Source organism: Vicia villosa, unplaced genomic scaffold (assembly GCF_029867415.1).
Source record: "Vicia villosa cultivar HV-30 ecotype Madison, WI unplaced genomic scaffold, Vvil1.0 ctg.000182F_1_1, whole genome shotgun sequence".
Classification (NCBI taxonomy): Eukaryota; Viridiplantae; Streptophyta; class Magnoliopsida; order Fabales; family Fabaceae; genus Vicia; species Vicia villosa.
Window position 1 is genome coordinate 270,724 of NW_026705057.1, and position 72,089 is coordinate 342,812.

Below are 72,089 nucleotides of genomic sequence, written 5' to 3' on the forward strand. Positions count from 1 at the left end.
GGAAAGAGTAATTGCTGATGGAACTGTTTCCTAATTAATCGTTTGACCATTGAACAAGACCAAAGACCATCGTTATTTCCTATAATCTCCATTGGCTATATAATAGCATCTCCGTGAATTGCAGAAATCAAACTCTCTCAAAATGTCGTTCGTGTGTGATCTTGTGAGTCGAGTCTGGGTTTGGTATTGTGACGGGTTGCTATACCAAAACCTCCTTAGAAAAAGAAAAACACGGGCTGGGGATGTTGATGGTCTCTACAATGGGTTTTTCTGCAATAACAACAAAGATGTTCCACTATATACAACCTTCAGTATAGGAATCATTTTCGTTGTGATTTGTGACCTGAGTAATGAACACAATTGTGATTTGTGTTCTGAGTTACTAGGACTGGTGGACCGTTTTCACTCAAGTCCTCTCTCGAGGTCTAAGCTAGGATTCGGTTTCTGGTACAAGACTAAGGAAGGGGTGCCTTATGCCACCATTGGTCCTCCAAGACAAAGGTCTTTTCACATCATCTTCCTCATGAACATCAGTGTTGCATAAAGGTGTTCCACTGCATATTATGACATCGGTCTAGTCTTTGTCATATTATTTCTAAAAAGGGCGAGAGAATATCATCTTCTGATTTTGCTACTTTAAAAAGAAACAAAGGATTTTGTAGCAGACTGAAGATGTTATGATGTGGTACAAGTCCCGAAGAACAGAAGGTAAAAAAAATTCCAATTATGAGAATGTAAAATCTGTTCTTCCTTGGTGTCTTGAAGTATTTATGTTTTACTGCACTTTTAATGAATATTTAGTTTTGGCCAAAATATGCCAAAGGGGGAGATTGTTAGTGCTTTTATTGGCTGATCGGCATCTATGTTTGGCTAAAACATAATACCAGTAAAACATAATACAACTGTGAATCTTGCAAGTGTAAAATGAACAAAACAGGTACAAGCAAGATGTTACATGGAATGTCATGACATCAACTCATGACATCGCGCCTGCAGAACTGGAAGAAAGTTTAAGTTTGTAATCAACAGATACAGAATATTCTATGTGAATATTTTGTAATCCTATGTGGCGCATTTTTAAAGATTGAAAGAATAATTGAAGAATCAGATCAGAAGATTGAAGATTCAAGAAGAATCGGATCAGAAGATTGAAGATTCAGCAGTTTCCAAATTAGGAAACTCATGATTAGAAGACCTTATTTGTAGCAGAATATTTCTACATATTTGTAACAGTAAGGAGTGCTGCGATTTGTAAGCCCAAATCCAATTGGGATCAGGTTGTAAATAGGAAACTTTTGTAACCTATTTTAAGATAGAAAACCTTGTTTTAAACGATGTAGTCATTAGGGTTTCTATAGGTAGACCACCCAGGTTGTGGGATGGCTGCCATGTCCTTCTCCAAACCTGTAGGTTAGAGAAGTGATTGTCCTCACTCGAAACCTGTAGGTAAGAGTTAAGTATTGTAAACTTGAATGAAGCTATGATGCAAGATCAAGTTTGTGTTCATTGTTAATTGTGTAAATAGTTGTTGCAGGGTTGTAACAGTTAGGAATTACTAGGGAGTGAGCAGAGGTTCTCTTGTCTTGGATGGAGTTCTAAGATAAAGGTTGCATTGGGTAGTGACTTGGTAAACCAGAGGTTGTTTATCTGTAAACCAGAGGTTGCTTACATAAAATAGTACTACTGGTAGTGAAATCTTCTTCCTGGCTTGGTAGCCCCCTAAGTAGGTAGTCAGGCCGAACTGGGTTAACAATTAACTGTGTTATTTATCTTCTTCAATATTTGTTCAGTTCTGAATGTTATGACTTTGTTTATAACATCAGGTTCAGAAGTGTTAGCTGTTCCTGAACAGAACCATATAAAGATTATGATCTGGTTATGTCTACTGAAAATATATGATCCCTGGTCTGGAGAAGTTTGATTAGGCTGAAGAATATGGCAGTGGGTGAGGAATGGTGCATAGGCGGTGACTTTAACTCGGTATTATTCAAGGATGATAGGAGAGGGAAATGTGCAGGCAGCGATGGTAGGGATTATGGTGAATTGCTTAATTTTGTGGAAGAGATGGATACTATTGATCTTCCTTGTATGGGAGGGAATTTTACTTGGTTCAGTGGAAACGGTCAAGCAATGCGTAAATTGGATCGCTTTCTTCTCACTAGAAACTTGATATCTCTTTGGAAGTTTGATTGTTAGGCTATGGGCAAGAGAGTTTTATCAGATCATTGTCCGGTGTGGCTGAAATCTGGAGGTAATGACTAGGGACCTAAACCTTTTAGGTTTAACAATGGTTGGTATAAACACAAAGATTTTGATTCATTTATGAAGAAGGAGTGGAGTTTGTTGTCTATCAGAGGTAGAGGAGACTACATGCTTTACGAGAAATTAAAAAGGCTCAAACTAAAATTAAAGGATTGGAATACATAAGTCTATGGTTGGTTAGATTTGATAATTGAATAACAACATGAATTAGATCAATTCTTGGCTGCGAATGCAGGGGGTGACATAACTGATGCTGTTGAGGCAAGAAGAGTAGCAGCTGGAGAAATATGGAGTAAATTGGAGATCAGAGAAGGTAAGCTAAGACAAAAGTCAGGTAAAATCTGGTTTAAGGAAAAAGTCCTCAACTCCAAATTCTTCCACAGTTCACTTAAGGAGAGAGTTCGTAGAAACTCCATAAACATGGTGGAGACGCCTACAAGTCTGATGGAGGAAATTGAAGAGGTAAAATCTCAAGTTCGTGATCATTTTGAAAGCGTTTTTAAAGAGCCTTGCAACGTTAGACCTGTTCCTGTGAGTATTAATTTTAAAAGGCTAGAGATCGATGTGGCTGCGAATATGGAGCGTCCTTTCACCACTGAGGAGATTAAAGATGCTGTTTGGAATTGCGATGGCAGCAAGACTCTAGGACCAGACGGATTTACCTTGGCTTTCTTCAAAAACCATTGGGAAATACTGAAAGTAGACATTCAGAATTTCGTGACAGATTTCTAAGAGAAGGCTATATTAATAAAGGCATGTTCTTCCTCTTTTATATCGTTAACTCCAAAAGTGCTAAACCCATAATCCCTATCGGAGTATCGCCCTATATGTCTTGTAGGGAGTCTTCAAAAATTTTTGTCAAAGCCTCTTGCTGGTCTCCTTAAGGATGTTATCGAGTATCTGATTTGAGCCAAATAGAGTGCCTTCATAAAAAACCGAAACATTCTCGATGGTATTCTGATGGTAAGTGAAGTGATGGATATGGCAAAGAGAGAGGGGACGAAATGCTAGGTTCTGAAGGTATATTTCGAGAAAGCTTACGATTGCGTCAGTTAGGATTACTTAAGATATGTCATGAAGAAGATGGGTCTCGGGAACAAGTGGTTAAGCTGGATGGAGGCAAGTGTGTTTACGAGTTCTGGCCATAATTCTGAACGGGAGCTGTACGAAAGATTTCAAAGTTGAGCGTGGTTTACGACAAGGACATCCCTTATCTCCGTTGTTGTTTGTTATTGCCATGGAAGGCCTAACTAGTATCATGGAGAAAGCTTCTAGTCTAGAAAATTACAAAGGGTTTATGTTCGGTGATAATGACATAGTAGACATCCTGCACTTTGTCGACGACACCATTATATTGAGTGATAAAGGTGATCAAAATCTGTGGAGTTTGAAGTCGATTCTTAAGGGATTTGAACTTATGGCTGGTCTGAAGATAAATTTCTATAAAGCAACATCTACGGGATTAATTTAAGTGATAGTACTCTTCAAATGTCGTCCACTTTTATGACTTGTGGAATAGGCATATCTCTGTTCAAGTTCTTAGGAGTTATGGTGGGTGAAAGCCCGAGTAAGGCGATGATGTGGAAAGATAAGTTTAAAGACATTAGGAGGAGATTAGAAAAGTGGAGAGGGAGATGTCTTTCTATAGGAGGAAAGGTGGTCTTGTTAAATTCGATTTTGAATGCAATCCCTTTGTATTCGATTTCGTTTTACCGAGCTACAAAAAAGATTATAAAGGAAATCAAGAGCATTCAAAGAAGATTTCTATGGAGGGGGTGGAAGGAGGGAGAGGTATAAGTTGGGTAAGTTGGCGCAAAGTGTGTAGATCTAAAGAAGACGGAGGTTTGGGCATTAGAGACATACATAGCATGAATGTCTTGCTTCTAATGAAGTTGAAATGGAGAATAGTGTCAGAGGAGAATGCAGATTGGTCAAAACTAATTAAGCATAGGCATATTAATCAAGAGGTGAAGATGTTTGTCAATGATACGGGAGTTATAACCAAGATAGACTCCATTTTGGTGGTGTGATTTAATCATGATCAATGACTGCGAAGGTTCCAAGGGCCTGTCGAATCCTGATTTGTTTCATTGTAGGGTTAAAAATGGAGACACTGTGTCGTTCTAGTTCAACAGGTGGGTGGGAAATTAGGCTGTGTTAGAAGCGTACCCGGAGTAGTATGCCAAAGCAGAAACACCGTTTATGTTTGTCGTGGATGAAGTATTTTGGGAAGGTGAGGAGTGGGTGTGGGATTCGAGTAGATTCCTGCGATAAACAGATGAAGATGAAGCAAAAATATTGTGTTTGCTGCAAGAGGAACTGCCGCAGATCAGCCAGGTGAATATGGGCAGAGACGAAATTTATTGGGCAGCAGATGAAGATAAAGGCTTCTCCGTTAAAGGGTGTGCAACTGAGTTTATAAGACTTGATGAGGACTCAGAGCTGCAGACAATAGATTTAAGGAGAATAAGATTTTTTTGGAAAATTAAAGCTCCTTCAAAGGTGGACATTTTCGCATGGAGGTATGTTTTTGGAAGGTTACCAACTAGAGACCAATTGAAATTAAGAGGTGTTTTAGTTGATGATAAAGATTTTTTTCGTGTTTTTTGTTTTCATGACATGGAGAATTCCCATCACCTATTTGATAGTTGCCCTTTCACTAGAAGAATTTGGAGCAAAGTTGGCGAGTGGCTAGGGGATTCGGTGAATTTGTCGAACGACGAATTGAGGAACTACTTGAAACACTTTGATATAATTAAGGCGGTAGAAGAAAAATTAACTGTAGGAGTGATTTAAATTGCAGTGGTGTGGAATTTGTGGGTGATGAGAAACACTATCTTATTCAAAGGTAATAGTTTTAAATTTGACGAGTGCTTTACCGCTATCGTGCTCAACTCCTGGAAATTGTTTAGGTTAGTTAATGATTCTTCTACGGCTTCTAATTTCCATGTCTGGAACATTTTACCTCTATTTGTAAAAAGAGGTAACTTGTCCTCAGTTGAAACCTTGGTTCTTTTGTGATTAATACCATTACTAATTGAAAAAAAATTTAGTGTAAAATAAAATAAAAATTTTATTTGTAATTATTATTAAATAAAACTTTTAATAATTTTATAAAATTTATGTCTATTTTGTCAAACTTTAGTTATATCATGAATAAAGGATTGAAAATACTAATTTCTAAATTAACTTAATTGTTTTTAATTAAATATTTTAATTTTTACTAATAAGATTGTAAAAAATTTCTTTGACTTTGTGATGATATTAGTTGAAAAATGAGTTTTTTAAACTATTATTATTGTTGTTTTTATTATACTTCTTTGGTCAGTATTATAAAAGAAAACACTCAACTACAATTCAATTTGGAAAAACTCTATTTTCATATACGAGAAATCAAGAATCTTTTTGGTTGTCTTTAGTTTATTATTTAATATTATATAAAAAATATTGTAGTAAAGTATATAGACATACTAAAAGATTGTTGCATACTGTATTATATTTTAAGATCAAACTGAAAGTGACTTATCTTTGAAAATTGAGTAAGATCTACTTTAAGATTATTTTGTAAAAAATAATGTTTTTTTTGTTCATTGCAAGGGTTCAAACTCGTGATCTCCAATAGAGTAGAATTATTGTATTTGTCATTTTGAAAAATAAAAATGAGTTTTTTCGAAATAACACATAGAACTATGAGATGATGTGGCACAAATAAAGTATATGTGTCAAACAAATAAAGAATATAATTTGAAGTTTGATAACATACTAAATTTTAAGTTTGATAACTATGTCATGTCCCTTCACTCTTGAAAAAATTATTTACTAATCTAACGCATTAATTTCTCCACTCCTTTAACTTCTAGATCACTTTCCTAAGTTAGAATGAATATATACGACAATTAAACAATTTATAACTCTAGTAAAATTTTACATTAGCTTCATTTGTAGCAACATAGTTTAGTTAATCCACAAATCTTTTTAAAAAAAAGGAAAATGCTTAAAAGCACGAAAAAAAGTTCGTGAAAAGCATACGAAAATTATTTCACATGTTAATTACTGTCACTTTCACTTTTCTTAGAACCCATAATTAATAACATCATTGTGAAACACAAAATACTCCATTAAAAATACAATACAACACAAGATGTCAATTAAATTTTTCTACCATTTTTTAATACTAGTAGCTATCTAATCAAAAGAGTAGATGAAAGTAAAGGTATAGAAAAAGTGATGAGATACATTGCAACAAACAATAATTATACATATCATACCACTTATATAACTTCTTATTTATTAAAAAATAATTTTAAGTAACAATGTTTCAAAACTGTGGCCAATTTCTGAACACATGTGCCTTTCGTGAAGTTTCGTGAAATTCTTTTTTCGCACCGTATAGCACTGCTCTTAAAAAAATGTTAGCTGATAATTCAAAACAATTGAATATATATATATATATATATATATATATATGCAAAAAATCGTTGTGAAATTTGAGAACACCATTGCCTTAAGATGACATCCACTACAAGAAATTCAACTTTTAGTGAAAGCAAAAAAGCATAGGTAAATGTTTATTTACCGTAGGTATAGCGCAAAATACCTATACCTACTATACTTTTTCCGTGCCATATAATTCGTTGTACTTGCTGATTTTTTCATCACTATATGCTATAGTAACAGATGTCACTACAACGCGGAAGGGCTTTAAAAGCACTTTTTTTGGGCTTTAAGAGCGCTTAAAAGCGCTGCCGTAGGTAACGACAGCACTTTTGAAACTCCAAAAGCGCTCTCGTAGCCCCCCCAATAGCAGCGCTTTTTCCAGAAAAGCGCTCTCGTATCCCCCCTATAACAGCGCTTTTTCCAGAAAAATGCTCTCGTAGCCCCACTATAGCAGCGCTTTTTCCAAAAAGGAGCTCTCGTAGCCCCCCTATAGCAGCGCTTTTATCTAGAAAAGCGCTCTCGTAGCCCCCCTATAACAGCGCTTTTTCCAGAAGCGCTTTCGTAGGTTGCGCTTTTTTTTAACTTTTATGCTTTTCTTTTTATCTTAGGCAGCGCTTTTAGTTATAAAGCGCTTTAGTAGGTAGCCCTTTAAGAGTGTTTTTGAAAGCGCTGTCGTTGCTAAACGCAATATTTTAAAGTGCAACCTGTAATTTAAGCCTCCCTGTTCGACCTGTAATTTATATTTATTTTCAACCTGTAATATTTTTGACCTGTAATATATTTTCACCCTGTAATATTTTCAACCTATATTTATTTTCGACGTGTAATATATTTTCAACCTGTAATATTTTCAACCATTGGTAGGACAATATATATATATATATATATATATATATATATATATATATATATATATATATACATACTAATATAATACCATTATAATCCAAAATAATTTATATATATATATATATATACATCATTATAGTTCAATTCACATGTAACTAACTCATGTCAAACAAACTAAATCAGATACATATAACTAACTCATCTCTAACAATAACTAAATCTGAATATAAGCCCGAAATGTAAAAAATCCGACGAGCGCACGGTCTTGGTCCTGCAAAGTATGAACAGAACAACACAGTCAATTAAAGGCTCCAACATCTATACTTCAAATTTTCCAAGAAAACAAATTGTCATTCAGTAACATCAACAATATTATTAGCAACAATTTCATGTGATTTGCAACTCAATCCACCAGTGTAATGTGTCATCAATCCAGTCTCAAATCAAACTATCAGCACCACTTAACAACAACAAAATCAAACTTGATTCAAATAAAAACGTCATCATCGTCAACTAATATTAAGCAAAATGAACCAACATCCACCAAAGAAACTCAAACACAAAGTCATTATCAAAATAATGTATTCATAAAACTGTTCACACAATAATGTATTCATACCTATATGAATAGTTGTTGAATATAAAATTGACACAATTCCTCTTTGATTTCTTCCAACTTAAGTCTCGTGTAAGAAGCAGCATAGAAGTCATCAAAGTACTACATAACAAAAACATAATATGAATGATTTAGTTAAATGTAATAAATTATAAGAAATTATCTTAACTTATAAATCCATACCGTGATTGGAATCTCTAATTGATTCGTTTGAATGATTTCTTTCATAAACCTCAAAACAAAGTATCCGCAATCTGAACTGTTTCATTGTTGCAGACATTACATAGAAAAACAAATAAGATTTTATAGTTGTGTTGTTTTATCAAGTAGCATAACTATTATAAGCAAAATTGTGAAAATTAATGTACCTGCACTTTGATCCAAGTAATGTTGTTTGATTTAGTCCAAGATACCTGTGCGTCAGTATATGGTACAAATCAACCTGTAAATGCTCTATCATTCATTTTCTGCAGAAATGAGTAGGGGAGTTGTATTTCATTTTCTGCAGAAGAATCAAATCCTAATCCCTACAATGAACCCTATATCCATATCTTAATACTAGAGATGAAAGAACTCGGATTTGAACATACCTATTGAGAGTGAGAAGTAAACTCACTCAATGCCTCTGAATACTGCAAGAAACCCTTCTGATTCTTCCTCTTGAGCTTCAACACAGTGAAAATGATAGAAAGATGGCGAATGGAGCTTCTTCGTCGGAGAGACTGTTTGCAGAAAAATGAAGAAATTTTAGAAGTCTTTAATCGAGCTTGAACAATCGAAATACTTTAATGTGTTTTGTGATGGAACAGAATAATCGAAATCGGAGACAATCGAACAGAATCAAGGAGGTGATAGCTGGTGGTGGTAGCGGTGGTGGTGTGGTGCTGTTCGCGATTTAGGGTTCTGAGAGGCAAAGAACGTTAACGCCTGTGTTTGTTAGTTTTGTTTAAAAATTTTAATTTTAAATGGGCTACGCCAGCGCTTTTACTAAAGCGCTTTCATACCCCCCCCTATAGTAGCGCTTTTAGTAAAGCGCTTTCATACCCCCCATTTTACTAGCGCTTTTGTTAAAGTGCTTTCATACCCCCCCTTTACCAGTGCTTTTAATAAAGCGCTTTCATAAATCACCCCTATAGCAGCGCTTTCTAAAAGCGCTTTCATAATCCCCCCCCTTTACCAGCGCTTTTTTCTCTTTTCTTTTTAATTTTGTTTTTAGCGAGCCCTATAGCAGCGCTTTTTCTAAAAGCGCTTTCGTAGATGCGCTGCTAAAAAACAAATTTGGCGTAGTGTGTATAATTGAGTTAGAATTAACGGTGGACAAAATTGATTCTGAAAGAATTGCGTTTCGTAAAATTGATTTCAACATAATTGAGTTTAGAAGAATTGATTTATGTTTGGATACAGTGATATAGAAGTGATTGTCATCAATTAAATAATTTTAACAAAGTTGATTTTGAATTATATAATTACCAAAATGGAAATAAATTCTTAAACAAATCAAAAAGAAAAGAAGTAACTGATGAAAATTAAAGAGGGTAAAGAAGGAAAATTTAAAAGTGTTGTAATAAATAATATATAATAAATGTAGAATTAATTCTAGTAAACTCAAAAGCTATGAATTGTAGCTTCTATTAGAATTGTTTTTGGAGGAGGAGAATTGATTTTTGAAAAGTATCCATACAAAGAAAAATAAACCAACTTTCAAGTTGAAGTGGAGTAAAAGTGCTTTTGGAGCTTGTAGAAGCCAATCCAAACATGCCCTAAGAAAATATCTGTCATTATAGATCTTTATAATAATTTTTTTGAAATTTTTTCTTATTCCCATGTTTAATATACATTAATATAAACTCCATTCGTCTCAAAATAAAAGTATTTTAAGGTTATTACACACAGATTAAGAAAAGTAATGATTGAGTCAATAAAGGTAATGTTTTTACAAAATTACCCTTAATTACTATTGGTTGTTGTATATTGTCATAACTTAAAAAGAGTGTAGAAAATAATTATTAGGGGTAAAGTTGGTAAAATTTAATTAATATTGCATTAGAAAAGTAAAAAGATTATTATTTTGATACGATTTTTTTGGGCTAGAAAGACACTTATTTTGGGACAGAGGGAGTAATTCAATGTCACTTTTTTGTTGATTATATACAGACTCCTTATTCTAACCAAATTAAAAAGTATGGTTTAATATGTTTTTGGTCTTCATAAATATAGTCATTTTCAATTTTAGTCCCTCTAAAATTTTCATTTAAAGAATGATCCCTCTAAAAATTTTCATCCATGCAATTGGTCTCTAACATTAAATGTCTCTAACAGAGGATGACATGGCAGGACAAGTGGAATACAAATATTAATTTTTTAATTTATTTTTTCTCATATTTAATAGTGATACACATGTATTTATTTGACAGTGCAATTATTTTTACTATGTAATTTTGAATCTCAACCTTAAGTTATATTCGTTAACCCTAATCCTATTTATCTTCTATACTTTCAATCATTTTCCCCAAACATGTTTCTTTTTTCGCCTTTCTCAAAATCATTGTCTCTCTTTTCTTTTCTTCATATTCCTCAACCCTAATTCTTTGAAGACAAAGCCAAGCAAATGTGTTGCAATTTATTTTTCTTTTTCTTTTGTAAAATCGCGATTTGAAAAGTTATGTCGTTGTCGGGTTCGTATGGTTTCGTATCAATGTAACAAGGGACCTAATAAAGGAAGATTGTTTTGGAAATGTCCCTTTTGGAGGAATGCTGATACGTGTGATTTATTCATTTGAAATAAAGACTTTGGAGCGATATTTGGAAATGAAGCTAGAAGCATGATGAACTCAGAGTTGTAGGAAGTTATGTCCTCTAAGGGATATATGAAGGAATTGTATGAAGATTCAAGGAAAAAGAATAATATTTTGAAGAACAAACTGAAAGCAGAGAAATTTTATGGAAATCTGAAAAATATTGTGTTTTGCAATTTATGTTATGGTTAATATTTATTTGGTATGAAATGTAATGGATGTTTTATTTTGGTCTTGTTTATGAAATATATTGAACTCTAATGTATGGTGTTGAAATGAACTTTGAAACGTGTATTGGAATTGGTAATGAAAGATGTTGAACTTTTTTGGCTTGATTTTTATTGGGCCTGATTTGGCACACCGTCCATTAATTGAAAATCACACAATTGGCTAACTACATTCCATAATTTGACGGTTAAGCAGTATGCAACATAACATTGGTGACAATACTTGTTTGAAACAAAAAATTGATACACAAAATTTATTTGGCTTAATTTGCAATACAACAGTAACAGTACACAAAAGATCCTTTTGAGTACAAGCAACATGAAAGATACAATGCATGAAAAGCTTACTACCTAACTAATTGTTAGTTATATAGTTGGAATTAGTTAAGAAATAATGATACTATGTATGGTAATGTATGATAGCAATTGTAGACTCTACTTGTTGTATAAGTAGCAAGGTGTAATTCATCTTTGAAGTTAATGAAGCTAGATGCAATTACTCTAATTATTCTCAATTCATAATATGGTATCAGTTAGAAATCTCTAAGTTTCATTCATCTTCTTCCATTTCCTCATTCATCAAGAATAAGATTCTTGATTCTTTATTTCTTTTGGTTCACCATAATTATCGTTCTCCGATCATTCTTGATCTGTTCTTCATCTTCCTTTTTGGTTTAATATTGTGTTCTTGATCTGATCTTTCTTCGATCTAGTTTCGGTTCATAACCATGCCTTCATGCGTTGCTCCTCCTGATACCGATTCGCACTACTATATTCATCCTAGTGAAGGTCCTAATTAATTATGCATTTCACCAAAGCAGATTGGCTCTAACTACCTTGCATAGAGCAAGTCCATGCAACGAACTTTATGAGCGAAGAACAAGCTCCAATTCATCAATGGCAATATTGACATTCCTTCACACCAAGATCTCAATTGTAATTAATGGGAAAGGTGAAATCACTTGATTCATTCTTGGATATTAAATCAGTTTCAGAATAAATTTCTTCCGCTATTTTGTTTCATGCTAATGCTATTGATGTATGGATAGATGTGAGGGAACGATTCTCTAAAGTTGATCACATTCGTATATTCAATCTTTATTCTTCAACCAACAATTTGAAGAAAGCTTTAAAATCTATAATAGACTACTTCATTGAGTTAAGATGTTTATGAGAAGAACTCAATGAAAATCGTCCATTTTCCATGTGCTCATGTGTTCAGCAATGTCGTTGTCTTGCTATGTAGAATGTATGTGCCTATCGTGATGAAGATCAAGTCATCCAATTGCTAACTAGTCCTAATGAACAATTTTCGGTTGTCAAAACTCAAGTTCTATTAATGGAACGTCTACCACCAATTAACAAATTTCACTCATTAGTAGCACAGGAAGAAAGTAATCACAAATCTGCAAGCAATGTTGAAGATGATAGTGCATTAATGGTCAATGCAACTAAAAGGTTTGAGCATAAAGGTAAGCAACACCACTACAAGAATCCTCCTCGATAGTGTACCTTTTGCAATTGGAGTGGTCACACTGTGTATTTTTGTTATAATAAAGCATGGTCACCCTAACTTCAATAAGAACAAATCACAAATCAATGCTTCCACCACCCATAATTCTGATGCTAATCAAGTATTTGGAACTTCTACAGAAGTTTCTTCTGATAATACCGATTCCAATATTTCTCAAGCACAATATGATCAATAGACTATCTTATTTCAACAAGTCAATTTACTACCTTCAGGTAATTTTTTTAAAAAAATGCTTCAACTTCTACTATGATGATTGATTCCTCACATGTTGAAAATTCTTCAGGTATTATCTGCAATACTTTTAACTCATTAGCTCAAGCCAAATATTGGATTCTTGACTCTGGTGCAAATGACCATGTGTGCTCCTCTTTAGAATTTTTCACTTCAATTCATGATATTGATCCAATCAACATTACTATCCCTAATGGCAATTCCATTTGTGTCAAACAAGTTGGACATTTTTATTTTTCACCTACATTTTATTTGCATAATGTCTTATATTCCAATGAATTCCATCTCAACTTAATATCAATATCCAAACCGTGTCAGTCTTTGCATTATAAAGTTAATTTTCCCGTCGATGAATGCTTAACACATGATGTGAGAAACATGAAGATGATTGGTTTGGGTAGACAGATTGGAGGTTTATTTAGACTGCATGTGGATTTTTGTCCTCTAGATGATGACACGACATGCACAAGGTTGCTTCAGCCACAAACTACTAACATCAACACGATTCTACCTAGCAATGCCTTATGGCTATTTATATTAGTTCATAATAAGAACCTTAGTCATATGTCTTTGATGTATCCATCTATTTCCTATGATAATAAAGTTATATGTGACAATTTCCACTTAGTTAGACAAAAGAAACTCCACTTTCCTCATAGCTCTAGCATTGTTACTTCTAAATTTGAAATGCTCCATCTAGATATACGGGGTCCTCTATTTGTACCATCTATTAAACATCACAAGTATTTTCTAGACATTCTTGATGACTTTACAAGATTTGTATGGATTATCCTTGTCAAATCAAAAGCTGAAGTTGCTCCTAAGGTCCAACAATTTATCACTATGATTCAAAACCAACATAATACCACCCATACAACCCTAAGAACTGACAATGGACAAATTTTTTTACTTTCCTCTTTATATGCTTCAAATGGCATTAATCACCAAAGGTCATGTGTGAAACCCCTCAGCAAAATGGGAGGGAGGAAAGAAAACACCAACATCTACTTAATGTTGGCAGAGCTTTACTTTACCAATCTAAACTCCCTAAAACATAATGGTCTTATGCCTTACTTTATGCTTCCTTAATAACCAATTTAATCCTTACTACTATTCTAAACAATCAATCCCCTTATCAGATATTTCATGACAAAATTCCTGATATTGAGTCATTCAAAGTGTCTGGATCACTTTGTTATGCTTATAACCTTAGTGCGCATAGAACTAAACTCGACCACAAAGCTAGAAAATCTCTTTTTTTTAGGATATCCTCCTCATATGAAAAGATACACTTTGTTAGACCTAAACACCAAATAAGTTTTTGCCTCAAGAAATGTTTCATTCAATGAGCACATACAACCTTACACCACACAAACATCACAACCCTGCTAGTCTTGGACCTATTATCCTAGTTCATCTAATGACCGTACTTCTAACCAACCAATCCTTCCACACCTCAAACATCACCAGGAGATTCACCACATCCTTCTGTTTTTGACTTACCTACAAACTCCCACAAAATTGTTTCATCTACTCCCAAATTACCACATATTCCAGTCCACCCTACTAATCCTACACCTGAAACCACCAACTCACTATCTCCCATTCCCAATCGTGTATCATCAAGAGTTTCTCACAAGCCATCATACTTGCAACACTATGTATACTCCAATTCTCAAAACATCAAATCATCATCTAAATGCTCTATCCTTTCTCTCACTCCATGTCATATTCAGATCTTTTTACACCTCATATTGAGCCTAAGTCATATGTTGAAGCTTGTAAATATGACTGTAGGAACAAAGCTATGCAAGTTGAGTTGTCTGCACTTATGAAGACAAATACTTGGAATATTGTCTATTTGCCTGCAAATACCAATCCAATTTGCTGCAGATGGGTCTACAAGATTAAACATCATGCTGATGGCATCATTGAGAGATTCAAAGCTAGGATAGTTTCTAAGGGTTACAACCAAATTAAAGGCCTATACTACTTTAAAACCTACTCTCATGTTACAAAATTAACTACAGTTAGAACTGTGATTGCTATTGTCTCCATCAATAATTGGCATCTTCACCTATTAGATGTAAATAATGCATTCCTACATGGACAACTTCAAGAGGATGTTTACATGACAATTCCACCAGGTGTTACAACTTTCAAATCCAATAAGTTTGCAAACTTGTTAATCCTTATATGGACGAAAACAAACTAGTAGAAAGTGGCATGAAAGATTAACTTCCTTCTTCATTCAAAATCAATACAAACAAGCTGATGCTGATATATCGTTGTTTATTAAGCAGACCAACAAATCTTTTATAATCAGATCAGTTTATGTAAATGATGTCATTCTAGCTGGAAATTTCTTACAAGAGATGCAACAGATTAAAGAGAAGCTTAATCATGAGTTCAAGATCAAAGACCTAAGACAGTTAAAATACTTCCTTGGAATTGAGGTTTCTTGTTCAAATATTGGCATTACCCATGTCAAAGAAAATTATATCTAGATCTTCTACAAGATTAAGAGATGTTATATGCTAAACCAGCTTCTACTACATCATATCCATCCATTAAACTTCATAAAGATTCAAGTGCACCATACCATGTGTTGTACCCCAATTTTTGACCACTTAGATCACACTATATTCCAAATATTAGGATCCTCATCATCATCATCATTATCATCATGCATATATCATTTGCTAACAAAAAAAACAAAAATTGTTGCTTGTTGCTTGCGTCCTAAGATAGGAGACTAATCAAAGAGGAATCTAAGCAAATTAGGGTTTTGAGGCCCACAAGGAAGTTCAACATTCTCCTATGACTCAAAGGGTCCTCCCATCAATATCCAAGTCCAAGGATGCCCAGTTCAAGATCAATCACTTTCCTGATCATCTGAGGCCCAAATTAAGGTTTTGACCTAATTCCACTAGAGGGTTGCTTTTAATTAGGACATGGCTCCAAGACTCAAACCATGATTCAAAGGAATCCTAATATACATTATAACCCATTCACATCATTCATTTGAAGAAGAGACCTTGATTCATGTGGAATCCATAAAACTGCAGTTCATTTGGAAAAAGTCAACTGTGTGGGTTAACCTTTGACTTTTTTAGGAAAATGGTCAACCATGAACTTTTGAGGATTCAAATCATCAACATATGATTATTATAGACATTTGACCAAGAGAAATCAAGGAAATTTATCAAGAATCAAAAAGTCAAAAGTCAAAATTAGGGTTTTTAAGTGATTTTGACCTCATTTTGGAAATTTCAAATTTCACTTACACACTAAAAAATCTCCCAATATGAAAGTTGTGGATCTTGATCAAATAAAAAAATTTGTCACTTAACTCATTTCAACAAAAAATGATTATTTTGAGAGATATGGAATTATGAAGATTATGTTCAAAAAACTTAGAAATTTTTTAAGTGTTTTCAGTTGAATTTTTCCTAACTTTGTGGCCATTTTTCTCCATGATCCCAAAAGAGTTTGAGAAAACTTTTAACAAGTGAATTGAATTATGTAGCAAGGGCTTTCCAAAGAGACCATTAGCATGAAATTCCACGGCTTGAGCTATGAGATATGATTTTGTGAAGAAGGCTCCATAACACTTGAAAAACTCCATGAACAAGAAGAAGTTATGAACCAAAACCAATTCAAAATGAAAGATTCCTTTCTTGAAGGCCATGTAACTTGTTCCAAACACAAAAATCAGTTGATGTCACTTGCGTTTGAGCCATGATCCAAGTGTTATAAGCATTGTCCAAGATTTCATGTTGTTTCAAGACTAAGGGCAAGACTTCCATTTTAGAAAAGCATAACTTTTGCAAAGTCCACTATCCTTGAGCCTCTACCATGTCTCCTCTGCAACAAAAGCACTCAAAATCTCACAAGCAACCTCTCCATACTATGAATAAATTCATGGAAGCATTCTTGAAGCCATACCATACCATTGGAACCATAATTTTCTCCTTTCTTCATGAATGAGCAATGTGGTACAACTCTCACATGTGATCTCTAAATTTTGAGATTCCTTCACCCGAAAACCGTAATTTTGGCCTATAAATAGATAGCCTCACTCCCTTGATCAAACACATAAGAAATCCCAAAGTCACTCTCTCATTCAAAATCCATTTTTTGTGTCATTTGCATTTTCATAGCAATTTTGAGTTAGAGAAGTTATGAGTGCAAACCAACCATTCCAATAGATTCCATACGCCATTTGTGAGTTGTTGATCATCTCCACCACTCTCCAAAGCACCTCTAACCAGAAATCACCACTTAACCTCCATTAAAGCTTCCATAAAGGCCTTAACCTTCAAATCTTCATTCCATAAGCACATTGCTCAAACAAATCATTCAAACACCTTCTATATACCATATTGAAGTTCTTCAGATCATTAATTCACATCTGGAACACTAAGAATCCATTGTTTCACTTTAAATTTTTTGTCTTGTAGGTACAATCGAGCTTCAGGTTCCAAAGGTTTTGAAGGACAATTAAGCATTCAGTTAGCTTCCCTACATCACAAGGAAGCTATCCAGATCCATCAAGGAGTTTTGCAACATCACCAGGTTCAACTTGACCTCCATTTTTAGAGGTACAAAACTCAAACTCGAGCTTGCTCATTTAGACATCATTCTGACCACTTCTTGATACCATTTCACTCAACAATGTAGGGAACAATAACCCTAAGGTTTTAGGGTCTGATGGTGTGTTTTAAGATTTTAATTTAAAAAAATCAATTTTAGGGTTCATACGCATTTTCCATAAATCTGAATGTTTAAGTTTGATTTAATTTTTATTAATCATGTGGTTGAATTCGTGTTCAAAAATGAATCAGAATTTGTTGAATTTGATCGAGTTTTGAGGAAGTTTAAAAATCAATCATGGAGGTTGTTGTTGTTGTTATTTGTTGTTGTTGTCTCACGAGGAAGAAGATGAAGGCCTTGGCGCCATTCATCTTTTTAAAAAAATGAGTTTAAAATATATTGTGTTGCATGCGTCTCATGAACGGCTACATCGTTCTAGCATGATTGGCAAAAGTGTGTGTATTATGCGCGTCCCACAGGCCCGGGGTTCGAATCCCCCTCGCCCCAGACCTTTTGCATTTTTTTTCTTCATATTTTCCAAGTTTGTGTTGCCTTGTATTGGACTGAATGCATCCTTTGACTGGGCCAAGCGCATGGCCCAATGGTTAATCTTTTGACCTGCAAAGAAAGAGGTGTGGGTTCAAACCTCCATGGGGCCAATCCTTTCTTTTTTATAACTTTTTTCTTCAGTTTTTTACTAAACTTTGAAAATCATTTTAAAATAGCAAAAATTAATTGTTTTGGTTTGTTAATTTTTATGTTGCTTATTTAACTTGTGTATTTTCATGTTATAAATAAAAAATATAAAAATATTTATTATTTCATTATCTAAAAATTAATCAAAAATATGTCTTTTAAGTGTTAAAAAAATCAACAAAAAATAATTTCTTTTTGAATATTTTTTTCAAATCAACCTTGTATATTATTGTGAATATTTTTAGGGTTAAGATAATGTGTCCTTGACTTTCTCATGTACCCTTAGACCAACTCTCCTTTAGAATTTGGTGTTTAATCATTAAATATTAGTTAGGTTTATGTGTGATTTCAAAACCCTAATTCAAAGATATTTTGATCTTTGTTTATCCATGTTAAATGAACTTGTTTATCTTGATAATTGTCTTTTGTACATGTACATATACTTGTTGATTTCCATCCTTGTTTTTTTCTACTTGTATCCATTATATTATCTTTGTATATATATCTTGTTTATCTAACCATATGCATGAGCTTCGTATTCATCATCAATCATTCATTCATACATGAATTAATCCAAAGGTATAAATATCATTGATCATTATCATTGATGATTATCATACTCACTTATTTGTCTTTTGTGACACATGTTATCACACACACACACACACACACACACACACACACACACACACACACACACACTTGAGGTATCCATTGATTGATTTCTTAAGTTGTTTGATGAAAATCCAAAGGAATGGGAATGATATTGACTAAAATTGTCAAGGTACTCAAACTCTTTTCCAAATCTCTTTTACTTTATTTTAAAGTATTGTTAAAGCTTTTCACTTATTTAAAAATGGTTTTGTATTGTTAAAGCTTAACCTTTTTAAACCCACCCTTGGTTTTGTATTGTTACAGCTCAACCAACCTTTTGTTTTGAAACCTTGGCACTAAGAGGGGAATTATTTTCGGTGAAACTAATCTTAGTCCATTGACCTTGTATTGTTAAAGCTTGGTTCCTTTTTATTTAAAATTATATTTGTATTGTTAATGCTCAACCACCCTTTTGCTTTACGACCTTAGTACTAAGAGGAGAACTATTCCCGGTGAAACTACTCTTAGTCCATTGACCTTGTATTGTTAAAGCTTGGCGCCTTTTTATTTAAAATTGGTTTTGTATTGTTAAAGCTCAACCACCTTTTTTTTAAAACCTTGGTACTAAGAGAAGAAATGTTCCCGGTGAAACTACTCTTAGTCTATTGACCTTGTATTGTAAAAGCTTGGTCCCTTTTTATTAAAAACCCGTTGAGTATTGTTAAAGCTCAACACCCAAAAAGATTTTGGCCACTTTGGCCCCCTTTTATTTTCCTTTGAAGAGGAACTACAAAAGCTCTGACTTCCCTTTTCTTTAAAAGGGGTATGTAGGCCTAAGATGTGATGTGTTATCGAGCTCACTTTCAAAAACTTCTTTTCCCATCCCCACACTCTATTTAAAACGAAATTCACATATGCTTTTCAAATAAATGTACACAAAAACAATAATATTTTCAAAGAGGTTTCCATGGGATACCATGGATATGAGGGGTGCTTAAAACCTTTCCCTTGTATAACAAACCCTTCGTATCCAAATCTCTGAAAAGTTTATTAGTTTTGATTTTAAAAATTTATGTGAGTTTTATTCGCTCTTTCTCTCATTCCTTTTGAAAACAATAAAGCGTGGTGGCGACTCTGTTTTAAAACAAACGAGCTAAGTCTTTCCCATGGCTTTAGTCTCACCAATTTCACCGCTACACCATGAAGTTCTTGCATATAAGAGACTTGTTGGAAGGATACTTTAACTGAATGCCACTAGACTTTATATTTCACTCAATAGCTCAGTCAATTTTTATCAGCTCAATTTTTTACTCATTTCAATGCAGCTACTCAGGTTCTTAGATACTTAAAGTCATGTCCTGGGAGGGGAATCTTCTTACCAAGGAATTCCCAACTTAAATTACCGGGAAATTTAGATGCAGACTGGGATGGTGCCCAGATACTAGAAGATCTATTTCTGGCCAGTGATTCTTTCTTAGAAGATCACTTATTTCCAGGAGAACTGAGAAACAGTTGACTATCTCAAGGTCATCAAGTGAAGCTAAATATCGCGCTCTAGCTGCCGCCACTTAAGAGGTTTAATGGTTTACACAGCTGTTCAAAGATTTACATGTTGAATGCATAAAGATACCAATGCTGTACTATGATAACCAAAGTGCAGTACACATTGTGTCAATCCTGTATTTCATGAAAGAACCAAACATCTAGAAAAATATTTCCATATTGTTAGGGAGAAGATTTTTGAATGGATCAGCTGGAAGATTTTTTTCACCAAACAACTGTTGCCCCAACCTTTTAATAATTTGCTATCCAAGTTGATGATGCTTGAAATTTATCAACCATCAACTTGTGGGAGGGTGTTACAACATGAAATCCTTTTGAGTACAAGCAACATGAAAGATACAATGCATGAGAAGCTAACTACCTAACTAAATGTTAGTTATTATAGTTGGAATTAGTTAGGAAATAATGATACTATGTATGGCAATGTATGATAGCAATTATAGACTCTACTTGCTGTATAAGTAGCAAGGTGTAATTCGTCTTTGAAGTTTATGAATCTAGATGCAATTACTCAAATTATTCTCAAATCATAATATAAACTACCTTGGTTACTTTAAAACCTCAAATAGAAAACACAACGAAGTAAGAATATAAGTATAGCCAAGGTTTGTTACCAATATATATGAAAGAACTTACCCTCGATACATGATATATCCTGGACCCCATATATTTAACATCACAACAATTCAATAACTTAGAATGAATTAGTAGTGAAATCACAAAAATCATACAAGACAAAATACAAATTGTATTAGTTAAGCAACCAGATAAACAGCTCCATGTGAAAATAGAAAAAGATGAGTGAATGTGATGATTGATTGAAATTGGAGAGAGCCTAAGAGATCGATTTGACTGGGAAAAGATCCAATAAAGATGTAGTCAAAGTCGATTGGAGATAGACACTAATCAGAGAGGTACACGAGATCGATTGGAACAAAGATGACTATAGTCAAGCATGGAGATGGGTAGAGACATCAAAAGGCGATGGAGAAAGGAAGAGATATTATCGAAGATCGATAGAGGAAGAGACGAAGCTGGTTCGCAAAGAGAAGATGATGAAATGTATAGAGTAAGACACTTTTTCGTTTTTTTTAAGGACAATATTTTTTATGTTGAGACTTGTCTTTTTTATATTAGGAAGAATTTAATTAAAAATCTTAACATGCTTGATTTAAAAAATAATAACAATCGAATTAATGAATTATTTAATTATTTTAAAAGTATTTTTTATATTTAGAAATGTTAACTTAATTTTTAAATTTAATTTTTTATTGTGAATCGGAGAATTTGCAAATTTCTTATGTTTTTTTTTTGCTTAGGTCATCTTGAATTTTAATAATAAAAATATAAAATAATGGAAAATATAATAAAACCACAATTTGTTAGATTGTTTTAGAAAATAAGTTCTAACTAAAAAAATTCCATTCGTAGCTAAAACGCATCTAATCAAAGCTTAAATTAACATGAATATGTAACTATAGCAATATTTTAATTTCTTGTAAAATATTTTCTTGTAGTGTTATTTTTATCTTTTAAAAAGAATAATTATTATTATATATAATAAAAATAAAAAAAGGGATGAATCCAACATAATATGAATGCGCAAAATTGACACAAGAAATACACAAAAACAACACTCAAGAAATCAAGAAAATACAATCTAAAAAAGACAAATAAATGCAAACACAAGAAGGCAATAACAACTACTACGAAAACAAACATGGATTATTTTAGCACACCATTTGAGTTTTCTATTGGATATGGATAAAAATACAGAATCATGGAGGTGGAATATATCCTGGCATCGAACATCTGCAGTAGGAGTTGTACATACACTTCATGATCTTAGGTCTGGGACAACTATTGGGACAATCTGTATCTTTAAAACACTTATGTAGGTATGTTGTAATGAAAAATGTTTTTTAAAAAATAATATAACTCAAATCGGATAAAAAAACATATATGATATAAAGAGAAAATTTGATAAGAATAAAAGTGATTCACCTTCAACATTTGTTGAACTAAGAAATAGGAATAAAAAGATAATCATCACATAAACATACTTAACAATTTGAGTCATATTTCTCCTCTTTGCATGTAAGAAATGGTTTTGTGACTTTTTGTAATTTATAAGGTTATTTACTCCCTTATATCAACCGAATAGTTTTTAACGCTTCAAGAGTTGTAAAGTACTTCCTAAAAGTATAATCATTATTAAGTGTCTTTTCGGGATATCAGAGGAATAAAAAAACAAAAGATGAGTGATATTATAGCACTACAAGAAATGTGTTGTCTAACCACGTGAAATAGTGACGTGACAATCACGTGGGTAATAAAAGGCAGTTGCGACGTGTAAAACATATCATTGAGAGGGAGATTTTTCATTAAACTCGAAGGAAGCTCGTTTCTTACTTATCAATTTGTATTTAAATATATGTTTCCATTTTTAATAACTTTATAATTAATGTTTATTCATTTAATGTTGTTTAGTTTCGCGCCGAGTCGGACTGCTGTCAAAGTTATAAGTTATATAATTCAGCAGAATTATAAAACATTTCTAAAGACTTTTAAAGATGTTAAGGGCGATGATAGAGAACATTGATTTAAGAAATTTCAGGTATACTTAATTTATTGTTTAAGTCATGTTATTTAAATGACTTTTTCATTATAGTTATCTAACTTTTATTTTAATGTCATACAACATTGCAGAAAATGTGTGTAGGAACAAATGAAAGAGAGGCGGATTAAAAAAAATTATTATGCCAGAACTTCAAGACGACTTTCTGACATGCTACAACGTGTTAGAAAGCGTTGGGATCTTCATGGCATCCGTCTGTGTAGGAACAAATGAAAGAGAGGCGGATTAAAAAAAATTATTATGCCAGAACTTCAAGACGACTTTCTGACATGCTACAACGTGTTAGAAAGCGTTGGGATCTTCATGGCATCCGTCCCAGTTGGATAGGAGAAGAAGTCTTTCAGGAACTTCTTAAATATTAGGAGAGTGATGAGTTTCTGCCTAAATCTGAAAATGCAAAAAAGATGAGAGCATCTGAAAAAAGGGTTTGCCTTAATGTTGTTGGAAGTATAAGCACTGCTGAGCATCTTCGACGTTTGATAATGATTATTATCACTTTTTAAAGTTATAAATTCATTTAATAATAGATATTATTAATTATAGTTAATTTTATTATTTAGGCTAAAGAATTGAATAGACAACCTCTGATGACCGAGTTGATTGCAAGGACTCGGACGAAGAAAACAAGAGGTTTTGTTGACGAGCGTACACAAAAAGCTATGGTAAGTTATTTAATTTACGTTATTCAAATTTTTTTAATTTGTTGGAAACTTTTGTGTCGTGATTTTCATATGGCATGTGAGAAGTTGTGGCGTGAAAATCATGTGGCAACTAAATTTGCGGCGTGAAAATCACATGGCTATTTTTCATATATTATTTAAGTCAGTTTAATTTTATTTAAATTATATTTAACTTTTTTTTTTGTATGTGTAGGATGATTATCAGACATTTCTTGTACGATTTTTGAATATTAATCCTTGATATACTCCAACACCGGGAGGGCCGCTTCATTTGGATGTGGATTTTTTTCTTTGGAGTGAAGTCATTTGCGGCAAGGGGCCTAACGAGTGTTTTTTTTGTGGTGGAAATCTGGCGGGCACCTTGAGACCAGATGATAGAACTCTATATCAAAGAGTTATTGACAGGGAAGGTGGTTGACGTCCCGTAACTTTGACACCGGAACAACGAGAAACCGTAAGACAATTGGCGATAAATAAGGCGAGATGCGATGCGGCGGAACGTGAAGCGACTTTGAAGGCCCAAATAGAGGCAATGCAGAGTGAGCATCAGCGGCAAATGGAGGTCATGACGAAGAGACAATCGGATATGGAGGCCCAAATGCGACAATTTATGCAATCGTTTGGTGGAAACCAAAATGTGGGTGGTTATGCACCGACTGATCAGGAGGACGGAAATGATGATGAGTTTCCCGACCCGGACTGATTGTTGATTTAATTTAGTTTTTATTTTGTTGTTACTTTTGATTTTGAATTTGTGTAAAATATTGATTAATTTATAATTCCATTTAGTAATATTTGGTTTATAATTTAAGTTTATTAATTTAATTTATATATTTTAATATATTTAGTTTATTAATTTAACTTATCAATTTCAATATATTTAATTTATTAATTTAATATATATATATATATATATATATATATATATATATATATATATATATATATTAATTTTATAAAATATAAAAAAAAAATTAGTGACGTGATTTACATGTCACTAAATAGTGACATGGAAATCACGTCGTAACCAATAAACATCTATAACAATTTTTATTTAATAATTGCAATAATTAATGACGTGATTTACATGTCACTAATTAGTGACATGAAAAACACGTCGCAACTGAAGATTCCCTTTCTGAACCAAGCCTCCCACGCCTGTTCTGACTTAAGCTGTGTGAATATTTTGTCCAAAATTAGTGACATGATTTTCACTTCACTAAATAGTGAAGTGAAAATCACGTCACTACTGAGTTGCCACCTTGCCTCCTGCGACGTAATATTTCACGTCGCAAACTTTGGTTTATGATGTGTTTTTTCTATTTGTGGCGTGATTTTCACGTCACTAATGAGTTTTTTTTTTGTAGTGTAGGACCACAAGTATTCTCATTAATTTATTTTACTGTTAGATTAAAAATAACTTTTAAATATATCATTGGCGGAGACAGAAATTTTAGGCAGTTTGAGCAAAAAATTTAGCCGCAAGTTACATGTGACATAATATATAAATAGTTATAAAGTGTTGCCACATAAGAGAGGTGAAACCTAACATGTAAATATTGTGCTAAATAAAAATAGGATATAAAATGCCCTCTTCGAGACCTCTTTGCGGTGAACGTTCGGATAATATCAATATCTTTAAGTGACTTGAGTATCACCCGCTCGTGTAACATATCATCAAGTCATTGAACCACACATCATTGGTCTTGTTGCACAAATTATACTTGATAATCTTCATTGCTGAAAAAGATCTTTCAACGGATTTTGTCGATACCGGCAATATCAAAGCCAACTCAACGAGTTTATAGACCAATGAAAATGCCAAATCTTTCTGTTGGAGCGGAAAAGCAGCAAGCAACAAAAGATTTGGAAATATTTATCCTAGAAATTATCGTCTCCATAGGGACTAGTGCATTGAACTTCCGTTCAACAATTGCCATAGTTATGAGTTTGGATTGAATTTGTTAAAGATTAAAAACGGAAAAGTAAATATTAACACAAAAAGAATTCATTCTTTAGAGAGAAGAAACTTATCAAACATGTATATAATCTACTTATCACAAACTTAAACATACCAATCACAAACTTATTAACACAACATTATTCCATACTTTTTTTTTTTGTTTTTTTTCCTTTCAAAAATTTTCTCTTTCTTTTTCTTTTCACTTATTTTACACATTTCTTTTATTTTCTTTCTTTTCTTTCAACCTCATAGCAATCAACCACAAATGCATAATCATTTTTTTCCCCAACTTGAATTCAACCGTATCATCACGTGAATACTCCTTACTTTCTAAAGCAAGGTAAAAATTCATACAACACAAATTTGAGGGTTTAAGAAAAAAGAAATCAACATCCATACAAAAAGGAAAACCAAACACTCATAGACAAGCATTAAGTTCAAAAATAACATGGATGTTAACAAAAAGCTCAAAGGGGTTACTAATGATCACACACTTACAAAGTAAATTGACTATTTGGTTGAGGTAGTTGTGCTCAAAATGGAACAAAAATGTCTTGATCACTTTCATGCAATTATACAATCAACACACATAAAAGATTAAGCATAATAAAATCCGGTTAAAACAAGAATTATGGTCTCCAGCATATGTGAACAATGGAAAGCTACCTCACAAAAAGGGTAGGAACTAAAGTGATTCACAAACGAACAAGCATACGAAAAAATGAATGGCATGGAAATTGTAAAAATCCTAAGTATTATGAATATGCTAAAGTCTAGAAAGCGATAAACACATACCTTGAACATGTACAAAACTTTAACAAAATCATTACCATACACTCGCAAGTCGAAATGATCAAATTTGGAAAATCACCTCAAATTCCTTAAGCTACTCAAAACAAGCTCAAAGACAAACACACAACTATTAATATACACAAACTAAAAGACCATATGAAATTTTCTAAACAACTTTGAAAGTGAAGATTTGAAATTTAAGAACTTGTCTGATCTAAATTTGTTTAGAGAATCGCATCACACTACCTAAACTAAACATAAACTAAAAAGAATAAACATTCTTGTTTTATGTCGTAAGTTAGACGCCTGTTATTTAAGAACGTTCCTCCAAGTCACTTCTACCCGGTTATTTCTAACCACACACAAGCAAACGTGAAAGGAAACAAACAATGATATAACAAATTTACAAGTATAGAAAACATGTGCAAGTATAGTAAACATATACACAAATATCAATATAAACAAGTGAGAATATACAATATGTGCGATATATACAAAACTCAAAACTAAGAGACTATTGCGATGCAAGTTTAATAAAACACCAATCCCCGGCAATGGCGCCATTTTGTTGGGGAGGTAAAGCGGCAAGCAACAAAAGATTTGGAAATATTTATCCTAGAAATTATCGTCTCCACATGGACTAATGCATTGAACTGTCGTTCAAAAGTTTCCATAGTTATGAGTTTGGATTGAATTTGTTAAAGATAAATAACGGAAAAGTAAATATTAACACAAATGAACTCATTCTTTAGAGAGAAGAAACTTATCAAGCATGCATATAATCTACTTATCACAAACTTAAACATATCGACCAGTTGCACTCAATCTACAATACCAGTCAAAATCATCAAGCATCACTCACACCCTAAGTCATTTCTAACCCAAAGTAGAGATAACTACTATATCATCTTGACAACAATCTCTCAGTCAACCTCAACAACACAGCAGACATCCATATCATTTGTGCCGACAATCTCTCAACCAAAACAACTAACACGGAAGCATTAAGCTTCGACACCCATAAAGATTATTAGCTCTAAATCTATCTCTAAAATCTATAAACTAATAGATATACATCCCTAATCAAGATTTATGAGGTATATGTCTATAACAACCCAAATCCAAACATAAATGCAAAAAGATTAAGGAAGACATCAATAATGATTTGTAAAGCAAACATATTATACAACACCATGATCAATACATATACATATGTTCAAAGAAAATATACAAACATACCCAAGAAAATAGAGTATACAAAGAGAAGAGAAGAACCAAACATTTCTTAGTTTTTCAACACCAATCGATGAGAAATTCGATCTCCGATCATCAAGATGCAACCCAATTTGATGTTTCTAAGTCTCCCTCTACAAAAAAATGAAGGTTGATGGTGTTGGAAACAAATACCTCAAAACCATAACCTAAAAAATGTGTTTTTCCCCCTTTTAACGTACTTCTGTCCTGCCAGATTTGCCGGGCGAGCCTGTCTTCCGTCGGGCGAACGACACCTGTAGCAACATCATTGTTTTGGCCATAACTTGAGAACAGTAACTCCGATTTGCGCCCGGTTCGAAGCGTTGGAAAACTTATTCAATTTACTATCTAAAAATTACTTAATATCAACAAAATTTATGATTTTTAATTCTGTGGTTGTGAGCCTTATTCGTTGATTAGTTGCTTCCGTTGCTCAAAATCGCGCGTTTGAAGCCGTGTCTTCGACACTTTAATGTCCCAACATCCAGTAAGACATCTCTTCCTCCTTCTAGGAAAACTCCGGCCTTGAAACTCTTCAAGGTTCACATTTGTAGATGATTATGAATATCATTGATCAGTTGACATTCACCAGCTCTAATAAACCATGTCATTATGAGTGGACTTGAGAGATTACTCAAGTATCTTTGACACTTTAATTATAGCTGTAAGGTTCTACCATACATTCTGTTAAATACCCTAGGATTCTTCTTTAATATAAGGTTTGTATCAGAGGCTAAGCAGCGGAAAATAGCCATTCTTCAATAGGATTCACAATGCTTACTCCATACTTCAAGTGTAAGCATATCACTTAGGGATTTAAAATAGATTATTCCTACGAGCAGCTTGCTTCTCCGTCAAGCTACATTCTAGACCCTACTCCAAACATCAATTCCTGATCATAAACCTTTATTATAGAGGTTACCTTATTAGAGTCTTCACTCCCGCATGAAGCTTTTGATAATACTCTTCTCTGTGTATAATGATTTAACAATACACTAAAAAATCCTCACTCTCGCATGAAGTTTCTGAATTTAATCTTCTTGTCCAAGCATCATTATCTTCTTTCATCAAGAAGGTACAACGACTCCGGTCAGGTTGGTCTAGTCTTCCACAAATATGTCCATCCCTCACTTCAAGGGACCATACAATATGAACACTCCTTGTTCAAACAATCTTCTACCTTGTACACAACCAGAAAGTATCCCCCACGAATCTCATCCAGAAACAGACATGATGCCTTCTCTGATGCCAATTGAAATTCTGGTGACAGCAGACTCAAATGTCATATAAGGATGTCTTAACATCTGATCTGACATTATAAAACAGAAAAGGTAGGAGTACAAATAACAGCGCAGGAAAACAAAAAAAAACACAATAGAATTGTTAACCCAGTTCGGTCTAACTACCTACTCTTGGGTCTACCAAGCCAGGAAGAAGATTCCACTATCAGTAGTACTATTTTATGTAAACAACCTTTGGTTTACCGATAAACAACCACTACAACATTTTTGGTTTACGGCCACGCTAAATTTTTCCACAACTAAAAAATTATGGCTACATACAAGCTTTAGCCAGGGTTTTCAAATTGTAGACATAAGTTTTAAAATATTGAATCTGGAGTTTGAAACTATGGTCGTTTCTTCATTTGTCACGTTTAACAAACTGTAGATATTTTAAGCCGCAAATAAAAACCGTGGCATTATAATTTTCACTTCAAACTGTGGCCTAAACCCAAAAAAGTATATCCTGCCAGAATTTCCCTATTTTTTTTAGTTTCCCTCTCAGTTAATTATTTTATTTTCTAATTTTCTCAGATTAAAAAAAAGGAAGAAAAAAAGTGAAAACATATACACAATAATGTTGTTCTTCTAAACCCTAAGGGTGTGTTTGGTTCGAGGTAGAGCGAGGGGATGAGAGGGGAGGTGAGGGAATATTTAAAATGAAATGTGTTTGGTTCAATTTTTAGGAGGGGAGATGAGGGGATGGGGGAGCAAAATCCCTCCAAATGACACTTTTTGCGTTCCCCCGAATCGGGGGATTCGGAGGGGAGGGGAGGGGATCTGAGTTTTGATATTAATTAAATTAATATATTTACTAAAATATCCTCAACTTTATTTTATTATTATAAAAATATTATTTTCTTTCATGTTTCTACTTTTCTTTTTTTGATTTTTTATCTATTGCTTCCAAACCTTCCATCAACTTATTATAATTATTCTTCACCTTCAAATTATTTTTTATTTTTTTATTTAATAAAAATTATAACTACTATAATTTTTTTGTGTTTTATTATAATTTATTTTATGTATTTAAAAGTTGTTATATAGTTTATTTTGTGTCAAGAGTTATAATACGAATCACGTGTACTCAATTTTTTTAATATTATGCTATAAGTTATGACTTTTTAGTCACTCAGTAATACAAATATTATTTCCAAGAAAATATTTATGAAATTTTTACAATTGAATATCATATCACTTATTTAAAATTACAAGGATAAAATGTAATTATATATATATATATATATATATATATATATATATATATATATATATATATATATATATAGGGGACGACTCAAGTGAGAACACTTGGTTATTATGAGAAATGAGAACAATGAATCACGACCATTAAATTTTGATTTTAATGGACTGGATTGGTTTTTTTTTCTATATTGATTTAAAATAAATATTAAGGATCATAGAAAGAGAAACCAATCCAGTCCATTAAAATCAACAAAATCAAAATTTAATGGTCGTGATTCATTGTTCTCATTTCTCATAATAACCAAGTGTTCTCACTTGAGTCGTCCCCTATATATATATAATTACAAAAAATCCCTCCCCGCCTCCCCTCCCCTCCTCCCCTCATTTGAACCAAAGGGACCCTAAAAGCTTGCGCCTCTCTATTAAAATTTCGAGTTCCTCTCTCCATCTTCTTCTCTTCCTCCTTTCCTCCTTCTCCCTCAATTCTCCCTGTTAAGAAGTGTGTTACAAAACCGGCTAGTAGAGTGAGGATTGCCCCCACTTATAAGGACATGTTCAGGTCATATATTGTCCGATGTGGGACTCTTAACACACCCCTCACGCCCAGGGACTAGACAACTGGAGCGTGGAAATAAATGGTGGGTGGCCCGATAGCGGAAATCATAGAAGGTGGCCCACCGGATCTTAAACGAGGCTCTGATACCATGTTAAGAAGTGTGGTTGGGCCTAACTCAACCCTACAAAACCGGCTAGTAGAGTGAGGATTGCCCCCACTTATAAGGACATGTTCAGGCTATATATTGTCCGATGTGGGACTCTTAACACTCCCTATTGCCCATTTTTCTTCTCATCCAAGGATCTCACCTCTCCTGATGTTGTAACCAAGTACAAAGGCGCTGCAGAGATCGCTAACAGTATGTTTCACTCTTTGAACCTTTTATTTTTTTTTACATTATGTTTGTAATTTTGTCTGATTTCATGTTGAATCTTCAATTTTCAGAGGCTCTGCAATTAGTTATTTCAGAATGTAAACCTAAGGTCAAGGTTATCGACATTTGGGAGAAAGGGGATTCGTTCATCAGAGAGTGAGATTTAATTTTGTTAAGTTTAGTTTAGGCTATTATTTCATGATATTGTTATTTGCGTTGTTTCATATGTGTACGTGTGATTTCTGTGTTTTGTTGTTTGTGGTTTTAGCTTATGGGGTGTGGTGTGTTTTATAAATAAGGAAAACTGGTAACATGTACAAGAATGTCAAGAAGAAGATTGAGAGAGGAACTCTGTGTACAACACTGTGTATTTTTGTAAACAAGGTTTTTACTTTTCTCATCTTAATTCGTTTTCCCTCTAATTAAAGTATTTTAATTATTCAAAGCCATGTGTTTTTAGTTAAACACCAATAATAATTTGTCAAAATTCAAGTGATTGAATCTAACCACATCTTGTTTCAGTGTCTCCGACACCAGACATATCTTCAATCCATCTGCAACTTTCCTATTCATATGCTTGTAGCTCACAATATCTTCATTGCCGGGTTTTACAAACCACATGTTTCTGACTCTTACTCTTGTTTCAATGTCTTTTTCCTGGATTCATTTCAAGGATTATTACAAAATGCTGGAGATTGATTATGATGCAACAGATGAAGATATTAGATTAAATTATCACCGCTATCCAATTTCCATCATTTTTCAAACCATCAACTACAAAATTATACATCTTTGACTTTCTACTTACTCATTCATAGAAATGCCATCCCACAAACACAACCATGATACTTCTGTTACTGCACAATTTCAACAGATAAATGAAGCTTACACTGGTAATTCTCTCATTATTCTTCTGCCTTTACTAATCACCCTTATTGTTATTTATTGTGCTTCTTTTAAATTACTTCAATTTAGGGCATGTTTGTTTCAGCTTTAAAAAAATGGATTTTTTCTTTGTATTTTTGAAAATAGATTTTCCAAAACTGTTTTTCAAAATATTATAAGTTTTTTTATATTCGTTTTTTCTAAAATGAAACACTAATTTTAACATCCTAGAACATAAACATAGATTATTGAAGACCAAAACTTAGTCAAAATCGCAATTTTTCAAAAAATTGTATTTCAAAAATGATTTTTATGAAAATCTATTTGAAATAGCTTCAAAATTAAGTGATTTTTTGAAATTTTAATATCCAAATTTTTTCCCCATAAATAGATGAAATACCTAAAATCAGATTTTAAGAATAACTATTCAAACAAAATTTTTATTTGAAGCTTTTATAAAAAATTTCTTTGTAAAATTTTTTTCCACAAAATTTTGTAACACTATAAAAATCATTTTTAAAAAAAGTCAAAACAAACGGACCCTTAGTATATTAAATAACTTCCTAATCTGTTACTTGTCAGCCTCAGATTTCTATTATCTCACCCAACCAATCATGTAAAACCCGTGCACAATCTCATTAGATGATATGACTTTAATTGATACATTTAATCGGCAACTCCACATCATTTGAACAAGATCTGTGTTAGGCTTATGCTTTAGAAAACAACAAGCAGCTAGTTGTTAACAATAGCTGTGGTGGATATTTTCTTACACTAGTCTTTCAATTATTCTCTAGTATTGAGCGATCCTGTCAAGCGTCTTGACTATGATTTAACTAGGGCATGTATGATTGACAAGTACAACTTGCAGGTATTGCAGTTAAATAATGTAGTATTATTTTTGTGATTGTTTCGCTATATTCCCCCTAGAAGTATAACTGCTTATCTGTACATACATATTTGGGCGTGTCCCATGGCTACACAGGAATATCTGGCCAGATTTAAAGGAATGATTCTCACCTGCAATGGACTTGGTATCAACCATGAAGACATATGGAATTAGCTTTAATTTTTATTTATTCCTTATCTTTCTATTGCCTCTTATTCTACATTAAAGGTGGAATTAATCAGCCATAACTCTTAAATGCGCGCAATCGTGGCAGAAGACCCTTTTTTCGTAGTGGTAGTACTACACAATTTACGATTGATGAGAATCTTCTGGTTGATCCGAAATTGTTGTTTATTGGTTCTATAATTGGGGAAGGTGCTCATGGAAAGGTTTATCAAGGAAGGTTAGTGGCAAATATAATCTATTTTATGAGAATATTTATCTATTTGTGACATAGTTTGTATAATGATTACAATTTTTGCTTCATTAGATGGAGGGATTATTCGATTTTCTTTACCCACCTTCCATTGTTCTTCATATATTTATAAGTGTATTATTATTTTGCATATTAAAAAATAATTGCTCTTCTTGTGTTAAAAAGAATGATGTTAAACTTCTTAAGCTATAAAAGGGTGCTGATAGTGAGAAACTGAGAATAGAATTTACAAAGGAGGTAAATGCCTTTTCATCGTTTTCTAATTCTTTGAATATGAGAATGATATAAAAGTTTTTGAAAATGATTGAACATTTATGACTATGCTTCACAAGCAAGTGTTCATTTCACTGTAATATCCATAGATTCTGAACAGGTTAATGAAGTAAATAATTATATATTATTTCTTATAGTTCTAATTTAATTAAATGATTGAGATACATATGTGTAATATTTGTATTGCAGTATGAATGGATGAAAAAGGATACGGCATCAGTTAATAGACAGCATACTCATGGTTAATCTTCATGGCGTAAGTGATTTACTTACATTTTTGGATTTTGTAGTTTCTCAACTGACATCAAACCGACGTAACTTCTAAATCATGGTTCAGCTGATTCTTTGTACTACATATACATTGTTGTTGATTCTTGTTACTGCAATTCCTATTTTAGGACTTATGCTTGGACTGTTTTTATTGTTGCAGGAAGTTTTGCAGCAGTAGCTTGTGGTTATTGGAAGGTATTTTGGACAGTTTTTGGTCTTGCATTTTGCAGGTTGAGTTATGGATACTAAACAAGATTTATGGCATAGCCAAGTGCTTCAAATTCATGTTGGTGCAGTCAGATGAGAAATGGAGTTGACGCAACCAGGTTTTTTTAGCAAAATTGGTGATGAATTAGGTGGATTGGCTGGAAGTGGGTTAACAGTTGGGTTCAGGGAAAATTCTATTAGTTGTAGGTTCAAGACATGAATGATGATTAATAAATGGTGTATGAACTATTTTGGTTTGTTGCTCATTGGTTAACGATATGCTAATTGGTTATGTTCTGAATGTATTTAGGATTATAATATGCATGTAATTTATTGATTAGACACTGATGTGTTATGGTTTGAATTGAAAGGGTGGCTGCATGTTTTGGTTCTTGGTAGAATGGTTGTTTGCATTTGTAGCTATTTTGAAATTAACACATATACTGCAAATGATGAAGGGAAATGAACTTGAAGTTAACCTCTTCAAATAATGGCCTACATATAGCCGCGGTTTTAATTAGTGGCCATAAACAAACTGTGGCAAGACTTAAGCAACTAAACTGTATGGTAAAAATTAAATAAAAACCGTGGTCTTACGATCTGGCCACTGTTTAGAACTGAGGCAAAAGATAAACCGCGGCCTTAATCTAGATACCTAAACCGTGGCCTATACAAGCCACAGATTTACAAAAAACGTGGCCCAAACTACAAAAAACCGTGGACTATACTTTAGGCCACGCCCGCATATCCCACAGTTTAATTTCCACGGCCAAACCGTGGCAAAAGCTTATAACCACAGTTATTTTGCATATTGCCGCGGTTTTCTGTCCGTGGCAGATAACTTTTTTTTTTTGTAGTGAACCTCTAGTTTACCTAGTCACTACCCAATGCAACCTTTATCTTAGAACTCCATCTAAGACAAGAGAACCTCTGCTCACTCCATAGTGATACCTAACTGTTACAACCCTGTAATAGCTATTTCAACAACAACATGAAAAACTTACTTGATCTTGCTTAACAGCTTTGATCAAGAAACAAAATCTCTCAACTCTTACCTAAAGGATTTGAGTGAGAACAACACTTCTCTCACCTACAGGTTTTGAGAAGAAAATGGCAGCCATCCCACAATTCGGGTGGTCTACCTTGACAAACCCTAAAAACTACATCTTTTCAATACACGGTTTGCACTCCTAAACTAGGTTACAAAGCTTTCTATTTATAACCTATTCTCAATTGGACTTGGGCCTACAATCACAACTTTATTTGCTATTACAAATCAGCAAAAATCTTCTGCTAAAAGAAAGGTCTTTAATCATAAGTTTTCTAAATTGTCTCCATACTTAGAAACTATATAATCTTCAATATTCTGACTTGATTATTTTGACCTTTAAATCGGCGCCACATAGGTTTGCATAATATTCCATAGAATATTCTGCATCTATTAATCACATATTGAATCTTCACATTCCAGCTTTAGCAGACGCAATATCACATAAGACATGATGTCACAGAACATGTCTTAACATTCCATAGAACATCTTGCTGTTGTACCTGTTTTGTATTTGTTTATATTTGCAAGTTCTACAGATCCTATTACATATTGCTGCTACTATGTTTTAGCCAAACATAAATGCCAATCACATAAATCAAGGCATTAACAAATACCTTGGAGAAGCTAGCGTGATTCTTATCATCAACATATGAGATCAGATCAAGAAATTTCTATAGATCAATCACACTATGTGGAAAAGATCTTAAATAATTATAAATACTTTGAGTGTAAATTTGCGTGACACCATGCGATCCAAGCATGAATCTTGGAGCGATAAAAGGATGAGATAGTATAAACTCTTAATGAGATCTATACTCTATATGAGGGAGTATCTAGGCTATAAGACTACTCTGATAGACTCACCTTTGCGATTGTGGAACTTAGGTTGTTTCCTAAAAAATTTCAAGGCATAATTCCTAGAGCCTTCACTAAACTGAGATACACGTGCAGAGTCATTAAAGCATGTGCTATTAGAATACAAATTAAGAAAAGGTTGTGTGCGCGCGCGGGTTTGATGTTTGAGATAGATTTTAAGAAATTTGTGTCACTCTTGTTGAACTAGAATCCTACTTGCTATGCAAAGGTTCAAGTCGTAGACACATTTGTTTATGCACAATCTTATAAATGTTTGACGTTACTTTTGAAACCAATTTTTTGAATTCAAGTGGCGAATTGTTGGAACATGTCCATGTTCCAATATGATGAATTTAAAAATTCCTTAAGTCAAACATTGTTAAATTTTTTGTGTGGTTATGTGTTAATTGAAAAAATAACTCTAAGTATCACATTGCTAAGAATACATTCCTTGACTAGATTACTTCACTATATAAGGAGTGCACATATTTCAAAACACAACAAAAATTTATTTTGTTGAGTTTTTCCTTCCTCACTCTAATAACTTTGCATTTTTTGAATTATCGAAGCGCTAACTTCCGCCCCTTTCTTTTACTCTTTGAATTTTTCGAGTACTTTCTTTAATTCTATTTAGAGAATAATGTTAATTTTTCTCCTCGTTTGAGTTGGGAAATTATCAAGTATAATTTTTTGGATTCTCTTTAGAGAACTATTCGAATTTCTATTTGTCTGAGAAATCCTTTTGAGTGGTCAAATGACCATGATCGAATTCTCCTTGGAGAACTATTGAAATTTCTCATGGTTTGAGAAATCACTACGACTGGTTGTTATACCCTATACTAAGGTGGTATTTATACCATATTCGAATGGTCTTAATACCATTAGATGGTGTATTTCAAAATCGATTATCTACCATGCAAGTAGTTATCATACAATATAGAAATGTGTTGTTTTATCCTGGAGGCGATACGATAATCCCACTGCTTTGCATAATTTAGGAAAGTTCTCGGAAACGTCTTAAAGAGAGCCTCATAGTCTGTGACTCGACTCGATAATTTATTTGGTGGAAAAATTTTCAAAATCATAAAATAACACAAAATACAAATTATAGTAGTTAAATAGTCAGATAAGGGCTCCATGTGAAAATAGAGAAAAGATGAGTGACTGTTATGGTTGATTGAAATTGGAGAGAGCTTGAGAGGTCAATATGACTGGGGCAAGATCAAATAGACATGGAGGTGAAATCGATTGCAGATAGAGACACCGATAAGCGATGCACACGAGGTTGATTGGAACATAAACAAGGTCAATTGAAACAAAGACGATTATGGTCAAGTACAGAGAGAGGTAGAGACATAAAAAGACGATAGAGAAAGGAAGAGATATTATTGGAGATCGATAGAGGAAGAGACAAAGCTAGTTCGCAAAGAGAAGATAATGAAACATAGGGAATAAGAAACTTTTCATATTTATTTTACAAACAATATTTTTTTATGTAAAGACGTACCTTTTTTATTTAGAAGAATATATTAAAAAATATAAACAAACTTGATTTAAATTTTTTAAGATTAATAGAGTTTATGAACTATTTAATTGTTTTTAAAAGTATTTTAAAAGAATATATTAAAAGTATTTAGAAGAATATATTAAAAAATATAAACAAACTTGACTTAAAAATGTTAATTTTTTAATTTTATACTGTAAATTGGAGAATTTGCAAATTTTTTATGTTTTTTTCTACTTAGTCATCTTTAACTTTAATAATAAAAATAAGAGTTTAATGGTTATGCACTGACACTGTAAAAAAGTTTTACACTGTCGTCCAATTAAAATATAACATTCTGCCATGTCATACAAGTTTTTTTAAATTTTCAGTCTGACTTATCCTGATTCATGATCGTCATTGATTTACAGTGTAAAATTATTTTATACTGTCAGTGCATAATTCTTTTTTCCTAAAAATAATAACATGATGAAAAACATAATAAAACTACAATTTATTAGATTGTTTTAGAAAAATAAGTACTAGCTAAAAAAATTTCATTCCCAACTTAAACATCAATCTCTAATTAACTTGAATATTTAACTATAGCAATATTTCAGTTGCTAGTATAATATTTTCTTGTAGTACTATTTTTTATCTTTTTTAAAAGATAAATAATAATTATATATTATAACAATGAAAAAAGAGGAATGAATCCAACATAATATAAGTGCGCAAAAATAACACAAAAAGTATAAAAAAACTACAATCGAGAAATCAAGAAAATACAATAAAAATAAAAAACACGAAAACAATAAAAACAATAAAAACTACTACGAATCACCATACTTATAACTTCACCATAAAGAAAAACTCTATTGGGTATGGATAAAAATACAGAATCATGGAGGTGGAATATATCCTGGCATCTTACAGTAGCATTTGGAGTTGTGGATACACTTCATGATCTTAGGTCTTGGACAATTATTGGGACAATCTGAATCTCTAAAACACGTATGTTGGATTGCTGTAATGAAAAAAGATTTTTAGAAAATAATATAACTCAAATGGGATAAAATAACATATATGATGTAAAGAGAAAATTTGAAAAGAATAAAAATGACTTACCTTCAACATTTGTTGAACTAAGAAATAGGAATAAAAAGATAATTATCACATAAACATACTTAACAATTTGAGTCATATTTCTCCTCTTTGCATGTAAGAAATGATTTTGTGACTTTGTAATTTATAAGGCTATATACTCTCTTAACAATAGTTTTGTAATTTATAAGGCTATTTACTCTCTTAACAATAGTTTTTTTGTTGGAATTAGACTCTCAAACCTTTGAGTAATTCCTTATCGTTAAAGATGACAATGAAGAAAATAAGAACAAAAATAGGATTAGGGTTTGCGGAAATTAAAAGAGAAGAAGAAAGTATTTTCTGCAGAGTTTCTCTCTGCCCACAAACTGTGGAAATTCTGTTATTCACTTGCAACTGCAACTTCTGTGAATACAAGATTAATGACTTGATTACAAATAATGAGGGTTACTCCCTATTTATAGATTTAGGTTTGCCTTCTCCCTAAGCCAAAGCCCAAAACTATAAAAGCCCAAAATACCTATTTTGGAGCTAAATCAAATCTAATCTATTTTAAATCTAAATCAAATCTATCTAGATTTAAAACAAACTTATGTGTAACAAACTGTTACACACTTCGACACATCTTGTGTTCGAGTAACAAACTACCTCGACACAAGGAATTACAAATTAACACACCACCTAATTCATTGTGTCTAAGCTATCCACATTCATCATAGCTCTTAGTCTTCTGAATATTTCGACCAGCACTCCCTTCGTCATGATATCTGCAATCTGATTCTCAGTTCTGCAGTGTTCCAAATTCATCTTCCCTTTAGCTACCTGCTCTCGAAGATAATGGAACCTCATTTCGATATGCTTGCTTCGACCATGTGCTATCGGGTTCTTCGCCAGATTGATAGCTGACATGCTGTCGATCTTCATGGTAATTGCTCCATGATCTTTACCTGTTATCTCTTCGACCAAGTTCACCATCCATGTTGCTTGACATGCACAAAGAGAAGCAGCTATGTACTCTGCTTCGCACGATGATAGTGCCACTACTGGTTCCTTTCTCGAACTCCAAGCAACTGGTGCACCACCTAGCATAAACACATATCCTGCTGTGGATTTTCGATCCTCAGCATCACTACACCAACTCGAGTCGGTGTAACCCACTAATTTGCATTCTTTTCCCTTATCAGCTGCAGGAAACAGAATGCCATAGTCGAGAGTTCCTTTCAGATACCTCAGTATCCTCTTCGCCGCTGCTAGGTGTGATACCTTTGGCTTCTGCATGAATCTACTTATCATACCTACACTGTATGCTAAGTCAGGCCTTGTGTGACAAAGGTATCTCAATGACCCAATAAGTCTTCTGTATTGGGTTGGGTCGACATCTTCTTCATCCGGGTTCTTCGACAGTTGCAATCTTGTTTCAGCAGGTGTCGAAGTCGAATTGCATTCTTCCATCTCAAATCTCTTGAGAATTTCACTTGCATATCTTCTTTGATGCATCATCAATCCTCTACTACTTTTGTGGAATTCAATGCCAAGGAAGTATGAAATTTCGCCCAAATCTGACATTTCAAATTCCTTGCTGAGATCACCTTTAAAGCCTTCGATCTCTTTCTTGCAGCTACCTGTTATCAACAAGTCGTCGACATAGAGACATAGTATAAGCAATTCACTCTTGCTTCTTCTTACATATACCCCATGTTCAGTTGTGCACTTCACAAATTTTTTCTCCCTTAGGAAACTGTCGATCTTCTTATTCCAAGCTCTTGGAGCTTGCTTCAGCCCATACAGTGCTTTATGCAGTCTGTACACTTTTTTCTCTTCTCCATGTTTCACAAACCCAACTGGTTGTGCAACATAGACTTCTTCGTCCAAGGGTCCATTCAGGAATGCACATTTAACGTCCATCTGACACATGTGCCAATTGTTCATGTTCGCCAGACCAACAACCAACCTGATCGTTTCGATCCTGGCAACAGGTGCAAAGACCTCATCGAAGTCAATTCCTTCCTTCTGAAGAAATCCTTTTGCCACAAGCCTCGCCTTGTATCGAGTCACTTCACCTTTTGGATTACACTTCACCTTGTATACCCACTTCACATCAATTGCCTTCTTGCCTTGAGGCAATTCGACAAGTGACCAAGTATTGTTGTCTTCGATGGACTTCAATTCTTCATTCATAGCTTTCACCCACTTCGAATCCTTCAATGCCTCAGTTGCATTGACAGGTTCGACATCTGCGTAGAAAGCGTAATGTACCAGCTCACCTTCATCATTGACTACATCATCTGATGTAATCACACATTCTTGCAACCTTGCAGGCATGTGTCTTGTTCTCTGAGGTCTGCCTGAGCCTGCATCACCTCTGACTTCTTCTTGTCGAACTTCTTCTCTTTCGACTTCAGTAGCTGGTTCGTCATAAAGAATTCTCACTGAATCCTTCTTGACATTTTCAGTCCAATCCCATTCTTTAAGCTCATCTATGATCACGTCCCTGCTGATCACTACTTGCTTGTTCACTGGGTCGAACAACTTGTATCCTCCAGTCGAATGATATCCTATAAGTATCATTTGACTCGACTTGTCATCAAGTTTTCTTCTCAACTGATCTGGCACATGTCTATGTGCTATAGATCCAAATACCTTCAGATGGCTCAAGCTAGGCTTCACACCAGACCAACATTCTTCTGGAGTAATTCCTTCTAGCTTCTTTGTCGGACATCTGTTTAGAATGTATGTTGCAGTCGACACTGCTTCTCCCCAAAATTCCTTAGGTAAATGCTTTCCTTTCAACATACTTCTCACCATATTCATGATGGTTCTATTCTTCCTTTCTGCAGTTCCATTTTGCTGTGGAGTGTAGGGTGGCACCACCTCATGCATAATCCCTTCTTTCTCACATAACATGTCGAAGTCTTTCGACACATATTCTCCACCACCATCAGTTCTCAAAACCTTGAGCTTTCGACCACTTTGTCTTTCGACCATAGATTTGAACTTGACAAATACCTCGATCACTTCACTTTTCTTCTTGATCAGGTAAGTCCATAGTTTTCGACTGAAATCATCTATGAATGTAACAAAGTATTTGTTACCTCCATTCGAATCCACCTGGATTGGTCCACATACATCAGAGTATATGATTTCGAGAATAGCCTTCGACTTACTTCCTGCATCCTTGCTGAAGCTATTCTTGTGCTGCTTCGCCTGCACACATTCCTCACATACCTCGTTTGGAATGTCGATTTCTGGCAGTCCTGAAACCATATTCTTTCTTTTCAAGTCTCTGATGTCATTGAAGTTGAGATGCCCTAGTCGATAGTGCCATATCCATTCATCTCTGCTAGCTGCAGTTGCAAGGCACTCGTGCTCCATCACATTGAGTTCGATCTTGAAGGTTCTATTCTGTGACATAGGAGCCTTCAAGATTAACCTCCCACTTGCATCGACAACTCTCATCATCTTGTCTTCGATCGAAACTTTGTAATTCTTTTCGACCAACTGCCCAATGCTGAGTAAGTTGCTCTTCATGCCTGGTATGTACAACACATTGGAAATTACTGACCTCTTTCCATCTTTCCTCGTAATCATTACATCACCAATACCTTCAGCTGCTAGAGTATTGTCATTTGCAAATTTCACCATATTTTTCATCGAGGGTCTTATGTTGACAAACCAATCTTTTCTTCCAGACATGTGTGATGAGCATCCTGAATCCAAGTACCATTGGTCCTTGAATTTATGTTCATCTTTTGTTGTGACCATCAACAACATCTCTTCTTCTTCTTGTTTTGCAAACTTTGCATCACTTTCTTGACTTTTATTCTTTTCTGGACAAACTGTCGAATAGTGACCATACTTCTGACAGTTGAAACATTGAATGTGACTCTTGTCAGGCTTTCGACCACCACCTCTTCCTCTACCTGCAGCACCACCTCTTTGGTTGCCTTGATATGAGGGTTTTCTCTGATTCGACCAATTTCCTTCTTGCTGATTTCGACCAGTCGAATTGTTGTAGCCACCTCTATCTTTATTTCCAGCCCAGCTTCCTTTGCCTTTCTTTTCGTTTGCTGACTGAGCCTGCAGAGCCACATCGCTCTTCGACTTGCCCGCAACTCTTTCAGCCATTCTTTGTTCATGAGATTCAAGCGTCCCTTGAAGCTCTTCTTTTGTCAATTTCGACAAGTCCTTCGACTCTTCTATGGCTACCACGATGTGGTCGAACTTAGGAGCCAAAGATCTTAAAATCTTTGAGACAACAGCTCTTGTTGTTAATACTTCTCCACATATCTTGATTTGATTCACTAGTTTCGTAATCCTAGTGAAGAAATCAGTTATGCTTTCGCTATCTTCCATCTGAAGTAATTCATATGTTCTCTTGTGAGTTTGTAACCTCACCTCTTTCACCTTTTCTGCACCTCCAAAAGATTTTTCAAGAATCTCCCAAGCTTCTTTTGAAGATTCTATATCACTAACCTTTTCAAAATTATCTGGACTCAGACATTGATGAATTATAAAGAGAGCTTTATAATCTTTCTTCTTCAATTCTTTATAAGCAGCTTTTTCTTCCTCCTTCGCACCTTCTGCAAGCGGTTCTACCCCTTCTTTTACAAGATCCCAAAGATCTTGACAACAGAATACAACCTTCATCTGCTTGCACCAATTCTCATAGTTATCTCCTTTCAGAATTGGTAGTGTTGCTGGAAAATGCCCATTCGGATGATTCATTGCCATCGCCATTCTTCTTGCCTTGAATCGATTAACCGGAGCTCTAGATACCAGATGTTGGAATTAGACTCTCAAACCTTTGAGTAATTCCTTATCGTTAAAGATGACAATGAAGAAAATAAGAACAAAAATAGGATTAGGGTTTGCGGAAATTAAAAGAGAAGAAGAAAGTATTTTCTGCAGAGTTTCTCTCTGCCCACAAACTGTGGAAATTCTGTTATTCACTTGCAACTGCAACTTCTGTGAATACAAGATTAATGACTTGATTACAAATAATGAGGGTTACTCCCTATTTATAGATTTAGGTTTGCCTTCTCCCTAAGCCAAAGCCCAAAACTATAAAAGCCCAAAATACCTATTTTGGAGCTAAATCAAATCTAATCTATTTTAAATCTAAATCAAATCTATCTAGATTTAAAACAAACTTATGTGTAACAAACTGTTACACACTTCGACACATCTTGTGTTCGAGTAACAAACTACCTCGACACAAGGAATTACAAATTAACATTTTTAACGCTTCTAGAGTTGTATAAATACTTCCTCAAAGGATAATCATTATTAAGTGTTCTTTAAGTACATCAAAATGTTGCATTTGCCCTTTTAAGACTCGTAGTAAAGAGGATAACTTAAAAACATATTAGCCATAAGAATTCATTCCTTTTTTTTTTTACTAAATAGCCCGTTGTTTTACATCTTATTGTGATATGAGAAAAATAAAGAACAAAAGATGAGTGATATTATAGGACCACAACTATATATACTCATTAATTTATTGTACTATTGGATTAAAAATAACTATCAAATATATGAAGCGAAACTTTTCAACTAACATAGAGATCCCACTTTTTAATGAGTATATATTAGGGGTGGCAAATGGATTCATTAAGCTAAAATTCATTCAATTCATCCACTAAAATATCCATCCAATCCATCCACCGCATAAAAAACTAAGTTAATAGATGGATTAAAACCATCCATTTATATACATGGATAGATCCAATCCATCCAACACATTTTAATAATCCAACGGATTATTTTTATTTTATACTTTAAATTCATTAAATTATTTTTAGAAAAATAATAAAATTTGAGAATACAAAAAATTGAGTTTCTTCAAAAATCAAATATCGAGTTTTTTTGGAAAAATGAAAAATCGAGTTTTTTTCGAAAAAACCAAAAAGTCGAACTATTTTAAGGAAAACGAAAAATTAAGTTTTTTCAAAAAAACCTAAAAGTCGAGTTTTTTTCTTTAGAAAAACGAAAAACCGCGTTTTTTCGGAAAAACCTAAAAGTTGAATTTTTTTCTGAAATAAAATCGAGTTTTTTTTCCTAAAAACCTAAAAGTCGAGTTTTTTCGGAAAAACGAAAAAAGTTAGGTTTTTTTGGAAAAACAAGAAAATCGAGTTTTTTTCGGAAAAACCTAAAAGTCGAGTTTTTGCCAAAAAAACGGGAAATTGAGGTTTTTGGAAAAAACGAAAAAGTCGGGTTTTTTGGAAAATCGAAAATCGATTTTTTTTCGGAAAAATCTAGTTTTTTTTGGAAAAACCTAAAAGTCGAGTTTTTACCAAAAAACGAAAAATTGAGTTTTTTTTGGAAAAACAAAATGTCGAGTTTTTTTGGAAAAACAAAAAAATCGAGTTTTTCGGAAAAATGAAAAGTCAGGGTTTTTTTTGGAAAAACGAAAAAGTCGAGTTTTTTCGGAAAAACAAAAAAACGAAAAGTCGAGTTTTTTTTCAGAAAAATGAAAAATCGAGTTTTTTTGGGAAACTAAAAAGTCGAGTTTTTTTTTTTTTAAAAACGAAAAAATCGAGTTTTTTTGGAAAAACCTAAAAGTCGAGTTTTTACCAAAAAACAAAAAATTGAGGTTTTTCGAAAAAACGGAAAGTCGAGTTTTATCGGAAAAGCGAAAAAATCGAGATTTTCGAAAATACACAAAGTCGGGTTTTTTCAAAAAAAATGATAAAGTCGAGTTTTTTTCGGAAAAAGGAACATTCGAGTTTTTTTTTTCGGAAAAACAAAATATCGAGTTTATTCGGAAAAACAACAAATCGCGTAATTTTGAAAAAACGAAAAAAGTCGACTTTTCTTTCGAAAAACGAAAAGTCAAATTTTTTTCAGAAAAATGAAAAATCGAGTTTTTCCGAAAAAATGAAATGTCGAATTTTTTCAGAAAAACGAAAAAATTGAGTTTTATTCGGAAAAACAAAAATTCAAGTCTTTTCCGAAGAACGAAAAATCGATTTTCGAAAAAAACGAAAATTCAACTTTTTTCGGAAAAACGAAAAATTCAAGTTTTTTCGAAAGAACGAAAAATTAATTTAGAATATTTAATTTTTTTTTATGAAATTAAAATTTTTTTAATTATTTTTGGGATGGATAGATATCCATCCATTAGAAATATGTTAATGGATGGATTTGATGGGTTTTATTTTTGTCTTTGAGAAGGTGAAGAATGGAGGAGGAACGTTTATCGCATCTTTTAGGGGGTTGTGTTGTTGTGGCGAGTCTCTGGAAGAAGGTTTTTGAATGGATTGGCCCCATCGAGGACATAACCTTGGAGGAGTTTGAGGGTTTCTTTTTGTCTTTGAGAAGGTGAAGAATATAGCTAAAAGGTCTATTGTTGCGGTCATTTGGTTAGCAACGGTGTGGTGTATTTAGAATAGGCGTAATGCGATCATTTTTAAGAATGAGTTGCTTAGCATTATCAAATTTATGTCGGAGATCGTTTTTAATTCTTTGAAGTGGCTATATTCTAATTATAAACTAGTGAACAATTGTAACTTTCATATTTTGAATATTCTACCTCTCATTTGCTTTGAGTAGTAGAAGCTTTCTGCTTTGTCTTCGGGTGTAGTATCCCTTATACTCCTTTTTTAATACCATTGTCTATTAAAGAATTGAAGAAAGATTCCACCACACTACTAGAAAATTTGCTTTTAGGAACCGAATCAGAGACAAAAAAAGCTTAAAAGTCGGTCACAAAAAAAAAAGAGGATGGATTTAGTGACCATTATTTTTCGGTTGAAAAAGTGCTAGTCACAAAGCTTTTGCGACGAATTTAGTGACCGAATTTAGAGACCGACTTTAATGTTCTTTTTCGTAAAATAAAATTAAAAGTTGTGATACCTAGAAACTGAACTTGTAACCTCCGCGTATTTTAATTAAAACGTGTCAGTACACTACTTAAACATCTATTGTTATATTTTATATTTAAACATATATAAATATAGTTTAATATAAATATATTATATGTGATAACAATAAAAATTAAAAATTAAAAATTGAAAGAAAATTAAAATCTTTAAAAAAAATGGAAAGGAAATAATAACATAATAAAAAGGATTTAAAATAGAAGTAAAAAAACAAAAAATATTAGTGATCAAAATTTTGGTCTCTAATTTTTATATATAAATTAAATTGTATATAAAAATATTTTTTCATGACCGAATAGGCGGTCACAAAATTTTGGTCTCTAAATCGGTGGCTAATTTATTTTAGTGGCCGATTTAGTGATCTCTTAAAATTGGCTCACGAATATCAAAATTTTGGTGGCTAATTCGGTCACTAAAAACGAATTTTGTAGTAGTGTGAAGCCAGTACCAATAGACCTATTTTATAAGGAGAGGAGTTTGAAAAACTATCTATGGAGAAAAGGAAAACACTAGGGGAAGCTTTTACTTATATTAAGATCAAAGAAGTGGTGTGGGAAAGTAATGGAAACAAGAGCCCGAAGTCAGATATGGATTCAACTTTGGTTTCCTCTGGAAGTCTATAAGTGTTAAAGAATTTACCAACGAGACATAATGAAGTTTGTTAATGAATAACATGGCAATGAAGGGTATGAAAACACTTAGAAAGGGGGGTTTGAATAAGTGGTTTCTTTTTGCAATATAAAAATGATACAATATTTTTATTCTGGTTCGTTATAACTCAACTACTCCAATCAACCCGTAAAGGTGATTTCGCCTCTCTCCGTCGAGGGCTTAATCCACTATTTAAAAACTGATTACAAATGCACAACCAACTGTCGTGACTAACAATACAATGCACAACCAACTGTCGTGACTAACAACCTTGCATAAGCCAACTGCTTATGACTGACAACTTCTAAAACTCAACTAGTCCTAGCCCTTTCAAGAATTCTGACTCAACTGGTCTCTCAAGGAACAATTACAAGGTAACTTAAAATAGTGTTTCAACTTTTATGTAAGCTTTTCTATGGTTTGTCATTGATGTACACATATGCCACACACTTGTTCTTCATCAAGTGATCCTTTATAGCTTCAAGTATTTTGTCCGTTATCTTGATCTTTGGAGAGAGCATTAAATGCTTGTGTGTTTGCTTTTGTTTTTGTTTCTCCAACGAGCTGCATGTGAGTAGCTTCTTCAATCAATCCTTGGGAGTTGTTCCATTTGAGTGCTTCAGTCGTTTTGCTAATCATTATGTTTTTAACCGTATCTTATCTTGATTCAGAACTTTGCATTTATTCATAACTTTAGTTCTAACTTGAATAAGCTTTTGTTAGAGTATGTCAACAGTGGTTTGGTGCATTCAAAAGTTACTTCATTAGAACTTCAGCGTCATTTGCATTAAACGTTCGTTCAGTTTTACATAAGGTTCATGTTCTGATGACACTTGTTTTAGAACATCTTCTAAATTGAGAAACATATAATTAGAGTACCACATTTACTTATACAAAATTTATTTACTTGTTATCATCAAAATACTAAGATATGATTAGTACCAAACTATGTTCTAACAATCTCCCCCTTTTTGATGATGACAAAACATTTAAGTTCTGATCAGAAATTTTGTATATAAGAGAACAATCTCCCCCTGAGATGTATAATTTTCCCCTGAAATAAATACTTAGAGAGATGTAAAAGATAACTTCCCTGAGTATGTTTCTTCAGAAGATTCACTGATACAACTTTACAAAACGCGCTTCTTTAGAAGTTCTATAGTATCGTCTTTCAGAATCTGCATTTCTTGCATATACTTTCATGGACAAATATATCCTGTAGTGTTTGAGACTAAGTCCCCCCCAAAATAACTGTCAGATCAGAATGTCATTTTCTCCATAAGTTTAATTAGGTTAGAATGTATCACTTTCTCCCCCTTTTTGTCATAAATTAAAAAGCATAAAAAAACATGTAGCCAGAAACCAAGTGCTTCCTTGATTTAGATATTATTCAAGAATATCATGTTATTACTTAATGCACAAATATGTTAAAATGTTTGAGGTTGTGAGCCATATAAGTTGTTATAAGTATCAAATTCAATGTTATCCCCTTTTAACGACACAAAGAAAATTTTCATTAAAGAGAACAATTACAAACGCAATGGCATAAAAAGTTTGATAACTTAATGATATTAAATGGGTATAAAGTGAATGAAAGTAACAATTGCATTTACTAAAAATAAGGTCTGTAAGTTAGATAAGTCTTTGTATGGGCTAAAACAAGCTCAAACGCAATGGCATAAAAAGTTTGATAACTTAATGATATTAAATGGATATAAAGTGAATGAAAGTGACAATTACATTTACTACAAATATGAGAATCTCATTTGCACTATTGTTGTTTCTCTATTATTTTGATTGGCATTATGTTTAGTAAAACTAATATAGTAGCAATTGGTTAGATAGGATTTGTAACTTGTAAGAGAAAGCAGATGGAAGTTCTATTTGACACAGGAACATGTTGAGTTGAAATGTTTCAACATCTCGACAACATGTCGAAGAAGATGTCATATGCAAGCCATTCAACATCGCTCCTGAACCTACCTGTTTATTGGATCAGACTCAACAACTAAATAGAATGCTGAATATTATGGAAATATTATGCAATCTTATGTGGCGCTCAAGTTAAGGATAAAAATATTTATTTTTTACTAAATATTATGCAATCCTCTGATTTCAAGATATTTAACTAGCTACTAAATATGGATAATATTTAGGAATATAATATTTGAAGCACTATTTTCATGGAGAAAATTGTGGAGAATATCTTGGAGTGTTTCTAGCAGCTAAAATTATGGAGACATTCTAGGAAACAAATTATTGAAGTCCTAACTTTAAGGAGAATATTTTGGAGCGTTTCTAGTATGGATTCTAGCATGGAAGATGTTAAGACTTTCTAGGAAACACATGATATTATTCCTATTTTTATGCAGAATCTTTTACAGATTTGTAGCAGCTGATGAGTTGTGATTGAAGGCCCAAATCTAGTTGGATATAGGTTATAAATAGAAGCTTTGTAACCTAGAAAGAAGCCAGCCGAATTTATCAAAGATGTAACCATTAGGGTTAGGAAACGTGAACCTCCCGGGTTGTGGGAAGGTCACCTTATGTTATTCTCAAAACTATGAAGCAAGAGAAGTTGTAGTGTCCACCTTGAAGCCTGTAAGAGGTGTATTGTTCTTGGAGGAAGCTTTGAAGTAACTCCAAGTTGTGTTTGTTTGTGTGCTTAGAATGTTGGGTATTAGGTCGTTGTTCTAGCTCTTAGGATTGGAGAACTGTACAACATTACTGCGGTAATAGGAAGTGGGATGGGGATATTCCATATCTAGAGAGAATCTAGGTAGAAGGTGTCATACCCCAATTTTTGACCTAAGATACCACCTCATATCATTTGCATATACATCAGTTGCATCTCTAAACATATTGCATAGCTTGTGTTTGTTACTTGTGACTCAGCAGGATTTAAACAAGAAATCACTCATCAGTACAAGCAACAATCAATTAGGGTTTTGTTCCCCATTCATTTCAAATGAATCATCTTCATCAATAATCAACATTTGGTCCTTGGAGATTCATTTCAACAAGCTCAAAGGCTCTGAACCAACCAGATTAGGGTTTTGACTAAAGATAGCATACTCCTGACTTTTGCTCAGGATTTGATCTAATGACTTGGGACATGACCTCAAGACCCCAAGTGCATCATTTTTACCTAATCCATTAGCTCAAGACATCTCGTACACAAGGATTGATCAACAGTGAAATTCCAAATCATCAGAATTAGGGTTTTGAGCTATCAGGGACTGAAATCAGGGATCACATTTGGGAAACCCTAAAAATCCCCAGGAAGTCAATCAAAGGTTTCAATCATCTTCAAATAATCCCTATGACAACATCCAATGGAAATTACATCTCAATTCAAGATCCACAGTCATCAATTTCATCAGGTCGACAATTAGGGTTTTTGACCTAATTCACCTGAACAACTGACATTTTAATCAGGACATGGTGCCACAACTTAAACCATGGCTCAAGGTCTTCTAATAACTCAATGTGATCCATTCATACCACTCATTTGGTAAGGATGGCCTGGTTCATTTGAAATCTCCAGAAACGCGATTCGTATGAAAAAGTCAACTGTACAAGATCACCATTGACTTTTGGGGAATTTTGGTCAACCTTGACTTTTGAAGTTTTGAATCATCAATATATGATATATGAAGTCATTTGGTCAAGAAAAATCAAGAAAATCAATCAAGAATCAAAAAGTCAAAAGTTTGACTTTCCATACTTAGAAAAATTCTAAGTGTTTTTCAATGGTTTTTTCCAAACTTTGGAAGGGAATTTCTTAAAATTTCACCTACAAACTGAAAAAACTTCCAACATGAAAGTTGTAGATTTTGATCCAATAAACAACTTTGTCACATATGATGATTTTCCAAAAGATCAACCATTCAAGAGATATGGAGCTTCAAAGTTGGTATCTTTTGAAAATTTCACTTAAAACCTCATTTTCTTCAAAGTTCATGGATCTTTTTCACCCATTTCCTTAAAGGTCTTGAAGAAACTTTCAACTAGGGTTTTGAAGTGTGTAATATGAGCTTTCCAAAATGTCCAAGAGCATGAAAAAATATGGAGCATAGCTATGGTTTTGAATTATGCATTTAGTGATCATTTTCACTTGAAATTTCAAGCCATTTTCACTAAGTTATGAACCATTTTGCCAAATAATGCAAGTAATGATGCATCAAGACAATAATTGAAGATATTTTCTGATTTGAAGATCATAATGGAAGAGGATAAGAAGCTTGAGATTTAACCATGGTTTAGTCACTTTTAACCATTTGCATTTAATGTGAAAGATTCCATTTTATCTCTTAAGCCAAATCATCATTCTTGGATCAACTTGCAAGAGCTTTGAGTTCAGAATCCTTGGCCTATAAATAGAAGTTCAAATCATCTTCAAACTCACACCAAAACCTCACAATTATAGGTTTTCTCTCTTCTTTCTTAAGTTGCAAGTTTCAAGTTTCAAAGTGAGGTAGAAAACTCAACCTCCAAATCCTTGAAGTTATGGCCAAAGTGATGGTTCTAACATCTCATAAACATCATTTGGGATGTGTTTGATCCACTCACACACCCCAAAACACCTTAAAACTCAGAATCATCATCTCACCTCCATGTTTGCATAAAGTGAGCTTTAACATGCCAATTTTCATACCAAGCCACATCTGTCCAAACTAACCTTCTAAACATCATCCATATACCTTATATGAACTGTTCCAACCATCATCCATGATCTGAAACACCAAAATCACTAAGCTTGATCCTCACTTGAACCATACTGCAGATCGGGTACCATAGATTGATCAAGAGGTTTTTAATTCATGCCAAGCATCCAAACATGTTCCATAAGGTCCACTGAAGCTGACCAGATCAAGAAACAACATCTGGAACCTCTCATTTGCAGAATTCGATTCTCAGTTTTGGCATTTTTAAGGTAAGCTCTCTTAAACTTCAAACTCTATTCTCCATGCATCATAAATGAAATATGAACATACCATCTTGTTTCTGCACACATGAGGATCATTAACCCTCAATCAATTACATCATAACTTGCACATACACGATTTCAGATTGAATCATAAGATTAGGGTTCTTCGTGTTCATCAGAAAATTAATGATCTTAGAGTGAAAATAAATAAAATTAAATGATACCATCATGTTCCTTGTAAAAAATCGAGCAAGATAGGCTATTCACTTGATCAAAATGATTCAGTTTTCAGTTTTTTCAAATTCAAGTTAGGGTTGTGTTCTTGGCGCCAGATTTTGAAACTGAAATTAGGAATTGATTCAAAAATATAATTCATTCGTTGCAAATGTTAAACAGACCACGCGCGTGGTCCAGTTGGCAAGTGTTTTGGCTGGTGAGAGAGAGGGCGTGGGTTCAAGCCCTAGTGGAGACAAAACCAATTTTTTTACCACTTGTTTTCTTTAATTTTTTTACACAACTTTTAACCAATCAAATTAACTCATTTTTTACACACTTCTCATTTAATATATGTATTTTTTGAATATCAAAAAAAATCACAAAAATATATTTATTTAATACATTTTTAATTAAGTTTAAAATGACATGTTTACAAGTGTTCTTTAATACTTTAAAATTTTGTTTTTCATTTGATTTTCAAACTTAATCACTTGTAAATATTTTGTGATCAAACCCTAATTATTTGGGTCTTAATTAAGCATGAAATTTGTTTTTTTATTTTAATTAAGTTGACTTTTGTCAAAATGCAAACCGTTTTAAAACAAACGATCACAGTTTTTCAAAACGATAAATCATTTCTTTTTGGTTTTCTTTTCAAAAGAAACTATTGATTAAATCTTTTTGGATTGATCAATTGATTTTTAAAAAAAACATGGGCCTCTCGAATATTAGAGAGTATAAGTCCCTTTCATTTTTCTTTAAAACAGTAAACTTCTTTCAAAACTTTCAAACTGTTTTCAAACGACGAAACCTCGCGTCTCTTTACAAAACAATCAACCATGTTTTATAAAATAAAACACGGGCCTCCACATAGGTATAAGTCCCATTCCCATACATGAAATTAGGTATTTCATTGTACACCCTTTTTGTACATACATCGATCAATTTGTTTTAACCTTGAATAACAAATCAAAAATGAAGGTTTTCTTTAAATCTTCCCAAAAATACCATGGGCCTCCATGTAGGTATAAGTCCCAAGCCCCTTTGTAAATACTTGTTTACATAGCTTTGAATAAACTCAAAAGGGCCTCTCCCCGAGTATGAGTCCCGAGCCCCCGTGTATACAAATGGATCATGCTTACAGGTATATTTCCTTCATAAACTCCATTATATACACACGCTTTGTCATATATATAATTGTTCATATTTGTTCATGTACTTATTCATATTTGTTCGTACTTGTTCATGTTTGTGATTGTGTTATACTTGTTCAACTTAGTACAACACTAGGTTCCCCATAGCCTCCTATTGGACTTCGTGCAAAGAATCTCCCTAGTTTAGGTTAGGACATAGAGTATGGTTTCCCGGTGAAATCGCTCTAAGAGCTCAAACCAACTATACCACACCTCCTCTTGGGCTTCCTACAAACGACTTGTCCCTCCCATAGCCTCCTCTTGGGCTTACAATGCAAGGACCCTCGATTGTCCCTCCCATAGCCTCCTATTGGGCTTACAATGCAAGGACCCTCGGATATCCTCCTCTTGGGCTTCGTACAAGGACCCACGGGCTTCTTATAAGCATCCCCAATATCCAAATCAAATACCCTAGGAGATTAGACATTTATCATCTCTATGATAGGAGTATCTCTTCTATATCATCACAAAAAATCAATCAATCAAACTTTTTTGCCACAAGGCTGGCTAATCAATCAAATAACTCTTTTTGCCACAAGGCTGGCTAATCAATCAAACCGTTTTGCCACCATACTGGCTGATTAATCAAAGTTTTTGTCACAAGGCTGACTTCATTGAAACTTTTGCCACAAGGCTGGCTGATTAATCAAAACTTTTTGTCACAAGGCTGACTTCATTGAAAGTTTTTGCCACAAGGCTGGTTAAACAACAAAAACATCTTTATCATTCTAAGCGCCATAAGTGGCACAGCCCAGGGCTTATAATGAAAAGATTTTCAAACAAAAATCAAACAGATGTATGTGATGATATAGATTAGATACATCGAACATTAAGATGACATTTGTCTCTTATTCTTTGCTTCCACTAGCATAAGTGGGAACTACGATTGCTCTGACTTTCTCAACATCCCTTTGAGAATACGTAGGCACAAGGTCGTATCCTTGGCGAGCAAAACTTCTCTCTCAAACCATTCAAACCTTAGCACCCGTAGACCCCGAACTACAGATGCTCTGATTCCCTCTAAGGGATATGTATGCAGAGGATCGCGATGATCTTTGCGAGCATAATCAAACAAACACCTTAGGTCCCACCTATTTCACAACAGAACCTCCACCGTAACATAGAATGAAACAAACATAACAAAGAAACCTATAGAGTACTATAGATACGTTGGGTGCTAATACCTTCCATTCGTATAACCAACCCTCTTACCCGGAATCTCTTCCCCACTTTTGCATTGCTTTTAGTTTTGGGCTCTGCATCTGTTTTTAGGTTGTTGCAGCTTTTTCCTTTTCCTCCTTTGGAAACAATAAAAAGTTTGGTCGGAACAAAAGAAAAATCATTTTTTTTGAGCACTCGAGCCCAAAGAAGGCATCAGGTGTCTCATCCCGAAAAAGATACGATTTTTCCCCGCGATAGAAAAATGGCGACTTCACTGGGGATGAAACTTTTTATTGTTTCCAAAGAAAGGGTTATTTCTATTTGTTTTGTTTTCATTTTATTCTTGTTACATGTGTGGTTCCTTGGTTCTGTTACTTGTGTGATTCTGTTACAAGTGATACATTATGGACAAATCCTAACCCGGATTAAGTACACATAAGAATTAGGTGGAGGGTATAGTCATGTATGGCATACAAGGAGTTCAGTCCTTAAAAAGCTGGCATGAGAATCCTTCCGCTCAGTGGAGGTTCCTTGTTTGTGGTATATGTTTAGCAAGTTCAATTGCGAAGACATTATTGCTTTCATTGAATTGTAGAAGCTGAGTTGGCTGTAGAACCCATAACCCATCTTGGCCTTATTAGGTTGTGGTGCAGAAACTATTCAGGTGAAGACTTGGATTAGTTGTCATGCGGAGAACCACACTCAGACGAGTTTTTCTTGAGAATATTGCTGGCTCACAAGTTCAGTTGTGCAAGCCGGTAATATCCGAAAGAAAAATGTAGACTCTGACGTATCAGTAGAACATGTCGTGAAGGTGATTAAACCCTAGTACTATCCCATGTTTGGTTCTCTGACCTCATGCTCGTGACGTTGGACCTTTGAACCTGTGTACCATGTTTGAATGACCATGTTTGTAGAACTATGTTTGAACTACCATGTTTGCATTATCATGTTTGCCTTACCATGTTTGTATATGTGGCATTCATGCATCCATGCATTCATACATTCATTAAAAAGCCCATCTTTTTCCATAAAAACATGATTTTTCCAAAAAATTTAGAGAAATTTTCTTTGCAAACATTATAGGATTAAGTTATGGAGTGGGTAAAAAGGCATACCAAGAAGTACGGTTTCAAAGCGCCTAATGTGGAAAGGCTGAAAGAGTTAGCATCTTTTGTACAAGATCCTTCCGATTTTAGGAAAAGCCATGGAAAGCTTTTGCCTATCTTGAACACTCGTGTTGATGAAGGACTTCTCAAAACTCTGGTTCAGTTCTATGATCCCGTCTACCGGTGTTTCACCTTTCCAGACTACCAGTTGGTACCAACCTTGGAAGAGTATGCCAATCTTTTGGGTATTCCTGTGTCTGACAAAATACCTTTCAATGGTTTGGAAGCCATTCCTAAGTCACCGGTCATTACAGCAGGTACCCACTTGAAGAAATCTGAAATAGAAAGCAATTGGACTACCAAAGGAAACATTCCGGGTTTGACTTCGCAGTTTCTAATAAAGAAAGCCTTTGATTTCATTGAAACTGGTAGCATGATAGCTTTTGAAGCTGTATTAGCCTTGCTCATTTATGGGTTGGTTCTGTTTCCCAACGTCAACGACTTTGTTGATATCAACGCCATAAAGATCTTTCTGATTGGAAATCCTGTTCCGACTTTGCTTGGTGACATGTATTTCTCTATTCATCATAGGAATCGCCAAGGTGATGGAATCATTGTATGTTGTGCACCTCTTTTGTTCAAATGGATTGTTTCCCACTTGCCTAAGTCTCCTATTTTCACGGAAAACCAAGAAGGTTTGCATTGGCCTCGAAGACTTATGTCCCTTACTAATAATGATATCCATTGGTATACTCTGGCTCGCTGCGGTACAGAAACCATTGATAGTTGTGGAGAGTTCGCCAACGTACCCCTCATCGATACACAAGGAGGAATTAACTACAATCCGGTCTTGGCCCGACGACAACTCGGGTATGCAAATTCAGCTAAACCCATTGGTCTCGCAGTGGAAAGCTACTTCTACCAAGAAGGGGAGGATCCTCAAGGGTTGAAGACAAGAATGGTAAGAGCCTGGTATGACGTCCGAAGAAAAGGAAAAGGTGAGATAAGGAACTGCATTGCTACGAACGCCTACACCTGCTGGGTGAAGAAAAGAGCAAGGGAATTTCAAATGCCTTATGATTATGAAAAACCCATGTTCCCTGTGGTATCTCAACTACCCGATATTCCCATTGACACTATAGAAGAATACCGAGAGACTCTAGCCAAGATGAGGTTAGAAAAAGACGCTTGGGAAGAAAAGTTTCGTAAAACTGATGTGGAAAACAGAAAGTTGAAGAAACGAGTGAAAGATCACGAAGAAACTCTCTATTATCAAGATGGATGGCTCATGAGCAAAGATGAGAAGATCCGTCGGAAAGACGCCGCAATCATGAGATACATCAAAGAAAGCAAGAAAAATCTTGAAGGTTCAACAAGCAATGCTCCGATGCCTGACAAATGGAATAATGTTGTTGACAAACTGAGGACTGAAAAGGCCGAGTTGAAAGCTTATTATGGGAAAGAAATCATGAAGCTCAAGCTGCACAACGCATTTGGTTCTTCGTCTGATGAAGATGCTTAGGATTTGTTTAGATTTTCATTTATCATTTGCTTCTGTAAGGAGCTACGCTCCAATGTTGTAACATTTCCCATTATTTCAATAAAAGAATTATTTATGTTCAAATGTTTGCAAGGAAATAATCTTTAAAATGTTTGGAAAAATCATAAATTTCTTTTTTCATACATCATTCTGCATATCGAGTCCGTTGTATAGAGTCTCATCTTTTGGATCTTTCTCCAATAGATCGTCAAGCTGTCGCGTCTCAAAGTTTCTCGTCCGCGCTCGCAATCAGATCACAAATACAATACTCGTTCAAACAGAAGAAGAGTAATGGAACACTCTGAACAAGAGAATATTGAGCTCCGTGGTACAGTGACCACCCTTCAGGAAAAATTGGAAAGTCTCACTACTCTGGTTGACTCCTTAATGGCCGCACAGAATCAGCAGCCACCACCAAACAGTCAAGCAACGGTAACATCTGAAGTCACTACTCCAGTTTCTACAGTTGCATTCAGCATTCCATCTTTCTCCATGCCAGAAGGTTGGGGCCCGCCTTTCAGCTTTGGTACAGGTTTCCGCCATAATTTCTCTGGGGTTCAAACAGCTACAACTGAAGCGCCTGCCACACAGGGTTCGGCATTTATTCCACATTCAGGAGTAACTTTTTCCCAAATCACTATGGCACTTTCTCAACCCACTATGACAGTTCCGACCCCTACGGTTCACAGAGTTCCTTATGGTGGCAATGAGATTTATCATGATCAGGATGATAGCATAAATCAGCGTAATCTTGTGGGAGATCTCCAAGAGCAGTTTAACAAGATGCAGCTGGAAGTTAAAGCTATCCGTGGAAAAGATTTGTTTGGAAAGAATGCCCAGGAGCTATGTTTGGTTCCCAGTGTACAAATACCAGCTAAATTCAAGGTCCCTGACTTTGAGAAGTACAAAGGTAGTTCTTGTCCACAAAGCCATCTCGTAATGTATGCCAGAAAGATGTCTACTTATGCAGATAATCATCAGTTGCTCATCCATTACTTTCAAGACAGTTTGACTGGTGCCGCACTGAAGTGGTACACAGGTTTGGATAGCACCAATATTCGGACTTTCAATGACCTAGGTGAGGCCTTTGTCCGACAATACAAATACAACTCGGATATGGCTCCAGACAGAGATCAGCTCCGATCCATGGCTCAGAAAGACCATGAATCTTTCAAAGAATATGCCCAACGATGGAGAGAAACTGCTGCTCAGATTAATCCACCGTTAAAAGAGAAAGAGATGACAAAGATCTTCTAGAATACTCTTGGCCCGTTTTATTATGAACGTATGATTGCTAGTGCTCCGAGTGATTTCACCGAAATGGTAAACATGGGGATGCGTTTAGAAGAAGGAGCCCGAACCGGACGTCTGACTAAAGAAGGTGGATCTTCAAGCGGAACCAAAAAGTTCGGAAGTGGTTTCCAAAAGAAGAAAGAACAAAGTGTTGACATGGTGTCCCAAGGAAAGTCAAGAGGGAATGATAATCGTCAACAAAAGATTGCTACTATCGCGCCAGTCGTTAACACAGCACCAAATCCGGGATTTACCCCGCAGTTTCAACAACAACAGCCTCGACAACAGGCTCAACAGGTCAACAATAATCAGAATCGTGTGCAAAAAGCTCCACAGTTTGATCCGATTCCAATGACCTATATAGAGTTGTACCCTGCCTTGGTTGAAAAAGGTCTCGTTCAAACTAGAGCACCACCACCAGTACCTGAAAAACTCCCATGGTGGTACAAAGCTGAGGTCTCATGCCCTTATCATCAAGGAGCGCCTGGCCATGATCTTGAGCATTGCATAGCTTTGAAATATGAAGTTTAGAGGTTGGTTAGATCTAATCTCCTCTCTTTCAGAAATTTGAATCCTAATGTACAAGCAAATCCGCTGCCCAATCATGGAGGGCATGTTGTAAACATGGTGTGCGGATGTCCTGGTCCATACCGAGTCTATAATATCAATTTCTCAAGAGCAGATTTGGTACAAATGCACGCCACTGCTGTCGAGGGCAGAATTTTTGCCAGCATCAATATGGTTCCTGTAGCATATGTTGTGTAGGTCCTCACGGATGTTCGATTGTGAGAAGAGATCTCCAAGTTCTGTTGGATAATGGTACTATTCAGATCTACAGAAATAGGAATGAAGATGAAGTTAACATGATAGGATGTTATCCGCATGAGCTTTTAGTCTCAGATATCAACTCGGAAATGCCTAAAGTTAACGTCATCGTTCCTCATTTCAACATGCCCGAGCGCATAGAAGTTACCTACAACAAGCCAAAGGTTCCTGTTGCTCCTTTGATCATTTGTCTACCTGGACCTGTTCCTTATGACTCTGACAAAGCAGTTCCATACAACTACAATGCAACAATGATAAAGAATGGATAAGAAGTTCCTTTACCTACTCTTTCATCTGTTGTAAACATCGTTGATGTGAGTCGAGTAACAAGAAGCGGACGTGTGTATACTCCATTACCTCCAAAGCAGCCTGTTGCTCCTACAACCATGCAAAATCCTGTCGATACACCAGTGGGGAATCCTGAGGAAACTCCTGTCAGTAATACAAATACTGATGTTGGCCAATCCAGTGGAACCAATGTCAATCCTGACTTTGATGAAATTTTGAAGCTTATTAAAAGAAGTGAATACAAGATTGTGGATTAGCTTATGCAAACTCCTTCAAAGATCTCAATACTTTCATTACTTTTAAACTCTGAAGCCCACAGGGAAGCCCTGATGAAGGTCTTGGATCAAGCTTTTGTAGACCATGATGTGACTGTTGATCACTTTGATGGGATAATAGCTAACATAACAACTTGCAACAATTTAAGCTTCTGTGATGAAGAACTCCCCGAGGAGGGAAGAAATCACAATCTTGCTTTGCACATTTCTATGAACTGTCAGTAAGACTCTTTGTCTAATGTGTTGGTAGACACCGGATCTTCCTTGAATGTTATGCCAAAGACGACGCTTGCTCGCTTGTCTTACCAAGGAATGCCTATGAAGTTCAGTGTAGTTGTCAAAGCATTTGATGGATCGCGAAAATCTATTATCGGCGAAGTCAACCTTCCCATGACAATTGGTCCACATACATTTCAAATCACCTTCCAGGTCATGGACATTCAAGCTGCTTATAGCTGTCTGTTAGGATGACCATGGATTCATGAAGCAGGGGCAGTAACGTCTACGCTCCATCAAAAGTTAAAGTTTGTAACAAATGGAAAATTGGTAACAATAAGTGGAGAACAAGCCTTGATGGTGAGCCATTTATCCAATTTCTCTTTTATCAGTGCTGATGATGTGGAAGGAACTCAGTTCCAAGGTCTCTCTTTAGAAGACGATGTTAGAACAAGATTTGTTCTGATCAATTATCTTAGTTTTGATGATAACAATAATATGAATTTTGCTTAAGATAATATGGTACTCTAATCCAATGCAATTTCCCTTTCAGGAAATATATAAAGAGTACGCATAATTCAGCGCTCAGAAGCTTTGTCTCAAAGGGTTCAGCATGCAACATCAGAACATGGTCTGGCAAGACATCAGAAGATGGTCGAAGCAGAATCAGAACATGGGTCTATGGAAGCATCAGAAGAACATGAGATCAGAAGCACTGAAGCTCAGAAGATGGTATCACGCTCAGAAGCACTTCAAGGTCAGAAGATCAGAAGATGCTATGCACCAAGCTGTTTGACTCTGATGATATTCAAACGCTGTATTCACAAACATCAGATCAGAAGAAAGTACAAGTGGCAAGCTACGCTAACTGACAAAAGGAACGTTAAAAGCTATTAAAGGCTACGTCAGTAGACACAGCGTGAACAAGGCTCGAGGTAGTTGACAAAAGCGTATAACATTAAATGCGATGCTGTACGGAACACGCAAAGCATTAAATGCACTCAACGGTCATCTTCTCAACGCCTATAAATATGAAGTTCTGATGAGAAGCAAGGTTAACGATCCTGAACAATATAATTCAAATTAACTTGCTGAAACTCTGTTCAAATCCAAAGCTCAGAATCTTCATCTTCATCAAAGCTCACTACATTGCTGTTGTAATATATTAGTGAGATTAAGCTTAAACGTTAAGAGAAATATCACAGTTGTGATTATCGCTTTTAAGAAGCATTTGTAAACTCTTAGAATTGATTACATTAAGTTGTAAGGAACTAGAGTGATCGTGTTGATCAGAATACTCTAGGAAGTCTTAGGAGTGAACTAAGCAGATTGTAACTAGAGTGATCGTGTTGATCAGTAGACTCTAGAAAAGTCTTAGAGGGTATCTAAGCAGTTGTTCCTGGAGTGATCAGTGTGTGATCAGAAGACTCTGGAAGACTTAGTTGCGGACTAAGTGGAAAACCATTGTAATCCGTGCGATTAGTGGATTAAATCCTCAGTTGAGGTAAATCATCTCTGCGGGGGTGGACTGGAGTAGTTTAGTTAACAACGAACCAGGATAAAAATAACTGTGCAATTTATTTTTATCTGTCAAGTTTTTAAAGCTACACTTATTCAAACCCCCCCTTTCTAAGTGTTTTTCTATCCTTCAATTGGCATCAGAGCGCCGGTTCTAAGGTGCAAGCACTTAACCGTGTTTAGAAAAGATTCAGGAAGAGAAAAACGCTTCAGTAAAAGATGGTTGATGAAAGTGAAAAGTCTACACCTACACCTGCATCTACATCTGGCTCTGCTGAGCAATACAACGGTAACAATGGTTATACTAGACCGCCAGTATTTGATGGTGAAAACTTTGAATACTGGAAAGATAAACTGGAAAGTTACTTTCTGGGTCTAGATGGTGATCTATGGGATCTTCTGATGGATGGTTACAAACATCCTGTAAATGCCAGAGGCGTAAAGCTGACAAGGCAAGAAATGAATGATGATCAGAAGAAGCTTTTCAAGAATCATCATAAATGCAGAACTGTTTTGCTGAATGTTATCTCTCATGCTGAGTATGAGAAGATATCTAACAGGGAAACGGCCTATGACATATATGAGTCCTTGAAAATGACTCATGAAGGAAATGCTCAAGTCAAGGAGACCAAAGCTCTAGCTTTAATCCAGAAGTATGAAGCCTTCAAGATGGAGGATGATGAAGACATTGAAAAGATGTTTTCAAGATTTCAAACTCTTATTGCTGGATTGAGAGTTCTTGACAAGGGATACACCAAGGCTGATCATGTAAAGAAGATCATCAGAAGCTTACCCAGAAGATGGGGTCCTATGGTGACTGCATTCAAGATTGCGAAGAATCTGAATGAAGTTTCTCTGGAAGAGCTTATCAGTGCCTTGAGAAGTCATGAAATAGAGCTGGACGCAAATGAGCCTCAAAAGAAAGGTAAGTCTATTGCATTAAAATCAAATATCAAGAAATGCACTAACGCTTTTCAGGCTAGAGAAGAAGATCCTGAAGAATCAGAATCTGAAGAAGAAGATGAACTGTCCTTAATCTCCAGAAGGCTAAATCAACTCTGGAAGACCAAGCAAAGGAAGTTCAGAGGCTTCAGAAGTTCAAAGAAATTTGAACGTGGAGAATCTTCTGATGACAGAAGATCTGACAAGAAGAAAGTCATGTGCTATGAATGCAATGAGCCTGGACACTACAAGAATGAATGTCCAAATCTTCAGAAGGAAAATCCCAAGAAGAAGTTTCATAAGAAGAAAGGTCATATGGCAACCTGGGATGAGTCAGAAGATGACTCAGAAGATGAGCAGGCCAACTGTGCGCTGATGGCGACAGAAGATGACGAATCAGAATCTACATCAGAATCAGATTCTGAAGAGGTATTTTATGAACTTACTAGAGATGAGTTAGTTTCCGGTCTAACTGAACTTCTGGAACTCAAGTCTCAGATTAGTCTCAAATACAAAAAGCTGAAAAAGCAATTTGAATTTGAAACAAAGAAGCTTGAGTTGGAGAATTCTGAATTAAAAGAAAAACTTTTAAAATTATCCAATAATGTTGGATCTCCTTCTGATTCAGAAAAATCCATTCCCAGTCTAAACCATATTCTGAAAGAATTTGATTTAAGTTTCAGGAAGTTCTTATCTAGAAGTATTGGCAGAAGTCAGCTAGCTTCTATGATATATGCTGTGTCTGGAAACAAAAGAGTAGGCATTGGTTTTAAGGGTGAAACCCCATACAAACTTGAACCTGTTGATGAAATGAAAATCACATACAAGCCATTGTATGATCAGTTCAAGTATGGCCACTCCCATGATATTAGACACACTTCACATGCTCAAAGTTTTCACATAACACACACCAAAAAGCATGTGACACAACCTAGGAAATATCATGAAACTCACATTAAAAATTATCATGCTGTTCCTCCTATTGCTTACAATGTTAAACCCAAGTTCAATCAGAACTTGAGAAAATCTAACAAGAAAGGACCCAAGAAAATGTGGGTACCAAAGAAAAAGACTATTTCTTTTGCAGATTCTCTTGGTGACAAAGAAGATAAAAGTCAACATGACATGTCTCCTGGACTCAAGTTGATCTCAACACTTGAAGGGAAGAAAGATTGTCTTCCAAGTTCTGGTTCTTAAATCTGTTGAAGAAACTATGTTTGTAGGATTTCAGAAAAGAAAGTTTATTAGTCTTGGAACCATCTGCTTTGTTTGTCTCTAAAGCATTGATGTTTCATTCTTGATTATTCTGAATGCTCTAAATGCTACAGAATATACAACATTGAAACATTGATTGTGGACAAATCAATAAACATCTGTTTTGATGATAAACTTGTTTCTGATGAAACAAAGAGCTTAAGAGTTTCTGCAGATACAGTTTTGTCTTATCAGAAGCTGCAGAACAAAGAAGTGAACCTCCAGAAGCTGTGAATATCAGAAGTAATGAATCAGAAGATCATTCAGATTTATATCAGCACACTTCAGAAGAAGTGTTTCCAAAAGAGAAAGTTGATCAGATCAGAAGCAGTGATCAGAATCTGAAGGCGTAAAGTCTATTCTGAATTTTACAGCTGTCATCTATTATCTGATGGTGAACACGTGTCTGTACGGTTTGTACAAAGCGTGCAGTTGAAAAGACGCCGACCTAGGTAACTGTATTAAATCATTTCATTTACTGTGTTCTCTCTCCTAATGTCATTTCTCATTAAATGCATAATGATTTCTTTTTAAATCTTTTAAATAACCCGCTTCGTCTTCATTCCCTCTTTTTCTCTCTTTCTCTCTCTTTTGTGCATTCACTTCGTTGCATCTCTCTTCAAACCCTAGTTCTTGATTTGATCTCAAAGCATTATCATAATGAATCCATCTTCTCGTTCATCAATCTCTAAAGATAGAATCACTTCCACACAGAACCGTTTAAGCAAAAATGATGCTCCATTGAAAACATGCTTAATACCCTCGAAAGAACTGGAAGTTCTATGTGAATCGGCTGTGGACGTCAACAACCTTAAAGCAAATGGCTTTCAGTGTGATGCAAGAATCTTTGAGCAAGGATGGTCTAAATATCTTGATAGATTGGTTGGTCCAATTTATCCTGAACTTGTAAAGGATTTTTGGGTACATGCAACAGTTACCCCAACTGCCATCATTTCATTCGTGCTAGGGCATGAAGTGATTATCACTGAGAAACTCATCAGAAAGCTGTACAATCTTGATGATGAAGAAGGCTGGTCTGAGTTTCAACCCCATACAGTTGACTGGACTTTAGTTGAAAAACAAATCTCTACGGTTGTTGGAACTGATTCTCATTTTACGGGCAACTTAAAGCCTTTTTATAAAGTATGGGCTGAGATTATTCTGGGTTCTCTTCACCATAGAAAAAGGATGCGCTGCTCCTCCTACATCAGTCCGACTCACAAGTATACTCTTTTCTGCATTGGCAAAAAGATAGAGATCAACATCTCTCATATTCTATTTGAGAATCTGAAAACCTCTATCTTTGAGTCAAGAGAAGATGAAAGGGCGAAGTACCCTCATATTCCAAGAACAACCATTCCTTTCGGAAGGATGATTTCAGACATTCTGATTGAAAGCAAAGTGGTGGACTCCATCAGAAATCGTAATGCCTCGCATTTTCTTGTAGTAACTCAAGGTCCCATCTTCAATGGTGTTGATCTGTTCGGACTGGAAGTCATTAAGAATGTACCTGTTATGTGCACAAGCTTTCCTGACATTCTGTCAAGAAGAATTGCTGTTGAAGGATTCATATCTTTGTATCATAAAGAACTTGATCAAGTTGTCAAGTTTTACTTGGAAGATTGTGTGAGGAAGCAATCAGACGTTGATCCTGCTTGGATCCGTGGCAGAGTACTTCCATCCAAAGATGATATTCTGAAGAAGGATAAAAAGGAACGTCAGGCAAGGCTAAAAAGAAAGGCACAAGAAGATGAGGCTGAGAGAGCCAAGAAGTTGAGGGTCACCTATGATCCTGACAAGGTGGACTCTAAAGAACGAAGAGATAAAAGGATCAGAGATTCCTTTCGCAGAACCAGATCTTCTTCTTCTTCTGTACAAATCTCCAGAAAGGTCTTTACTCCACCTCCTTCTGTCCCTAAACCATCTTTCCAATCACCTCCATCTGAACCAAAAGTAAACTTCACCCTACCAAATCCTTCTCCATCATCCTTCTCCTCTCCCATTCTAAACCCCACACCTTTAAGTATTCTTCCCCCAACTCCTTCTGATAAATCTCTCTCACCAATTCCCTTTACAAACACTCCATCCTCGTCTCAATCCATCATTTCTGATATTCCATCCTCATCAATCATTCTCTCAAATATCCCCTCTTCCTCATCCACCGTACCTCCAACTTCTATATCTCATCCCTTACCTATCGAAAATTCCGAACCTTACTGTCTTCTCTATCCTGACTACAAATTCACCTTCAATCCGCCTGAACCTGAACCCTATACCTACCTGGAACTTTTCAGACTTGAGGTGATTAGCAGTCTAGACCTTCTGAAGGATGCATTCCTAAATGGTCTGGATGATGTTTCTACAAGAAATCTCTGGAGAAGATTTCGCAAGGTTTTTCAAGTAGAAGCAATGGGAGTACAGAAAAGACTAGTGGCTGCTGCCCCTGGTTACCCTGGTTACCTTCTGGAGGAAGATAATGGTATATACTACCATCCTCTAAGAAATTGTGTTGCTGCTGAGGAGAAGCCCTTTGTGGATGAATTGGAAGTATTAAGACTCGCTGCTGCATTGGAAGCCAATCCTTGCAGGGAGATTGTGGTTTGGATACCTCAACATCCTGTTCTGCTCGGAGATTTCAAGACTCTCTTTGACTATCTGAGGGAAAACCCGTCTGAGAAAGATCCAAACTTGGTCATTCCAGAAGTTGTTGACCCACCAGTAGTTGAAGGTCCTTCTGCTCCAAGGAATCTAGCTGCCATTCTTCAGGCACTTGAGAATGGAGACTTGGAAATTCCTGCTGCAGAATATGGAGATGCTTCTATGCAAGAAGCAGATGCTAAAGATCATGTTGCCAAAACTGTTCCTGTTGAGGAAATCCCTGCAAATGATCTATCTATGGAAGCTGCAGATCAACATGCCATTCCTGTGGTTGAAAGCGGTGAAGCTTCTTCTGGTGAATCTTCTCGTCTTGCAAGGACTCTAGAAGAAATTCAGAAGAGACAGGATGAGCAAAGCTCACTCAATGATCAGTATAGTGCTTTCATGGTGAGGCAAGAAGGACACAACAATATGGTTCAAGAGATGCTGACCAAGATCTTGTCAAGACTAGGGCCATCTTAGATTGAGTCTGTGTTGTTTCTTTCTTCTCGTTGCATCTGTCTTTGTGCATCTGATCTTTCCTATCTTCATGTACTTCTGAACCTGCTGTTTGAAACTTCAATGAAATCGTCTTCTTTCTCCGTGTGTTTCATTTTATTTGTCGTTTTATGCATCTGAATCTTTTGAAATATTCTTTTTGATGTTATGACAAAAAGGGGGAGAAGATAAATGATAAATGATTTGATTAATCTATCAGTTGCTGGGTAAAGCTCCCACACATTCACTAACAAGAACTACAAGTTCTACATGGTTTAAGTGTTTTGCAGGTATAAAGAAGTGAAGAGAATCTTCAAAGCAAACACAGAAGCAAAACCATGGAAACTGAAGCAAGCCGAGTGCTGTCAAGCTTCAGAAATCAGAAGCAAGAAAGAAGAATGAATCAGAAGCACTGGAAATAGAATTTGATCCATATTTGTCTATTTGATCTGACAAAATTCTAATTGCTCTGATACATATAATGTTATGGCTCTGATACATTATTTGCTCTGATACATTATTTCAGCCTATATGGCTCTGATACATATAATGTGTTCAAACATACATCTTATGTTCTAACTCGTTCATGCTGACTTTTGTCGTTTAGTTTTTGTTCTGTAACATTTCAGGATGTAGAGATGCTCAGATGATGCTCTGGTACATTCAACAATGTTCTGATACAAATCTAGCATGAAGTGATGTTGGTAGAAATTCAAAGTTCTGAAGCTATCCGAGGGAAGCAGAAATCAGAAGCTGCGAATGTTCTAAAGATCCAGAAAACTCAAGTTCTGAAGCTGTCTTGAATGGAAGCAGAAATCAGAAGCTGTGAATGTTCAGAAGATCAAAGAAATTCAAGTTCTGAAGCTGTCCTGAATGGAAGCAGAAATCAGAAGCTGTGAATGTTCAGAAGATCAAAGAAATTCAAGTTCTGAAGCTGTCCTAGATGGAAGCAGGAATCAGAAGCTGTGAGTGTTCTAAGGATCTAAGGAAATTCTAGTTCTGAAGCTGTCCTGTGGAAGCAGAAGTCAGAAGCTATGAATTCTCTGAAGACAAGAAGCTTATATGATCGTCTCTACCGAAATAATCAGGGAAGTCTTTTATTAAAGTTCTTCGAGTATTTATTTCAGGGGGAGATTATTTATCTCAGGGGGAGATTGTTAATCTCAGGGGGAGACATATTCATATGCTTATGCTATAGCTGTGTAATTTGTCTTTTACCAACTGTTCTTTCTGATCGCAAATTCATATCATTTATATATGTTTTTGTCATCATCAAAAAGGGGGAGATTGTTAGAACAAGATTTGTTCTGATCAATTATCTTAGTTTTGATGATAACAATAATATGAATTTTGCTTAAGATAATATGGTACTCTAATCCAATGCAATTTCCCTTTCAGGAAATATATAAAGAGTACGCATAATTCAGCGCTCAGAAGCTTTGTCTCAAAGGGTTCAGCATGCAACATCAGAACATGGTCTGGCAAGACATCAGAAGATGGTCGAAGCAGAATCAGAACATGGGTCTATGGAAGCATCAGAAGAACATGAGATCAGAAGCACTGAAGCTCAGAAGATGGTATCACGCTCAGAAGCACTTCAAGGTCAGAAGATCAGAAGATGCTATGCACCAAGCTGTTTGACTCTGATGATATTCAAACGCTGTATTCACAAACATCAGATCAGAAGAAAGTACAAGTGGCAAGCTACGCTAACTGACAAAAGGAACGTTAAAAGCTATTAAAGGCTACGTCAGTAGACACAGCGTGAACAAGGCTCGAGGTAGTTGACAAAAGCGTATAACATTAAATGCGATGCTGTACGGAACACGCAAAGCATTAAATGCACTCAACGGTCATCTTCTCAACGCCTATAAATATGAAGTTCTGATGAGAAGCAAGGTTAACGATCCTGAACAATATAATTCAAATTAACTTGCTGAAACTCTGTTCAAATCCAAAGCTCAGAATCTTCATCTTCATCAAAGCTCACTACATTGCTGTTGTAATATATTAGTGAGATTAAGCTTAAACGTTAAGAGAAATATCACAGTTGTGATTATCGCTTTTAAGAAGCATTTGTAAACTCTTAGAATTGATTACATTAAGTTGTAAGGAACTAGAGTGATCGTGTTGATCAGAATACTCTAGGAAGTCTTAGGAGTGAACTAAGCAGATTGTAACTAGAGTGATCGTGTTGATCAGTAGACTCTAGAAAAGTCTTAGAGGGTATCTAAGCAGTTGTTCCTGGAGTGATCAGTGTGTGATCAGAAGACTCTGGAAGACTTAGTTGCGGACTAAGTGGAAAACCATTGTAATCCGTGCGATTAGTGGATTAAATCCTCAGTTGAGGTAAATCATCTCTGCGGGGGTGGACTGGAGTAGTTTAGTTAACAACGAACCAGGATAAAAATAACTGTGCAATTTATTTTTATCTGTCAAGTTTTTAAAGCTACACTTATTCAAACCCCCCCTTTCTAAGTGTTTTTCTATCCTTCAGACGAATCTTCCAAAAAGAAAGCATCAATCTCTTCTTACAAAGAGGCGGTGAAAGTAATAAAAGATGGAACTACCACTGGCTGGCAAGTTGTGATCCCTACCAAGAATGAAACCAGAGCAGGACTCGGATGTTCACCAATGTTCTCAAACTGCACCAAGAAGGATGAAACCCTTCGTCCGATCAAAGAAACATTCATTAGTGGAGGGTTCCTTAATCCAATTCCTCAAGAGGTTAATGTCCTTATCGAAGAATGCATCGAAGAAGGTCTACCTGATCCTGAAGAAGAATGGAAATGTTATCTCAATGACTCGGGATACATATCTCAGGAAGAGCAGTATGCACCGTTCCATCCTCCTTCGGAGAAATCTAAAGCCAATGAAACTGAGCCTATTCCTGCAGAAGTCTGGGACACCTTGGGACAACCAAGTGGCAAATTTGATTATATGGTGAAATATACTGCACCTGAAAGTTCAAAGATTGCGATTGAAGATATCCAACCAACTGGATGGGGAGATTCCTTTGAATATAATAGTCAACCAGAAGAGGCTTATCAGCCCTGTCAATTTTCTCAGCAGCCTGAAACTACTGAAGATTTCAGCTTCAATGCATTTGCCAAGGTTTATAATCCTGAAGATGGTTATTATCACATAAACGCCATTTTTGAAGATGAAGGGGAGGATGGCCCCGCAGTTGACTTGGAAAGTGTCTCTGACAATGAGTCTCTTCATCCTGAAGACTGGGAAATACATCCTGAAAATTCTGAAGATTGTGACTCATCTTATGCTCTTCAAGAAGTAGAAGAAGACCGTTTCAACTCTACAAAGAACAAGGGTGACAAACCAGGACCTTCAAATCCTGCTCGACCAGCGGTCAATGTCAATACTGAAGATAATTCTGAGGGGAATTTTCCTGAATACATAATACACAGAGGAGTTCGTTGCTACTGGAAAGCTGTCGACGTCCCAAATGTTGTTCGCCGCTCGAAGTAATGACCTCGCTGTTATTTTGACCTCCTGCCTTGCCCAAAGCAGAGAGATGTTTTATAGGGCTTTGCTTTTAAATGTTCCGCCCAAATAACTTTGTATATAGGGCTTTGTTTTAAAAGCTTCCCTCTTTGTCCTGCCCAAGACAAATGAGTTTGTGTTTAGGGATTTGTTTCAAAAATGAATCATAAATAAAGTGTCATTTTGAATTCCCTACATTATATGTTTTATTTTTGCTTTTTTCTAGAAATGGTAATCCTAAAAAACCAAAATAAAAAAAATAAAAAAAACATTTTCAAAAAAAATCTGCATACACTCCTGCATTCATAAATTTTCTGAAATAAATATAAATCATATGTGCAGATTAACTATTGATAAACCCATTGAATGCAATAACCCTATGCCCTCTCCCAACTTTGAGTTTCCTGTGTTCGAAGCCGAAGAAGAGGAAGAAGAGGAGATTCCGGACGAGATCTCTCGATTACTTAAGCACGAGGAAAGAGCCATTCTGCCTCACAAAGAGCCTTTAGAAAAGATCAACTTGGGTTCTGAAGAAGACAAAAAAGAAGTGACCATTGGATCGCTGCTTGATACTGATATCAAGAGTAAGTTGACAGACCTTCTCAAAGAATGTGTTGACGTGTTTGCCTGGTCCTACCAAGACATGCCTGGGTTGGATACCAATATTGTTCAGCATTACTTGCCATTGAAGCCGAAATGTCCGCCAGTTAAGCAGAAATTGCGAAGGACTCATCCTGATATGGCTAACAAGATCAAAGTGGAAGTTCAAAAACAGCTCGACGCAGGTTTTCTAGTCACCTCTGAGTATCCTCAATGGTTGGCCAACATTGTGCCAGTTCCGAAGAAAGATGGAAAAGTCAGAATGTGTGTTGACTACCGTGACTTGAACAAGGCCAGTCCAAAAGATGACTTTCCATTACCTCATATTGACATACTGGTTGATAACACCGCTAAGTTCAACGTCTTTTCCTTCATGGACGGGTTCTCCGGTTATAATTAGATCAAGATGGCTCCTGAAGACATGGAGAAGACATATTTCATCACCCCATGGGGTACCTTTTGCTACAAAGTGATGCCGTTTGGATTAAAAAATGCAGGCGCAACTTACCAAAGGGCAATGACTACTCTCTTTCATGACATGATGCATAAAGAAATTGAAGTTTATGTGGACGACATGATAGCCAAGTCCAGCACAGAAGAAGAACATATCGAATACCTTTTGAAGTTGTTTCAACGACTAAGGAAATATCAGCTTCGCTTGAATCCTAACAAATGTACTTTTGGGGTTAGATCTGGAAAACTCTTGGGTTTCATTGTCAGCCAAAGAGGTATTGAAGTAGATCCCGACAAAGTCAGAGCTGTTCAAGAGATGCCTGCACCAAAGACTGAAAAGCAAGTAAGAGGATTTCTCAGACGATTGAACTATATCTCCAGATTTATCTCTCAAATGACTGCTACTTGTGGGTCAATTTTCAAGCTTCTCCGCAAAGATCAAGGGGTTTTATGGACTGAAGATTGCCAGAAAGCGTTCGACAGTATCAAGGAATACCTGTTAGAACCGCCAATA

The 72,089-nt window shown here is 35.0% G+C and overlaps 1 protein-coding gene, 2 long non-coding RNA genes and 1 pseudogene across 3 annotated transcripts; all 4 read left to right on the forward strand.

Annotated features, from left to right (window-relative positions):
• Positions 1 to 14,674: 14,674 nt before the first annotated feature.
• On the forward strand, positions 14,675 to 15,166 carry LOC131625069 (uncharacterized mitochondrial protein AtMg00820-like). The gene has a single exon (XM_058895969.1). The coding sequence runs from the start codon at positions 14,675 to 14,677 to the stop codon at positions 15,164 to 15,166; it is 492 nt and encodes a 163-aa protein (XP_058751952.1).
• Positions 15,167 to 22,778: 7,612 nt separating this feature from the next.
• On the forward strand, positions 22,779 to 24,539 carry LOC131625052 (uncharacterized). Its single transcript, XR_009290714.1, has 3 exons — positions 22,779 to 23,017; positions 23,110 to 23,700; positions 23,912 to 24,539. It is a non-coding gene; the product is annotated as an uncharacterized LOC131625052 (long non-coding RNA).
• A 6,519-nt stretch (positions 24,540 to 31,058) lies between these two features.
• LOC131625053 (uncharacterized) lies at positions 31,059 to 31,509 on the forward strand. The gene is made up of 3 exons (XR_009290715.1): positions 31,059 to 31,127; positions 31,214 to 31,298; positions 31,411 to 31,509. It is a non-coding gene; the product is annotated as an uncharacterized LOC131625053 (long non-coding RNA).
• A 279-nt stretch (positions 31,510 to 31,788) lies between these two features.
• Positions 31,789 to 33,379, forward strand: LOC131625070 (uncharacterized; annotated as a pseudogene).
• The last annotated feature ends 38,710 nt before the right edge of the window (positions 33,380 to 72,089 follow it).

Coding starts and splice junctions, on each gene's coding strand:
- LOC131625069 (XM_058895969.1), top strand. CDS start 14,675: ATGTCATATTCAGATCTTTTTACACCTCATATTGAGCCTAAGTCATAT.